This window comes from Ptychodera flava, chromosome 22 (assembly GCF_041260155.1).
Source record: "Ptychodera flava strain L36383 chromosome 22, AS_Pfla_20210202, whole genome shotgun sequence".
In the NCBI taxonomy this organism is placed as follows: Eukaryota; Metazoa; Hemichordata; class Enteropneusta; family Ptychoderidae; genus Ptychodera; species Ptychodera flava.
Window position 1 is genome coordinate 4,391,854 of NC_091949.1, and position 60,948 is coordinate 4,452,801.

At 37.2% G+C, this 60,948-nt stretch overlaps 3 protein-coding genes and 1 long non-coding RNA gene across 4 annotated transcripts; 3 read left to right on the top strand and 1 right to left on the bottom strand.

Annotated features, from left to right (window-relative positions):
- Positions 1-16,216: 16,216 nt before the first annotated feature.
- Positions 16,217-17,650, top strand: LOC139122409 (uncharacterized). Its single transcript, XR_011549451.1, has 3 exons — positions 16,217-16,346; positions 16,706-16,763; positions 17,389-17,650. It is a non-coding gene; the product is annotated as an uncharacterized lncRNA (long non-coding RNA).
- A 1,523-nt stretch (positions 17,651-19,173) lies between these two features.
- Positions 19,174-19,656, top strand: LOC139123318 (uncharacterized). The gene has a single exon (XM_070689473.1). The coding sequence runs from the start codon at positions 19,174-19,176 to the stop codon at positions 19,654-19,656; it is 483 nt and encodes a 160-aa protein (XP_070545574.1).
- An 8,323-nt stretch (positions 19,657-27,979) lies between these two features.
- Positions 27,980-30,013, top strand: LOC139123319 (plasminogen-like). The gene is made up of 3 exons (XM_070689474.1): positions 27,980-28,121; positions 29,227-29,284; positions 29,736-30,013. The coding sequence occupies exons 1-3, from the start codon at positions 28,023-28,025 to the stop codon at positions 30,011-30,013; spliced, it is 435 nt and encodes a 144-aa protein (XP_070545575.1). The 5' UTR covers positions 27,980-28,022.
- A 12,285-nt stretch (positions 30,014-42,298) lies between these two features.
- On the bottom strand, positions 42,299-58,858 carry LOC139123397 (FMRFamide-activated amiloride-sensitive sodium channel-like). The gene is made up of 6 exons (XM_070689543.1): positions 58,759-58,858; positions 58,275-58,347; positions 57,230-57,287; positions 44,271-44,341; positions 43,594-43,669; positions 42,299-42,965 (listed from the first exon to the last, which is right to left on the bottom strand). Exons 1-6 carry the CDS (start codon positions 58,832-58,834, stop codon positions 42,771-42,773), a joined length of 549 nt encoding a protein of 182 aa, XP_070545644.1. The 5' UTR covers positions 58,835-58,858; the 3' UTR covers positions 42,299-42,770.
- Positions 58,859-60,948: the final 2,090 nt, after the last annotated feature.

Genomic DNA, 60,948 nt, shown 5'->3' on the forward strand with positions numbered 1-60,948 from the left:
ATGATGCCATAACTCAACGAAGTTTTTAGGCAACCAAAATAGCGATTTACCTGTGTTGAATATATAATTAGACTAAATAAAATTTGACCAGGGGTCAGTGGGAAAAAAACGCGATTTTACTCGATTTTAGTTAATATTTTTTGAAGAATGATATAGCTTATTTGAAAGTATACATGTCGAGGGTGACAATGAAGGAAAAAAAATAAAATTAGATTTTTTGAGCATTTTGACCGACATTAGCCCAGACGATGGCCTTAATCGCTGGTAATTCGTAATGCGTGTCCTCAAAAATTATCTGACATTTTGTTGGTCCCAGTTATTAAGGATAAAAATACAAAAATGATAAAAATATCTATCGTCCTATTGCGCTATCGTCTATTGCATCAAAGGTTTTTGGAATGTGTCATTTTGAACAAGATTTGAGTCTTTTCTTGAATCTTCATCTTATCAATTTGGCTTCAAAGCCCGCCATTCAACTGATATGTGATATGTGATATGTTTAAGAAGTAATTAATTACTATAGAAACCATAGTAGAGTTGTAATTATTACGATCTGGATGTCTCTAAAGCTTGCAACCGTGTTAACCATTTGACACTGTTCAAGAAGTTAATCGCTCGTAATGTATCAATTTGCTTTGACAGATATCTTCTTGCATGATACAGAACCCTGCGTATAGATTGGGTTGTTGTGTATCAAAATAATATATACCGTCATTAATTAAGTTGGTATTAATCAGGGCGGAGTCCCGTCTCTCAATTTATCTGTCTTTCGGAAAGGTTGATATTGTAATTTCATATTCTTGTTTAAGCTTATTGCTGTTTCACTGTACCATACAATCTTTAGATGATATTGGAAAATCGTAATATCTCTTTCATAAATGTACTGCATGAGGGAAAATGCCAAGAGGGTTTGACCGGTTAAGAAGGGCTTGACTACGCAGTTTCTGCGTAGTGAAGCGTCATTACTTATTCATGGTGACCCCTGGCCAGCTGTCAATATCTTTGGGGGCTTTTGTCTTTTGGCCTGCTTTGCATATGCGTCGTTGGACACGACCTGCCAATCACCCAGGTAGTCAATTAAACTATTAATTGACTGTTTACCGACCCAATTAACACTATCCAGCAGTATCAGTCATATTTTAATCGCGTGGCCCGGGTGGGCACAACGTAGGAACGCGTGTATTTCTATGTGTACGTTTCACTTGTGGTGTTGTTTGTACCATCGTGCGTTTGAAGTCCTTGTTGCACCTACAGCATTACCTTCAAGGTGACAGGCTTACTATTAATGTTCAGTATCATTGCACCGAGTTCTGCCCACGGTGAAAACCACCTGTTTTGCCTACTAATTACTGCCCGTCGCTGCCCGTCCTGAATGTAGCCTATCTATAGCTACAGTAATCACATAAATCATTTATCAGTTTGATACATACTCCTTAATTGTAAGTTTGATCAAAATCGAGACCACATTCAAGGGCTATGCAGACTGTCCATTTACGCACACACAGTGACAAGAAGGCGGCAAACACCTACTCACCAAGCACATCGAATCGGCGAAAAGAAGTATAAAAAAGCTAGGCTCATCGCCAAAACAAACGCGCCAAGCGCTAACAAAAACCCATACCAAGCGGCCCTTTTCAGGGCCACCAAATACTCCAAAAAGAGAACTACCAAAAAATACGATAAAATGACATAGAACACACGAACACTTAAAAGAAATAACAAAAATCGTACACATAACAAACAACTGAAACACAACATTAAATACTATATAAACGATCACAGTAACGTAACAGAAAACATGGCCGTGGAAATAAATCAGCTATTTCCAAAGAAAAGCCGACAACAACATGAAATTCAACAACAACCTATCATCGCTCAAACTATGAAACTCCGAAAAATAGTACTAGGCAAAGCCTTAAATTCATTTGGACACAACAAAACCAAACAGAATAAAACCACCTCAGGATTTCAACAATAAAGTCGTATAATGTGACTACGCTACATCGTGAGACACAAACAATCGCAACACCAATTCAAAGAAAAGTCAAATTGGACTCCACGAACAACAAAAAAACAAAAACTTGAAAGCTATCTGAAGCTTCTAAACTCGCACTTCTAGAGATACCCTTTCAAACAAGGAAACAAAACATTTCGCGTGCCAAAAGAATCGCGATAAACCAGCTTGCAAACAATGGACAAATTTTGGGAAAATAACCCTTCGACAAGGGTCGGTTTTTCGTTATTGTCAACACAAACGATTACGTACTCGAATGCGAAAGGCAATTACGTAACACTCAGTATTATACACAACAAGCCAGAACAAACAGTAAACAAAGTAAACGAACTATTAATTAAAATGTACGAGAACAAGCACATCAACAAGGATGCTTGTAAGTATCTTGATCCAATAAACATAAAATTAGTACCCCGCAGTGGTACTTATTGCCTAAAATTCACAAACCTCCGCAAAAATCTAAAAGACACACCAGTCAAAACAAAATTTACCGAAGTAAAGAAATATAGAACAAACAAACCGAACCACCAAACGGACTCACAACCTGACCAAAATTAATATACTTGCCTCGCTAATCGGAAAGCAAGACCACTAAAATGCATTAAAATAAATTTTCACAAACACAAACTAAGGAAAGAATCTACACTGCGACTGATGAGAAACCACACTCGGGTTTCGAAACGCAAGCGTCAAAGGGCGACTCTATCAACTTTTGTAACAACATAGGTCCGGCTGCGTCTCGCCATAAGCTTTCCAAAACACAACAAAACAAAATTACCGTACACACTAATCCAAACTTCTCTACAAATATCCAAAGCGAAACAAACATTTCATTAACACAAATAATCTGATAAGAATGTAGGAACACATTTTCGAAACGAATCAAACACAAACGCGACACAAAAACATTTAGGATAGTTAGTGGGGAGCCTGTTTCACATTTTTTACATCTCGCTATACTGTCTATGATTCTAAAAATAAAGTCATCTGCCACTTTTTCTGTATACGCGGTTTGGCAAAACTCATCTCTTCAATCGAAAGTTGGGCGATTTCATGGTTCTTTGGGGCACTTAAGTGTACGTCGAGCTTAAGGAATGTAGTTACATTCGCGATGTTTTATTCGAAAATTATTTATTTCTTCAAGGGCAAATGCGCATAATTTATGCTGTTGGAAATACTGGCCGCTCATAAACAAGACAATAAACTCAATATATGTGCACTTTACTTATATTGTCAAAGTACCACCGACACCACACAAAAAACCAAATGGTTCAGTCCAGGTATTTGCAACTCTGCCATCCGACTGGTCAACAGGAAATCAACCATAGGTGTCTTTTGGCACGCCTATACGCCAGTCACCATCGGAAGGTATCCCTCCTCATATACCACTGGCGATCCCACCCTCAAGGCACTGCGTCATTCGACCAAGCATTGTTATTGTAATTTCCTGCATAAAATTAACAGCAAGGTCAACCGGTCAAAATCTCTTGGGATTTCCTGGCATGTGGCATTTAGACAGAGAAGGGGAATGTCATGATTTTAAGTGGATTGGTTTTGGGGAAAGTATGCAAAGGATTGGGAAGGGACACCATTTCCATGCATCCAGTATTTGAATCCCACCAGCGCCGTCCTTCCCCTTTGTTAACTATCCATGCCCTTATAAGTATGATTTTGAATGCATGAAATATAGCCAATATATATATATATATATATATATATATATATATATATATATATATATATATATATATATATATATATATAATATATATATATATGTATGTATATATATATATATATATGTATCTATATATCGTAAGATTCGATGTCATCATCGTGACAGCATACGGATCTCATTTTGCGACAGCATATTCCAGACTATTTCAGAGCTACTTACCTATTCCTGCGGACTCCATGTCACTTTGAAAATCACTGACATGACAGAGTTCGTAAGAGGAGTGCTGCATGATGCATTTCTTACCGGCTTCCCTGCAAACTTTCAAAATGGGAAGGAACATAAAGATTACACCAGTCTCGTCGCTCCGAATATATGCAGAAATTCATTTATATATTTATGTATTTATTAATTTATTTACACTTTTATTGAGCGGCCGAGTTACTTGTACAGTAATTTTCATCGGGGCTCAAGCAAAATTACAATAATTACATTCTACAAAGGAACATTCATTTTCACATAATCTTTCAAGTCACACTTAAGGTGTGCAGAACAGTAGTTTGTTTGGTTTCAATTGGTAAAGCATTCCACAGTTGGCAGCACGGTATTGAAAGCTACGTTGACCATATTTTGAGAAGCATCTAGGTACATAAAAATCCTGGCGAGAAGTAGACCGTGTATGATGACTATGTACATCACTCTGAGCGGTAAAAAATCAAATAAATACTGTTGACCATACCCTTTCAAACATTTAAATGTTTCAATTGCGTTGAAGTAAAATATTAGTTGTCTGACAGACATGACATTAAGTAATGAAAAAAATCCACAGAAGGGAAATCAAACGGAAGTTCAAAAAGGGTACGTAGAGCTCTTTTCTGAAGTATAAACACTTTATCAATATCCTTAACTGTTGTGTTCCCCAAACTACACAGCAATAATCAAGAATACTCTGGAATAGACCATAATACAGTACTATACTCTGATCAAAAGAAAATAAGTACAACGGTTACGTAAAAATCCAATGCGCATATTCAATTTCTTGCATAAATTATCAATATGAACATCCCAGGATAAGATTTCATCTAAAGATATACCTAAAATCTCCCCTGAAATAACTTTGGGGATCTTGGTATCAGCTATCTCTACAGCTAATGAAACATCGGAGTTATTCAAATGACCCAATTTAAAAGGTGAAGTTATCAAAATGCACTTTGTTTTCCTTGCGTTTATTCACTATGCATTTTAGATTCGGGCGTGTAGAAATAGAATAATGTCGTTTAATTTTAGCATGTCACTCACAAGTTTTGTGTATATTAACCATTATACTAACCGATATCAATTTGATGGTTCTTAAAGGGCCCATGACTATATATTTTGATATTGTTTCATTACTTTTGTTGTGTAAGGACATTTTGTTTGTTTTCCCTAAAGTACGTTAAAATATAAAGTACTAGCAAATACAACATTGTGTTCAGGATACTGTGTCATTGTTAAAAAGTGAATTCTAGCTCGGACTAAAATACGATTATCGACAACGCCATTGAAATATCACCAGTGTACACGTTTCTGACATTGAAGTATGATCGAAAGAGTTACACAGAAAACTATATTTGAGAAACAGGACACAGATAATATGAACACTTCAAAAGTTGTAACAGCATTGTGATAAAATGGTTTTGACATAATACCAATAAAATACCTTCATCGATGATATCCTTAAAGAAGCCTTTGATCTGATGATCGTGCTCATCTCTGTGTAAGGAAGGAAGAGAAGAAGAAGGTTCATTCCTGTAATTCTGGTACATATCATATTTGGAATCATTTGGCGTTTTGTACCTTTCATTTGGCCATGAGAGAGCAGTCTTTTTTCGTCACCGTCCACCTAATCAGGAATCAAAGCCTGCAAATGATATAAATATCAATTCAAGGAATTTAATGAGCTGGGTTACGATTATAAAGAGGGAACTTTGTATTTGGCAGCCTTATCTATATATCTTATATCCAAACAACGAAAGCTGCAGCGGCACTGACAGACGAATATACGTTTCTTGGAGAAAGTTTCTGTTTTCTATAAGCGATAAACATTGTATTTCGACCGCAATATCACCATGGTAACACATGTGATATATCAAAATGATTTGTACAGATATCCATTAGACGAATTTGTATGTCACAGAATATGTAGTTGAGAAAGTGTATATCAATTCCAATTAAAGTTATCTATAAATATTACAATAGGAGTCTTGTGATTTATCTTACGCATAATATAAAGAACAGTAAACTGTTGCATAAGACGTCGACCAGAAAAGTGTACGTCTTATCGTCTGCTTTTTCCTCAAGCCTATCCAATATCGTGTTTTCCATAGCTTTTCCCAGTTGATGGAACATTAACAGGGACAGTGTCAGATCTTGTCGACTATGTGCTCCACGAATTATGGGATTAAGGAAACTTCCATGGCCTAGCTGTGTACGATTTGAAAATGAAACGTGAAAGTGAATCAATTGTTACAGGCATTGACACCTTAATCATTTTTGCAACTGTAATCAAGAATTTCTTTCATGTACCGTAGATAAGCTTACTAGTACATTATCTAAGCAATGCAATAGAGATATTCACAATATCCAGTAGATCGCCTCGAAAAGTGCGAAATAGTCAAATCTCTTACCGCAGAAATAATAGCTAAATAGTCTTACATTTATATGCCAAATGTTACAAGTTGAAGAACAAAGAATTTATATTAAACTTAGTCTTACTTGGCTAACATAACGTGATAGCATTGCACGGGCCACCGGAATAGGAACTCGCTCTGACAGCACAGAAAGAAGGATGTTGGGTGGCGAAAAAGAATTGGCAAATTCATGTTGAAGGTCGTCATGGAAAAGTCGGTGGCTTGCAGAAAGGTGTTTAAGGTCATAGCCTACTCCATTGTTAAGCCCAAACCCTGCAGAAAAAAATAGTGTCAATGACATTGTCCCAGTTTTGATAAGAACAAAGTACATTCGACAGACGGAATATATAACAGTACTGCATCGTAGTGCAATCAAATTTGTAAATTCCACCATAAATTCATCAAAAATTAATTTATTCCTAGGAACCTACCATTTGAAAGATATGTTAAAGGAAAATAACGAAAGCTATCCAATGAATTGTATCCTTAATACCATGCCATAGTTTTGATTTTTGATATATCATTATGATTGAAAAGGTAAATCTTGCCATGTGCCTCTAAGCGAAGATTATTGTGAATCTTCACCTACCCTGTGCTGCCTTACTCCTTGATGCACGACCCGTGTCGATCTCTCAATACATGTTATACAACCGTCTTGACTGTAGCTAAACTGAAAGATCCGTCGCTCGAGGGCGCTCTCTACCCCCCCCTCTAAATGTGAACTATATCTACTTTGTTATTACTCAATACATGAAAAGTATGCAATATCGTTGACATTAAGCAAGGGTAATAAAATTGACTTTTACCATTGTAAGTTTTAGGCCAAAAGTAACAACAAACAAGTCTTACTATTTTATTACGTTTTAAATTACCAATATCTATTATTTGAATTTCAAGAGCGAAAAAGTATCAGGCAAGAAGGTTCACAGTCAAAAATTATTTTTACAAAAATTAAAAAAATATTGCCTAAAAATAGCCTTGCTAATTTTAGCACAAATTTGACAATTTAAACTTAGGCATCCTAAAATAAATGTATATCAACATATCAGACAAGCGCTTTCTGAAAAGATTTATATTCAAAAACTGGTAAAAACTACACTGCTACTAGTCATGTCATGGTTTGAACGAGGTGATCTAAACTCATATAAGGGACCAGCATACCAAATTTCGAAGCCATCGGGTGTGTTATAATTGAGAAGACTGACCAAAACTGACAATAACTGCCACAAAGTTGGAAGAGAGGCACATCACCATAATTTAAACAAATCTGACTTACATATCCCTGTGCACGTGCACTTTGCACTTTGCACGTGCACATGCACTTTGCTTTTTATCCTTACACAAACATAAAAAAATATGTCCGTCCCTAATCTTCAGATACGCTTTCATAAAAATAGATGGTTCAGTGGTTTTTAAGTTATCTCAGGGAACGACAGCCGGGTGGACGGACAAACAGACAGACGTACAATACCTATATAAACAAACAAATACACTCACAAACACACACACGTGCGCGCGCGACGGACGCCGCGTGACCCCCTTATATTCACATGAAAATGGCAGCTAAAAATAAGCCCGTCAATCAATCGTATTAAAAATGTCATGCTGCTTTCATTGATTTGCTAACTAAGGTCAAACTTCGGAAAAGCCATTAATAGTATACAAAGTTAGCTTGCTTTCAAAACCTTTATCGATTTGATAACATGCATATTTACATAGTTTGATGGTGAGATCGAGTGACCGTGAAAAAAAAAATAGATCACAATCGATTAAAAAACGGATCATCCCAAAAAATATTAGCATTTTAGCATGATTAGAACTTTGTGTTCGTATGTATGTGTAAGGATAGTTGGATTATTTTCCATTTTTATTAACATCAATTGATTGTGTCAGTTTAAAAAATTTGCAACGCAGCACACTAGAAAGCAATGTGACAAGCAATACATTAAGTGACGTACCTTCGATTACCTGACAGGCAAAGAAGATCGCAAAGGCGACACAGAGATTCATTTCCCTCAAAATGAGAGACATCACAGCAAAGGCTACGATATGTATGCCGAGAACGGAAGATCAATTGTATGCAAATTTACATGTATTACACTCTGACCTCTGGGAGAGATGATACTTCACGAATCCGCGGTCAGTCACAATATAGTCTGGTCTCCTGCCCCATTTCTAACGCAGGCTGCGCTGCTCAAGAAAATAGGGTCCCTGTTTTCATGAGGATTGCAGGCAGGGGTAGGAACACGGTTACGTGTGGTCCGATACTCATCGGCCGCCGTGGTATGCATAGAAAAGGGGTTTTCTGTGCATACCACGGCGGCCGCTGTTTCGAAACACACGTAACTGTGAGTAAGAATGGGGCAGGGACCACACCAGTCAAAGTATGGATCCATGCATACGGACTCAAAATTTAAGTCCCCTTTTCTGTAAATATCGATGTTCTTTTCACTATTTAGGGTTATTTTTAAAACATGTATATACTTTCTTCTTGCTTTACTAAGAAAATCAAGAAGAAATGCAGAGTGTCAGTTATCAACACAGTCGTTATGTGTGAATTGTTGGAAGTTATTGACGGTTGACTTGACAGTTGACAAGAACAACAATTAAACAATAACATTAATGTACGATATGTGTTGTGTTTTACAAATGTAATAAGAAGGAAATGTCATTGTTTGCTTCATAGAACACAAATAATGTAACTGCAATCGAAAATCGAATGTGAAAAATGGTGTCAAATATTTTTATTAAATGGCTTTCAAATACGTATAGCTTGCTTTGCATTGTGCGTCTTTGAATTGTCAATATTTGTATTCAAAGATATATGATATGGCAACATATCGCTCATTACAATTTGCCGTTCAAATGTGGACAGCTGGAAAACAAGGGAAGCATCGGACGATGCTGGATCGCTGTAGCTGATGTCATCCACGATGTTCGCCTGTTCTATGGTTACAGTGAAACGTTGAAGAGTAACGTTCTTCAAAGATTAACATGCGCCATTAATCTTACCCTCTTGGTCATTTAAATATTCGCCAGCTCTAACTTGAACCGCTCGCTATCGATATCGTTATATCGCGACAAGACTGTTTGCAATCTTCAAATTTCAAACAGGGATAACAACCATTTTAATACGAAAGATCGGTAACCTTAGGTTATTTGTTTGTCCAGTAGCAAACTTTGCAAAGTGACCTCTGAGAGAATGATCAAAAGTTTCATTGAGGAAAGAAAGTTTAAATATGCAAACAGGTAAGCGAGGCAACTACTTGTGTTTGCCTGAGGTAGCCGAATACAACGACAGCGTTGTTGCCGGTCACCAGGGCGATCAAAGTTATATCCATCCTTTATAGAGTATGAGCTCAGGCCCTCTAAGTTCTAAACGTTTCGTGTGTTTTGCGTGTGCTCAGTGTGTGTCAGCAGGAGCACCGTAACAATTACATGATGTACCCTGCTCATAAAGATTGCACCAATGGACCATGGAGTACTATGGCTATCTGATCTCGGCTATCTCGTCTCATACAACATCTGATTATGTTTGTATGGACATATCGGGTTGCGTTCTGGACGGTACGTCAGATTGAGTTAATGCAGCCTTACTTTTCCCAGTGGAAAGTGTGTACATGGTTGCTGCCAGCGGTCTGTCGACGGTGCTCCCCCTACGGCAATGGCTATGTATTATCTTGCGCTGTTTGTTCTAAGTAGGTTATGATTTGTCTCAATATAGACTAAAATTGTATTATTTAATCGACAATGAATTTGCTGAGGCGACAGTTCTAACACCAAGTTGAACCAATATCAGTGTTTCACGGCCTGGTCATATTCTACAAACAATGTGCACACATGCGTCCTGGACATCAAAATGTACAAAGCGCGCAATATAGATTGCATCTAGGGGATACATATTCGGAATATTAGATTTTATAATTGTTTTTTCTAATCACGAAATCCTGGAGTATTTCACTATTCTAGTTATTCGCAAATCGTATTTAACCTCACATAGTTAACACTGGAAAGACAGCAATTTTGATGTGAATGTCGGAATAGATTTGTTTCTCTGATACAAAATTTTGCACGGCGACCCTTGATTTTTTTTCTTGATTTGATAAACGAACGACTGTTAGTTTCATATAGCAAAAGGTTAAGTCTTTCATTTTCAAGGTGCATATTAATTTTGAAGTCGTCGAAGAGATTGTTCCGGATAAATAGTCAAGATCTGTACAACCACGTCACGCATATGCACATATGCACGCCAGATTCCAATCTTATGCATCGGTATGCATGGTGAGTACATTTATATCAAAATCACAGATCATAACTTCATTGTTGATTGACATTTTAAAGTTCTGTAAAGCAAGTTTTTTACTAATATACAGCATTTATTCATCAGTAAAATCTTTGCATTTTCCGTTATACAGTACACCTGAAGAAGCTGTAGTTTTGAAACGTTGTGTCACAAGTTCATTAGCATGCGTTCGGACCAAACGACCGCGGGTGCGGTGTTCCTCAATCAAGTTTTATTTTTATCATCCCACTCCACTCTCCACTGGGAGAATCTATCTATCTATCTATCTATCTATCTATCTATCTATCTATCTATCTATCTACTATCTATCTATCTATCTATCTATCTATCTATCTATCTGTCTGTCTGTCTGTCTGTCTGTCTGTCTGTCTGTCGTCTGTCCGTCCGTCCGTCGTCCGTCCGTCCGTCCGTCCGTCCGTCCGTCCGTCCGTCCGTCCGTCCGTCCGTCCGTCTGTCTGTCTGTCTGTCTGTCTGTCTGTCTCCAAAATTACATGAGTATTGTCTTCGAAAAGACAAAAGAACTTAAGAAATTTCGATACTGTTACATTTTTGAATCATATGAGCTTTGAAATCCATCGTAGGAATCAAATTGACAAATAGAATCCACAAAGATTATTGAAGGTTTATAACCTTATTCAATGATATGGAAATCTACGGATATTTATATATCAAGTTTTGTCAGTAATGAATTGACATGATTGAACTGCTCCTAGAAGAGGCCAAGCCGCCCTTTCAATTTAGAAACCCAGCTTAGTAACTCCCTTGAAAATCAACATCTCAGCTATGTAGCCACCATTAGTAGTAGTAGTAGTAGTGGTAGTAGTATGTTTATTATAGTGACATGTAATTACCAAAGTATATAACTCAAAGAGAAAAATACAGGATGAATTACCCAGCCCATCGGGCTTATAAGTCACATGAAATATAATTCATTTAACAAATCATTGAGGGTGCTATATAATTAGAAAAACAAAGAAATCTCACAAATCACTAATTATGAACATACAAAACATTTCGTCGCCTATTAAAAGCTCTAATAATGAATTTTGAGGTAACTCTTTGGTGATTTACCATGATATGTTTTAGCTTACATATATCATCGTAAGAAAAAAATTCAGGACAAGATTCACTTACAGAATTATATAAGAAAACCGTAAGTCATCATACAATGAGCAATGGAAAATAAAATGAACTTCATCCTCGACATCATTCGAATCACATAGTTTTACATGTACGATTGGCCACTGCCTCGCCTCTATATCGCCCTGTTTCAACCCTGAGAGGAAGGATACCAAAACGAAACTGGGCAAACAGAGACCTTTCTGATCGAGATAAGTCCAAGTTTAGGTAGCCTTCTGTGCTGTACTCTGTCTTAAAAGTGGAATAAGTACGGAGTTTTGGTTTATTTAATACATTATTGTACCAATTTTCAACACAACTTAATTGTTTGTTCTCCTTGACCCTATCTATGTCACAAGGTGTCACATCATCAATGTCTAAACTTTCAAAAATATTATGCAACTCTGCTGACCAATTTCCAGCACACAAGTAATTATCCATAAAAAAATTTTCTTGGTCAATCTGTTTTCGTCCAAACAATTCAGTCTGTTCCAGTAACGAACCATATTAACCCATCTACGAGTGATACACATGTCCCAGCCGGTATCTCCAAGAACAGCAAGTTTAGGCGCAAATTTATGTACTCCCAGAAATAACGCAGTGCCCTGTTTTGGACTAATTCAGGAATTAATTCATTAATTCTAAATACCTCTTGAGTGACGAGAACTTTGTCCTCGGATTACTCACGCATGAGTTGGATGATGCAGATATATATTGATTATACTGTGTTCTGCTTTGAATCACTAATAAAAATGATGATTTTTTAGTGATTATTAAATGATTTTTTTCTACAGGAGGGCGCTGTTCAGGGAAAATTGTTTAGGATATATGACACCTTGTAACGGTCGAGGCGCTACCACAGCATTCGTGGTTAGTCGGTTTTCAATCACATATTGCTGTCTGTTCAACGTCATGTGATACTGACGTTGGAAAAGTTAAGAACACATTTCATTTCCTGGTATATCATCGTCATGTATGCATGAGTTACCTCGTTGGACTTCGTTCATGGTTACGCGCTAACGGGAATGTTAGTGTTTATCGTTTCGCACGCATTTACTCAACTAATACAGATTTCTCGAAAGATATGATGGTGAAATGATTCTAAATGAATTAAAATTTATCTGCACCCACTTCAGGTTTTGTTTAGTGTGACTTTTTTTATATCTTTATAGATATTCAGGGCCACCGTTTCTATTAGGCAAACAAGGGAAATGTTCAACTCTTGCTTTTATCTGACGATAACTTCATGTGTCTATTTTATGAACCACATAATATTGCAGGCATAACTGTTAAGCTATGTGTGAAATCTCTTCCAGAATCTGTTATCACAACGAATGCAATGAAATAGCTTGATCAGTAGGGTTAGCACGTGATCTTATGCAGAAAGTCACATAAAGTTATTAAATACAGACATGAAAGGGGTGAAAGTTCTGAATGGAGGAAACCGCGGTTGAAGGCAGAACGAGCTCACATGAGTTGCATGTTGGGGCATGCTGTTTTAACTTCGCGAGTTGAATATCCGCCCTTCGCTTCGATAATTGTATATAGTTTGCCATGCAAACTTCCATAAAAGAAAATACTATGGAAAATGAATAATTAAAGGAAGTTGCTAAAAAAGGAATGCAAAAATGTATGCCAACCTCAATCCATATCTCTATTAGAAGGTTGGGAAGTTGCCGATGCCGGAAATACTGTTTTATCGGCTATTATTGGATAAAAACGATAACATTGTCTAACTTCTAACCCAGAGTCTGATATTAGAAGGGTTGGGAAGTGGCCGATGCCCGACACGCTGTGTTATTGGTGGATAAAATCGATAAGCTCAGTATCTAACTAACTAACAGATGACAGGCCAATCAGGCATGCGTCTTCCGCCGACAAATACATTGTCAACGATTCGAGTTTATATCCTTGCTTTGTGAGTGAGCCGGCCGGTACTTAGTTAACTCTTTGTTATGTTGGGTAAGTATTCAGCGATATTGTATGATCAAAGTGACCACTAACGAAGACTTGCTATCAAAACACAATAAAGTGAAGGAATAAACTTGAGCGGACTGTGGCGTGAGTATAGTCTGTTGGTAAGATCGTTGGGTGAACGCATTGGCTTGCCCTGCGTTGCCCTGTAACTGATGGCAAGAAAAGCCAAGAACTAGGGGCCAGTCTACCGCTAACACTGAAACGCCTACGACCTTTCTTCACAATTTACCGATTAATGCCAATTTGATAGCACAGCTTGTAGACAGTCCCGTGAACAATTGCTTTCTGTCCACGCGATACCATGCAAAAACCGTGTCCAATGAAACAAGCGACGTTGAGGTTCTCACGAATGCACGTGTCCCTGTCCATTGCGATGATTTATAATACCTTCAATATTTGAATATGTCTCCCACCATCACAAACTCTTCTACATTGATTTCTTTGCGACTATACCAACATTCGTAAATGTGTACATTGAACTGTAAATAGTTCTGCTATGCCCGCTACTTTCGTGGTCATCCCACATCTTATTTACTCACGTTTCCTACCGTTACATTTTCGAAGTCATTGCATTTTTTTAAAATTTAGGATACCTGACAACTTAAAAATATGATGAAAATTGAGATAAATTTGGTTTTAATGTTTTCATGGCAGTAACAGTATATACGGTTATGCCTATTTTGATTACCCTGACCGTTTCATTGCTAGACTGATTCTGTCGTTAATTTGTGACACCTGAGTAATTTTCAGCGTTTGTCGATATAATTGGAGACATCACCTCGTAGAATAAAGAAGAATGAATTCGGTTGTAGAATTGGATATCCTATGGTCAAACTTATGTGTATTCAATAGTGAGCTGAAACTGACAAACGTTTGCGAAGTCTTAGAGCACCTCTCATTTGTACTTCAGTTCCGTCATGTCTACTATACAGTTACAACGTCCAGAAAGTTCCTTAGGAAATCGGAAAGCCTTATTTCCCCTGCCGAGATTTTCTTGTCCCGTCATCTAGCTATAGATATTCCAGATCACCAGATCAGTTAAAACAGGGTGAAAGAATGAGTTGCACGATAATATTGAAGCTCGATAACACTGCTAGTCCTGTGTATTATACCGAAGTCGCAAATGACAAGAATTTTGGTGCATGCGATGACTAAAATCATTCTTGAAGGCCCTTTCCGTTCATTGATCACTTTTTGTTCCACACAATGGTTGCAAACAAATAGTAAAACCTTAAACAGTACTCTAATACAGAAAGATATAAGAAATATGGCAGAAAAAGGAGAGTTTCATTCGTATATAACATAGTCAACAATGGACACAAATGAAAAACTAAAATAAAAAAGGTACAAATATAAAATATTTTGAGAAAGTACGCGCCTCGAAGTTTAAAGACATCAACTCTTGCTCAAGCTTTGCCTAACGGAGCTTTCCATATATTCTCATGATAATTAATAATATATAGCAGTCAGTCACTCAAAAGAGATAAAAATTACCTAATCATTTACCGTAATTAGAAATTGAAAATAGCTACCATCCCTATGTCAACTCTCTTGGGGAAAAATTAAAGTTTCGAGTTTGAATATCTATCCCCGAGGCGCGATCTACTTTAAAATGTGAAAATTTTCAACCATAGTGTTTCACAATGTTATAAGGTACGTAAAAGTTAGATTTTGTAATGTTTTGCGCTAAGAGGAAATATTTATACAAATTTACTTGAAACGCTGATTCTAATTGACTGAATCAATGATGACCTTGTCCACTGCGCAGGAGGTGCAAATTTGATACCGTGCAACAAGATCTTTTATAAGACATCAAGTCACTGTGAATACTATGGGGCAGGTTTTAGGATACCGGTCTCAATATCAGAGGATAGTGAGACAGAAACCCGGTAATCCAGAGCCTGGTGACGGACACACTGACGGAGGATGGTGAGTTCAAGACTCTTTACACAAGTGTTGCTCCATTGAGTAGAGCGTTAGGAGTACGTCATCCTGTAATTGGGCGCTCTCCTATTGGATCGTTCACTGGTTAGATTGATGGATCGAACATAGAAAATCAGCATTTCTATCGCAACTTGTCTGGTTCGTCACTGAATGTGCTTTGGCTGTAAATAATCACAATGTACCTGCTTCTTTGTGACACCATGTCTTAATACTAGCTTTGCTTACCTGTACAATGTCTGACTGACTATATTTATTCCAATTCTCCCGGAACGTGAATTATTGACAAGGTTCCCGGTATGACTAGAGGCATCACTTACTCAGTACCGCGAAACCAAACATTTTGTTAGAAAATTGTGTTTGTCATTACAGTATTGTTAATGCTATTTTCAGAGAATGTAAACGCTGGAAGTCTCGCATCACGTGACGCTGTATGTAGGCAAATCAATATATTCAAGACAGATTGTCTCTTCGATTTAAGCAAGATAGACAGACATTTATCTTGGTTTACCATACGCTGTTCTCGTTCCCAAAACGTTGACAAATATGCTGCCACGGACAGCAATCTTGACGATTCTTTGCATGGCCGTTTTGGATGTGACTTCCATCAACTGTGAAGAAACTCTGCAGCCAAATAGTGCAACTGTGGTAAGACTTCATTGCTCAGAATGTTGAAACGAACATTTTAGCGTTATTATGCACAGTTTAAATAGAGGGTGCTACGTGTCCATCATGATGGATTTTCAACACAGCAAATCTAACATCATCTGAACACTATAAGCTTACGAGTGTGTAAGTTTGCTCTCTCTAGACTGTCGGAATATTGAAGGACATATAACTGTAATATTTGATCAATCCGATTATTCTCATGGCAGAGAGAGAGAGAGAGAGAGAGAGAGAGAGAGAGAGAGAGAGAGAGAGAGAGAGAGAGAGGGGGGGGGGGCTGACATCGAAGAGATCTCCGTTGGTTGCCACAATTCACTAGGTGTTTATTTTTGTCTTTCAAGTCCAAGAATGGTGAAGATCTACCTTCGCACAATCGCCATCAACCTGGTCGAAAAGTAGGTACGTAGCGTAACATGCTGTCAAAGTTAATCACAACACAGTCATGTAGTTTTATTGTCCTCACTTTTTTGGATATTTCCAGTTAACATTGCATCGCTCGAGAGGTCAGCTATATTGGTGTGAGCCTTGAGACATGCTGGAGTAGTAACCTTGGAAACAGTTTGCAGTAACGTATGCACAGGAGATGTAGAGAAACGGCATGGGATATGTGTAAACGGGCCAGCATAAACTCCGACAAAGTTTTCAACCTTTCTTCAAAACAATAGAGTTACCACGATATCAACATAATTTGATCCATGGCTTATAAGACAAAAACAGTTTTTGAAAAGTTGTTTTCAACTCAGATAGAACTTGGCAAGGACTCCTATTTTCAATCAGAAAGTGACTTTCATTATAAAACCATACATCTTTTAATGATGACGACTTTTTTTTACAGTACGTTTTATGTCTCGGTACTCTATACAAGTTTTAAGGCCTGTTTAACCTTCGACTACAGAATTTCAGTATAGTTTATATACGTCGTCACTACCTAAACACTGGAAAAAGCTTCCAAAATTCATTATCTCATGCAAACCAAGCTCTCCATGCAGTAAAGAATGTATTACATGGCTTTTTTGTTATCAAGGGGTCGAATGCTACAAGCAACAAGACGGTTCAGATTATCGAGGCACGGTATCGACGACATCCAGCGGACGAGCTTGTCAGAAGTGGACCTCTCAGTCACCGCATCATCACACCAAAACACCAGACCGTTATCCCAACGCAGGCCTTGGCGACCATAACTTCTGTCGTAACATGGATGGTGCTCCACGGCCCTGGTGTTATACCGTCGACCCATCCGTACGCTGGGAATATTGCGATGTTGGCACGCCTAGGAAGAGGTGTTGTCACTGTAAGGAGTTACACCATCGTTTAACAATATTAGCAATCTGGATTCTATTAAGTCTAACAAGGGTGTAATGATTTACACTTAGTCTGAAATTTCAGTCAAAGTTTCTTGAAACAAATACTCAAATACTATATTGACTATTTTATCAGAGCCCCCTCCCCCCAAGTATTTCCTGTAACACTTATCCGGAAAGTCAGAAATGATTGAATTGTTTTATATCTTGTTCTCTTTGACCAAAAAAGAAACGACATTTGCAACATTTTGTCAATTTACAAACAAATTGTCATGCTGCAAATAACGTAGCGTGTTTAGCCATCGTAATCAATGTTTTTGTTGTCATGTTACTAAATTAAATATAGGATTTATAAAACTTAGTTAAGAAAGGTCAAGTGCCAAATTAATTTTACATCGAAGATAACCATGATTTACAGACGCAGGTCATCTTTGCTTTAATGAGTAGTCGCCAATAAAAATATATTTTATTAATTAAATGTAAGTTTCCACTTCTTCAAATGACAAATGACGGTTCAATTATTATTACGTCATCCATTGCCATGACGAATGCTCAACAGTAAAATGGTGATTTCATTCAGCTTTCTAAAACTTCTTACAGGGAGAGGCGGTTCTGGTGTAGTTTTTACTCGCTGGGGTCACAGTTCATGCCCGGTTACACAAAATTGGTTTATACAGGTATGTGAAGATTTTTATCGGAAATGATGCAGCATTTTCAGCATTGGCAGCAAATTTGGGTTCAAATCAAATATTGTTGTACTGAACGATAATTGACAATAATTTAGTGTGCTTCTAAGGAACGGCTATGTCGTACATTCGCGCTGTAATCGAGGGAAACGACACGATTCACATTGATGGTGAACACCTACATGTAGTTCAATGCATTATGCATTTACTGCAATCCAATCACTATATACGACATCAAATAAAAAGCATTTAATGAGGTATTTCATCAAACACCTGTGTTTTTTGTTGTTGAATATCATTAAGTTTCGGTCTTTTCGACGTTCTGACAATTTTTCTCGCAGTGCCCAACTTTCAACCCATGCACCGACTCTTGCCTTTGGCTTTCTATTAAAACTAAAGCTGAGAACTTATCTGAACGTTGAATTTAATTCCAAAATATTATATTTGTTTAATAGTTACGAATGTGTGTATTAATCTCTCAGATTTTAATACTTGTTGTATTGAATTATGTCGACAGATTGAATTTAATTTCTTGGAAATGGCTCAATATATTCAAGGCGAACATATGATAGTGCGATGTAATTTGATATCTTTTAAAATATTTCCCAGTCCACAAATGTATAACTTGTTTTCATGTTATCTACGATCCGGTAATTTCATATACTTAACTATATGGTTATGCAGAGTGCATTTGTCATACTGCTCATCAAATCAAATTCGGGATAAATAAACACTCCATGCTAATAATGGGAAAGTTTTCCATACTGTTCATTCATTTGATATTTCCAAACGTCATCGATCTTTAATCATTTTCCAGGTATAATGGCGGGATCCTACCACACCCATAAAGGAGAAGGAGGCAATTATTTGTGTTTGCCTGAGGTTGCCCAGTATGACAACAGTGCTGTTCACGGTGGCAGACAAAGCGATCGCGGACTTTTTTATCCCGTTGAATACCGAGGAAGTTCCGGGCCACTGAAATCTAAACGTTATCACGATCTTCCTTGCGCTGTTTGCCTTCAAGAGCATCGCAACAGTTACATCACGTACCCTGCTCGTAACGATTGTCCCATTGGTTGGACCAGAGAGTACTATGGTTATCTAATGGCATCAAAGTATAACGAGGCATCAACATCTGAGTATGTTTGCGTCGATGTGTCCGGTGGCGTCTTAACCGGTACGTCATCTAAAGTCAATGGTGCTTTCATCTACCCGGTCGAAACTAGGTGCGTTTCCGGCAGTGGTTTGCCTTGCGCCCCATACATTGATGGCTATGAATTATCTTGCGCTGTTTGTTCAAAATAGACTTATAATTGTCCCACGAAGACCTAGATATGTATTCTTTAGGATGAGCTAGTAGTGAGTGTGCTGCATAATAAAATAATATTAAAAAGATTCCCGAGTTCCACAGCGATTTTTTATCACAAAAGTCATCTATACATGATAGGTACACTGTACTATACTGGTGTTCTCAAAGAGTGCTCAGTATATGGATCCCTGATGTTATCGATGATACCTGCAATAAGATTTCTTCACTGACGTATTCTTTGAAAACGCTCATGTTAGTCATAGTATATCAAGTGGTATACGTCCTGGTGCTGCGATCAACACGTTCTCTCCGCTCTTGGCTAAACGCCTTGTTCCCAAGCTAACCATTACACCATTACAAGTCTGTTCAAAGTTTTACATATCACTTATCATTGTGGCTGTAAAAGTATGCAAAAGAAAACATTGCTGTCTTCAATGCCCGGTGAGGTATACCAAGCAAGAAATAATACTCAAATTTCTGACAGTCAACGCATACAGTTACCGTATACGCAATGTGAGTCTTACAAATACTCTGTCACGTCGCTCTCGGAACGTAAGACATGCTGTTTGCTTTTTTGGTCGATGCTTGCTTTTCTCTCCTTTTAGATATTGTACGAATGACACTGGTAGAAGTAGAGTTTCTGAAGTTCATCTAATAACAAAGTCGGAGCGTCGTTTATTTAGGCCAGAAGTTGGAATCGTTATCGCTAGAGTCTAGCACAAAAATAAAACCTGACAAAGTCCGTTCAGCTATAGCATGGCAGGCAAATCACCATGATCCAAACAACTGATAAAATATCTATTCATACTGCCACTCTCATTTCCTCTCCGACTGTTACAATGCCGCCCTCCCCAAAAAATCAAATCCTCGTCGATTTAAACGAAGTCAATTCAAGAACTATGCATATAGCGTGTCATCGCATTTTCAAGGTAACACATTCTGAGTGATATCAAATGTTTGTCATTTCGATGTTAAGTGATTTTCACATTTGAAAACTTCAACGTCGTGACGTCGTGGCAACTTAGCTCGGTATCGGACCGCTCTGTTTATGGTGAGGATTTGGCCGAGCCATTTTGTCTGCGATATCTTCTCTAAGTGTCTGGGTGTCTTACGTTGTGTGTTCAAATCCGATCGCAAAATCTACTTAATTTAACTCAGTTTAATTTAATTTAATTTAATGGGTTGGTAGCTCTGCTAGTGAACGGAATTGTTCCCGAGGCTGTCTTTCGCCAAGCTAAACGATGTATTCATTGCTCTGATAAAGTTTGTGTGCAGTGTGTGGTAGAGAGTATGTGACCAGGTGCTTTACGCTGCAATGTTCGAATCCGATTTAAAACCTACTGAATTATCATGTAGTGATAGATTACATTGGCAAAGTTTCTCTTTCAGGACTCAATAAAAACATACAATTGCGTAACAAGATCAAATAAATCGTCACAGTATGAACTTTCAAAGAATAGATTACAGTTAAAATTATGATTCTGATGATATTTGCCACCCATTCCCAATGAACTCTCTTATAATGTGACATAACATTGGCAACATCAAGGAATACGTCAATTGCAACGTAACCATCATCGAACAGGTGCATCTTAAAGTCGCAATTTTCAATCCCAGGTTCTCTCATTATTGGAGTTCTCCTCCCAGTCAAAGAGTTGTCCAGTAAGATTTTGATTTCTATAACATTAATTTCACAAACTGATCTCAACCTTTCGGCAGCATTTGCTACTTCTGCAAACAAAGTTTATACAAGCGTTTGATTGACGGTCGGCCCAAATCGTCAACGGTCATTGATTCCCAACCACCAGCGCTCGAATTTCCTAAACTATCGTTTTCCAGTCTCGTTAGAATTTGTATACAACGATCAGCAGCTTGGCAGTCTGTCTGTGTTTTTGCGGCCGGAAAAAACACTAAAAAGTGGCATTTTCTGGAGGCCCGAGGGTGTACTCGCGTGTTGCCTGTTTGGTGTCGACTTACACAGTGAACGCCGCCATAGATTCCCCTTTAACACCGTTTTCTGAATGAATTTACCCTTCACTAGAAACAAATAATCCAGCTTCTTTTGATAATCATACCTGTTTGATATTGCAACTTCTACATCTACATTGAACACATTGACCATAGACAAAACGGCTGAACGTTTGCAATTTTAGCGCTCGAAATTAAGTTCAGTTAACGATAAGTATCAGATCGATTACAATAAGTTGATCGAAGGAGGTCGGAAGTCAATAGTCAGCCGAGGTTGCTCATACAAGTCTGTAGGTCTACAGGTATCCGTCTTGCCCTAACTAAGCTTAAAGATCTGATAGCTGGAGTGTGTATTTGAATAAAGAAGCAGTCGTGAGATTACGGCCTGGAGTTGACGTTCAGAATCACAATGTGTGCGATTGTTCATTGCTTCTAAGGCTTTGTTGGTAAATGTTTACTTTTAAAATATATTTTTTAGGAAATTTTACCCCAATGATACATGTTCAATTTTTTTCTTGTAATGCTGGGTTGACAAGCAGACGGGTCGCGCTTGACTTCATGGATGTCACAAAGCCGATTTGAGGTAAAAGAAAGATTGTTTGAGTTTGAGAGTTCGAGAGTTCGAGAGTTTGAGAGAGAGAGTTTGAGAGAGAGTGTTTGAGAGAGAGTTTTGAGAGTTTGAGAGAGAGAGAGGAGAGAGAGAGAGAGAGAGAGAGAGAGAGAGAGAGAGAGAGAGAGATCAGACTCTCAAATGTTTTCGAATACTTTTCTGGTCCAACGCGTGTTGGGACTCACTTTAAAGCTCTTGGAGTAACATAAAAAACTGCATCGCCTTCAAAGAGGAATGGCAACCCGCCATAACTTAACGTTTTATCTGAGAACACCATGAAGCTTTCCCCCCAAATAAGTCACCAACATCTAAACATGCAACTTTGATTAAACAAGGAAACCAATCTAAATTCATGTTTGATGGGTATCCTTTTTCTATTCTAAGGTAACTCTACCAGTAGATTTTTGTCTGTTATTTAATCAATTTTTACCTGCGATGATTCAGCAGAACATAAATTACCAAACCCAAAATAGATAAGTTTGGTTTTAAATCTTTTCATTATTAAATGAGAATGATATATTTGTGTTTACATGCTGTAATAAACTTTTTCATCGTCAAGTTTTTTACCATTCCTCTCGATGTTTTGTACTGCGCCTCTTTGTTCACATATCGATAAAAGCACGTGTTTTCTCACTAACTTGTACATTTTAAAAAACCAAGCATTCATCGAGAGTTCTTTGTTCTAAGACCCCATAATACACAAATTATCTGCCATTTTCGATGAAACGTTTTTGCGTCAACCCTACCTTAAATTCAGTAGACATTCGACCGGATACGAACTCACAACGTACGGCACCGAGTAGCTATAGCGAAGACATCAAAGTCAAAATGGCTCGGCCGAATCCCCACCCTTAAAACGCATCAGTGTTCGCGGTGACTTTTTCTCCTCGCGTGCGGCACACGCATTAGCCTGCTAAAATTGCGTATAGGCTGTATTTGAGTGCGTAATTTCACTTCCGCACTCGATTGATGGAAAAAAACTGACTACAAAATACAATGTGCCGTTCAATAAACCTACACTACATATTCGGATTGTACGATGTAAGATTATTTTCATGAAAACAGTTTAACGAACAACTTGAACAACTGGGCATTGTTTCAAACATGCTGAAACGTAACAGCACAGGGTATTTTTTGGTAACCGGTGCATCATCATCACGGCTCACGGCTTCACTGTGGCGCTGATCCCCTGTTGTTGTATCGGACAATATGTCATGGATTCCGACATGGGTTCAACTTCACTGCACTTCTCCGTGTTCTCCATGTTTGGTGTAGTGTCTTTCGAATGACCCTCTGAATCATTTTTTTCACGGACTCGTAGAGCAAAGTTGAAAGAAAATAGAGTTGTCTGCTTCGACGCAATGTTGCATGTGTGCTTTGATCAAATTTGGGGACAGAAAGACGCGATGAGAGTGCACAGTTGGCATTTAATTTGTTGCAACATTTCTGTCAATCACTCACTTTGTGTCAAAAGTTTCAGAAACTATCGCTCGCTTGAAAATTAGCAACGTAATTTACAGGCACAGCTGACATGATAACGTGCCTTTGAACTACGATGCCGATTTTTCAGACCACGCCCAGAGAATCCGAAACTTTCCACACAAAATGAGTGATTGACAGAAATGTTTTGCAACAAATTTAATGTCAAGCGGGCACTCTTCTCGTCTGGTTGTCGCCTAAGCTCAGTCGTGGGGAAACATTTTACTGTTATCCTTTGCGTATAGAAAACGCATAACAATGGAAAAATGCGTACAGGGTCAATTTCAATGCGTAAATACGCATGATTTTTGCGTAAACGCGAACTCTGCGCATTGTTCAATAGCAGAGTTAAGTTATGAAATAATACCTTCAAAATAAAAGTGAACAGTACGTGTATTTACGTCCATAACAGCGCAGACTTTATAAAAGGTTTAGATAGATATGCGATATGCAGTGTGGGAAGTTATGTATGCGTCTTAGTAACAGACTTTCCAAATATCAATACTTATTCTAATTTCATACAAATTATTGTTATTAACTATTTACTAACTGAGCAAAATGGAGGTGACAATGACAGGCGTGCAAAGTATATTATCAGAAGATATATTCTACCTACTACTTCAATTAATTGTTTCATGACATTCTAATCGTTTTCAATCAACGAGTATGAGTATAACACGTCATCAAATGTGCATGGCGATGGCTGAAAACAGCAACAACGTCAAAATGGCGATTTCTCCTATTATGTTACGTAAAGTCGCCTTTAAGCGACTACAGAGGTGCGATGATGAAATAAAATGAACATACTTTGCCATTACTACTCGATTTTGGTTTCATAGCATCACTAAACAACAGTAACATTGTCAATATACATGTCAATATACAACAAACGCTCGAATAATTATTAAACCTAGTACCTGTATTCTCTACCAAATATTCCAATCGGACAGGCCTGCATGATGGAATAAAAAAAGTTGAATATTCGATGATCATTTCGAATAGTGTCCAGGGACAGAAATTGGTGCGATTTTTCATTCTTTCAAGAACACCAGAAAGTGCGAGTATGGACAAGAGCAAATCACAGTCGATTTGATATTTACACGATTTAATCGTCATCATTCTGAGGACTTTTGGTCAAACTTAGATTTCGAAATTTGTCAAGAATAGAAAGTCAGGAGTAATCATAATGACACGAAGTTGTGAATTGGGCAACGCCAAGCCATCTAAATTTATGATCGCAATGACTTAAACCTGAAATGATTTTTGATCTCTTATCGTGACAATCAACTATAATTGCTACTACAATCTCTTTGCTCAATTAGCGTCAAAGGAAACAGTTTGCACGTATCGACAGAAGTGATAGAAATTAGAAATTGAAGACTTCAATCTCAACACTACGCTACCATCCGTACACATCTACAGTTGACCGTAAACAAATAATCCTAGCCCCAGCTATATCTGTTACTCTTGCCGGGCAAGCCCGCAGCTCTACGGAAAACATAAAAGTGCTAACAGGATTTACATATGCTAAACATACCTAAGGATTTGCCTGGTACTAAAATATGGCAGAATGGACCTATAGGAGACAATTTCACCAGAAATTTGCGGAGCCTTCTTTCCTCCAATGCTTTGATTACTCGATTCGTACCCTCACATTTTCGGGTTGGTTACGGTTTATTATTCTCAGTCTATGTATATGTTGACCAAGTGAGACAGGGTTCCTTATGTTGCTGGAGATATCACTCACATAATGCGACAAAATTGACAACTTTTGGCTTAAATATTTCTATGTATTAATTACTAAGTTGAACTATTTTAGGAAATGCGACTCAGTAAGAACAGGTTTGGTACCGTCACATTTTCAGGCTGATACATTTGACAAATCTATGATGCGTTACTTATAATAGGATTTTCCGTTAAGGTCGGAGATATCCCTTGATATGACAAAGAATCGAAAATTGTACTTGTAATATTTTCGTTTGTCATGATCGCGTTGTTGATTCTACTTTTAACAAATTGGACATTGAAGGCATAAACATCTGTTCTTTTTTTCAAAAGCACCTTAAAATTTTTCGCTATTTAGCCACCTTTCTACCCAGTGACAGTTATGAAATCGAGGAACTTTCAATCAGATAAAAAATAGCCTTGAATCAATGAGATTCGATAGCTTTATGATCCTGCGACATTATCAACTACTGTCGTTACATAATATGACATAGATAATACGTAGAATATGAAAACAGCATCCTGATATTTACGACTGAGTATTCAATTTAATGCGATTACGATTAACAGTTTAAAACATTCTGTGGCAACACTTATTTGAAGGAAATTTTATGTACCATTTTTAAAAGACAAAATTCCCTCTGAATGAACATTTTTCTACATTGACCACGAAATATCTCTTCGATGCTAGAATTCAATTTGGAAAACCTGTTGATTAGTACAACGCGGTGTGGCTGACACTTCCCAACATTTCCCGCTCTTTAGTTTCGACTTTACCATAGAAAACAAGCCATATTGGCTTCACAATTCAAATTGTCGTTACATGTACTACCTTGGCCATACATCACTTCGACCACTATTTTATTTACAAGCTCAATATAAGAATGGCCGAACTTTTGTTAAATAGGGGTTCGCCTATCGAGAGCGAAGCCACACTGAAGGATGACGGCCCACAGCAAAGCAATAGGGGAGAGTGACTGTAAACTACACATCAAAATGCAAAAATATATTATAAAACTTGAGCGAGCGTCAACCACTAAGAAACGTTATTTTTTATTATAGTGCAACAGGACTGGCAAAATCTATACTTTGAATTTCAACAATATGATTTTGTTCAATGATCAAGGATGACTGTTTCATTCGACGAGCTAAGAACTGTAAGTTATGGAGGGAGGGGCTACTTATCAAACGAGATAGTCAAGGTCACCAGACAAGAAAAGGCCCACTCGCATACCAGCTATTAAAATTAATTACGTCATACATGTAATTAGGGTTAGTACCGAGCACGTACAAAGTGAGAACCTGTCAATAATGACGTGTTCATTTCATTGTGTGACCTGAGCATTTACTTCCTTCGCCGTTTCTCAACAACTCCACCACGTTTGTCACATACTTGCACGCTTGAATTTGGAAGATAGGATTGCTCTAAGATGAACACCGATTTTAGGAGAGTGCAACAACAATAGACTCAGTTCATGTATTTTGATTTCAATATTATCTTTTGACTTGGATACCTTTCATACTTGAGTGTATTTATCCACGTGAAAAGTCTAAGCGGTCCATTTTTACAACAGCAGAGCGGGACAGATCCACCTATGATACAAGAGTGCCATTGATTTACCTAGATGTTAACTTCAAGAGACTACGTGACATTATAAAAAATACGTTAATGCTTTCACTATCTACACAAGTAGCCAAGGCGAGTACATAATACGGCGTTTTCATTTTTTAAGGGGCGAGGTTTACAAAGGTGTATCCACTCGTTAATGATTTCGTGTTAAGATTTTCAGTCTCAATATTGTGAAATTCCTGACGACGTATGGGAAAAATATTTACTACTGACTCCGTTCATACAAATTCAGTGAGTTTTCTGTCGTGTACAATACGGCACCTGACCACATAATCTTCTCTCTGGTCTGATTAAAGTTTCTTCTCGAAAATGTTAACATTACCTCATGAGATTTGATATACATTTTTTCTATTAGACATTTTAAAGGCTGATCATTCACCGCCATCTCTGTTGCTAAAACTTGTCTTGACATCAGATCTTCCACAATCCACTAAAACTTTAATACGATCTCTATAGTATGTCAGTCTCGATCGATGCGTATCTTGGGATTTTACTTAATCTAGCCGCATAAGGTACTCTTGCGATCATCCAGCTATGCCTTTATCTCCTACCCATTGCATTTTCAGGCAGATCATTTGTTTTCAAATGACAGCACCAGGTCAATTGACAGGATTTCGAAGTATGAATACTGTCCTTACTATAGTAACACGTTGTAACCTATTTTAAGGTATGGTAAAGAAGGTAATGACGTTATTAAACTTTAAACCTTCAGCCTGATCCTATTTAATCTAGTGACGAAACTTGGCCAATTGTCGACGTGCAATATTTTATTTGATATTTTATCTAGGCTGAACCTAATTTTAAAGAAAGTAAATACAAGACACTTCATGTCATGTGAGGCCGTGGGTGGACAAATCTTTAAATCCGAACGCGGTTGTCGGGTTTTTTAATGAGCCGACATCATCGATCTGATTCGTATTAAGCTTACATCGCTCTCATACCTGAAAACCATGCAGCTGGCAATTGTGATGATTATTGCAGCGGCCATTTGTGGTGTGCCTTACGTTAACTGTAGAGATGAAACACACGAGACAAAGAGTGGATCGGCGGTAAGAATTCACCTGTCGCTTCGAATTGTGAAATTGACATTTACACGCCGACTTCCCGTATCCGTACAAGATGATAAATTCCATTTTTCCCGGTCCGAGAATCAGTTTTTGTCAAATGCTTCACCTCAAAATTGTCTATCGACTAATCGTTTAATTCGGTGTTCAGTGTTCAAAGTTTCCGACAGAATATTAAAATTTTAATTGGTATCTTTAATGATCTTACTCGCAGGATAAGTCGAAAAATGACCTTGTTTGTTTCGATTTCTTATTTGTTTTGTATGTATGTATGTATGTATGTATGTATGTATGTATGTATGTGTGTATGTATGTATGTATGTATGTATGTATGTATGTATGTATGTATGTATGTATGTATGTATGTATGTATGTATGTATGTACATATGTTGCATGCATTCATGCATGCGTGTATCTATCTATTTATCTACCTACCTCCCTATCTAGCTAGTTATCTATCTATCTATCTATCTATCTATCTATCTATCTATCTATCTATCTATCTATTCAGTGACCTCGTATTTACTCAGGTTTCAAAAGCTTACTGGAAACTGAGAAATATTTATCTTTAACTTGTAACAGAAAATACATTAACGCATTTGCTCGTTTCCGATGTTCCACTTTGTTATTGGCAATAGAAGAAGGAAGGCACCATAATATTGATTTAATTGACAGAGTCTGTAAGTTTTGTAACTTGAGAGAGGTAGAAGATGAATATCATTTTCTTCTTATTTGCCCTTATTATAGAGAACTGAGACAAAAATATTTTCCTCCATATTTTCATTTTGAGGTGAATTACGACAAGTTTTACAGTCTTATGCGAACTCAGCAGCCAGATATTTTACAGTGCATTTAATCTATGTAAATTTGTTTATTATGCTTTTTCCAAAAGAAATCAGAATTTGTAAAATAGCTGATTCCAGAGCCATGTATGACTTCATCTTTCTTTTTGTTGAGAGTTGTAATGTATATGGGCCGGAGGCCTTGAAATACAATAAATAACCAGTCATGTACTGGTTACTGATTACTGATTACTGATTACTATTCAGTGACCCTCTTTTTGATGTCCTAATGTTTTCTACTTTCAAGCCCAAGGATGGAGAAGACTTACCTTCGGTGAGTCGCCATGAGCCAGAACCAAATGATGGTAGGTACGAATACATGCTTCGCAGATCCAAATGAACTTTAACTCTCATGCATATTCGCAACATTGACAGAATTATCTGCTTGGAGAAATTGGTCTCTTTGCGATGGTGTGCTGAATTGTCCTCTGTCTTTGGATATTTGAACAAATTTGTAAAATTTATGAATAAAGCATCCTGAAAGAATATTTAATCAAGCAAACTTTTATGCAAACAAAGAAAGACAGCAATGGCCACACTATAGTGTTGCAAAAACAAACAGCCAACTGATAGAAAGAAAAGCTACGCTATACTGAATGGCAACATTCAACGATTAAATTTTAATGCTGTTAGCATGTTACGAAAGAGGGGTATAATAGAGGTATAATCGTAATATTATCTGGTAGTGTAATGGTATTCTTTTAATCGAATCAAGCTTTACATTTGACTGAACTGTATTGTTTCCTTGCTGTTAAGGAAGCGAGTGTTACACAGAAGAGGATGGTTCAGATTATCGCGGTATGGTATCGACGACCTCCAGCGGGCGCACTTGTCAGAAGTGGACTTCTATGACACCACATCATCACACCATCACACCAGACCGTTATCCCAACGCAGGCCTTGGTGACCATAACTTCTGTCGTAACATGGATGGTGCTCCACGACCCTGGTGTTATACCGTCGATCCGGCCGTCCGTTGGGAATACTGTGACGTCGGCACGCCAAATTCTGAGTGCTCTAACGGTGAGAATTAACAAAGATTATTATATCTTAAAGAGGCACTCCCACTTGGTAACATTTTTAAAACACATTTTTTTAATGCCAACGGTCGATATTTGACATGGCGACTGCAAGCGGATCGCGAGATATCGATAAAAACATGTCCTCAAAAAAGTTAAAGTTTGAATTCCGGTGGCCCATCTGAATTCAGCTTCCGAACATAGAACGTTCGGCACTGGGGCCATTGTCAACTAAGCTATGGAGTACGAGTCTACGCTGTTGCTGCTGTACGCCACAGCAGTACTACTGGCGTCGGTAATCGGTCATGTCCCGTGGGAGAAAGCAGAGTCTTACTGACTCTGCAAAAAAAACGAAAAACAAAATTTGCTGATTCCTCCAAAATTCGCATAGGTGACTAGCACAGATACGTGCGGTTGATACATAGCATGCATAGTGGTCGCCGCTTGGTATGCGCGCATACCACACGCGGCGGCCGCTATGTATCGAACCATGCGTAACTGAGTGGCAGACGACAAAATGTAGTCATCAGAGGCCACTAATATTTTACACGTTAAAACTGATATCTATGTGGTATTGTTTTAAAATGTAATACAACTGATTGAGAATAATGAAAACGACAAAATCTAAGGAGAAGTTTTAAAAAAGAATCACCAGAGGTAAAGGCATTGATAATGATGTATATAAAGTCATAGCAGTAGGAGGTAAATTAATTGCGTCATTCGAACGTTTTTGGACTCCTTAGAATATCGTCAATCAGCACAACAATACACTTTCGGGGGATTTCGGGTCATACCCAGAAACGATCGTAAAACTTCGGGATGTGAAAAATACGCTAGGGAAATGACATGTTTTTATCGATATCTCGCGATCCGCGCGGAGTCACCACGTCAAATATCGACCGTTGGCATTAAAAAAAAAATGTGTTTTAAAAATGTTACCAAGTGGGAGTGCCTCTTTAAAGGGACATTAGCTGTAACTTTTGACTAATTTTCACCACTCTGTTTCAATGTATCAACTACAGAATTTTACTATAATCCGATCGTGACCGATGCCCAGTGTCCTGCTTGCCAACACGGCCTGTATATGTGAAGTATTTATTGTTATTGCTGATAAATGTATTCTAGTCCGGACCTGAATACAAACAATAAACAATAACAATGCAGATTATACTCATATAGAGTCCATTTATGAGCTAAATATTAGAAATTTCTCCATGGTTCAGGGATTCAAACAAGAAATTGCAGATGATACAGAGAACAAAGAAATTTTTAAAAAATGACCAAAGTTACAGCTAATGGATCTTTAAAGATACAAATTCAATCTATTCAGGTCAAACACTGGGACATGCATGTTCTAAAATAATTTCAAACAGTTTGTCAACGGTTTGACACCAACAATTATTCGACGATGTTGCGATTTTACCATTATACCAGGAGAAAAATAAGGATAATTTATGTGAATTTATGTGAATTTCCAGTAAACGTAGCCCCGGCAGAATGTAGGTAGGCCAAAGGGCTTTCATATTCTACTCGCTTTAGCCTTTAAAAAACTGTACGGTAAATCGAAGTCCCGATATATTTAAACTATTGAAAAGGTTAAATTTCAAAATTTACAGAAAAGTGACGGCAATCTTCACGATAAAATGCGCCTTGGGGACAGATATTTAGATTGTCTAATTTGTACAAGTCTTGTCTGATCTACTACTTGTACGGCTCCTTTAGGCTCTTAGAGGAAGAAACAAACAGGCGTCTTAGTTTTCGAAAATCGAAAACTTTATTTTTCCCCTCTGAATTAACACAGGTATTGTAGCCATTTTGAGTCTCAAATATCGGTAAACGTCTGTTGAACCAAACTGTGCACGGTAACCGCTGATGTTTATTCCTGATTTGGTATGAAAATGGTTGAAAGTTCCAGTAACGGAAGTTCGAGCAAAAATTTAAGTCTTTCACTTTCGATGCACGTACTACTTTAAAGCAGCCAAAAGTGACACGGTGTCCATTTCCGTAACCTCAAGTACAGCTGCTGCAAATTCGTGGCATTTCAATGACCTTCTGGTTATTATTCCTAAGAGCGTATCTTCAGTAAGCTCACCTGTTAACCAACGTTTTATCTCACTAAACATGCTAAAGATTAGCGCTTGTGTAAAAATTCTTACAGAGAGAAGCGGATCTGGAGTGGTTTACACTCGCTGGGGTCACAGTTCATGTCCCGCGTTACAACATTGGTTTATACAGGTATGCGATAATATTGGAAATAAAACTGTGATATATTTTCATTTTGGATGATATTTTTTTGACAGAGCAAAACTCGTTTATTGTTTTGAAACCATATAATCGAGCCGTTATTTCATAATTGTCCAGTCCACAAATGTTATAGCTCCACGGTATATCATGAAACGAAGCTGTTACGTCTGAATGTCCATAACTAAACATTATCCAATGCATTCTTTTCCCGAAATTTAATATTTATTTTATAGTATTTATGAATACGTGGCATTATCTGCACGACGCTGTCTGCATGAAGTATTTGTAAAATCCATTACTACAGACAAAATTGATGCTCTAGGACACTAAAGGCGAACACTCCTTTCGACTATAATGTCATCCGCATTACACAAGCCTCAATTTTTAATATTGTGTGATAAATAACTTGCCTTTTTGTCTCTGTTCTGATAAATTCATACATTCAACTGTTTGCTTCTCCAGAGTGAAAGTGAAATTTGGCCTTTACATTAAACTCCTACTACGTTGAAAATCTTGACATGGCACTTAGAAAGGTTCATATGCTACTATTTCATTTTCTCCGCCCCTACTAATAAAATAGCATATATAATCTTTAAGGTATAATGGCGGGAACCCGATACAACCATAAAGGAGAAGGAGGCAATTATTTGTGTTTGCCCGAGGTTGCCCAGTATGACAACAGCGCTGTTCATGGTGGCCACCAGTCCGATCGTGCATTTTTCTATACCGTTGAATATCGTGGAAGTTCCGGGCCACTGAAATCTAAACGTTATCATGATGTTCCTTGCGCTGTTTGCCTTCAAGAGCATCGCAACAGTTACATCATGTACCCTGCTCGTAACGATTGTCCCATTGGTTGGGACCAGAGAGTACTACGGTTATCTTATGTCAGCAAGGTATACCGAGCAATCATCTGAGTATGTTTGCGTCGATGTGTCCGGTGGCGTCTTAACCGGTACGTCATCTAAAGTCAATGGGGCTTTCATCTACCCGGTCGAAACTAGGTGCGTTTCCGGCAGTGGTTTGCCTTGCGCCCCTTACGTTGATGGTTATGAGTTGTCTTGCGCTGTTTGTTCAAAATAGATTACTGCTATTGTTTCTCTTGTGATGTATGAAATTATGTGTTGTCAAATGATTGACAATGGATTAAAATAAAGAAAAGCAAAAATTTCAAAGTGTGTTTTTGCAATTTCTTCTTCTTTCAAAACATCTTACAGGTCTCAAAGTCTTTTTTATCAGGCGTACCAACCTAGGTCTTCTCAAGATAATGGCCATCGGACTAAGATTATTAAGACAACATTACATCATGACTATCCTATAAACATGTTAAACTCGCCTTATTATATATAGGGTCGTTTTTTAGCAGGCTTTCACAGTGTAAACGTCCCACAGTATTTTGACTGTATTTGTTGTCATTATTCTTTACATTGTCACAACTTTTGCGAGATTCAAGAGATGAGAACCACCTCCAAGCAAGATTCACCTCCAAGCAAGATTCTTGCCCAAACAAGACACATGTCTTACTCTGCTGCAGCAAAACTCGAGCGTCACATTGTGCTTCGTTTGCGTTGCGTACGGACTATTTTGTGGTTGTTTGATTGTCTGTTCCCTTTGTGTCTTTCCTCAAGTCATATTGTGTATATAGTTAATTCAGATGTGTTCATCTGTTTGTGCACACATACATTTCCCGCTCTACTTTCTTTGGCTTGCGTTGCTTGCTTCCCTAAATGTCGACAATGTATGTAACGGGTATCAATTATACAACAGTAATGCCGGCTCTGATTTATGAATACTGGCTATCAGCGAACATCCTCTACTGTAAGATGTTACACATACTTTACCGGCTGTCCAGGCATACTAAGCGATTGTTTTCTCAGTGCCAACGTTCGTACAAAACTCTCAGATCGAATCCTTGGTGCTGTAAGATATTGTTCGAGTCTGAGACTATTCTATGTTTGAGATACTCTCTTTCCAACTGAAGATATCCATAAAAATGATGACACTGGTTCACTTTAATGTTTGTTATTCAAGTCATTTCAACAGTGCCTTGAGGATGCCAGGCCACGTACAGCCAATACATAGAATGAGAATGAGACAAAGATGTTTCAGAATAAACTATAAAGCTGATTTCGAGCCTTACTCTATATCGTGCACATCTCTCCCCTCTCTCCTTCCCCTCTCTTTCTTCCTCGGTGTACATTTTTAAATGATGTCATGTTGTTCCAGGTTGCATGACCAATTCTATAACTACTAATATTTTTGACATGCTGAAACGATAAGGAGCTGACTTAAATGTCCTGAGTGTGTGAACTGCATTATGATAAGATAATGTTTAAATAATCCAGCACTTTACGGTCTACCGTAATATCAGCTATCTATTGTCAAAAATTAATGGTGTTGGACAACAAAAATTGCACTGACAGATTAATTAACTTTGAGTAAACTGTACTTCAGCCTTAATTGCACCGTAAACATGCTCTCATCAGAAATGATCAAACTTTGACGAAATTCGACAAAGTCTTTGCTGACTTAGTTCCTAGTCCTTCAAATGTTGATAGGCAACGTAAGTAAATGACTTTCGTGACAATGACACTTGGAGAGGTATGTGTACAGAGAACGCGAGAAATGGCTCACTTACGGTGCGGTGGTATGGTCGTATAATTTGCAAACTCGCTTTGATCTTGTGCTTATTTGGTATATTGGTGCCAAAACTTACCCATGCCCATCCCTGATCGGAGTTCTGGACGCTTAGCATTTTTCGCGTTGGGACATATTTCAAGCCCGCGCTTGTGCTCGTTTTCCCAATGTTAGAAATATTTGTTTTAAGATAGATTTCATTCACTCATCCCTCACCACACGATTTTCAGCATTATTCATAGACTGTAATAATTTATATTTTCGTTTACGAATTTTCTCTGTATATATGGTTGGATATAAGCCCTCAACTTTTTCAAAGCTAAAATAGTTTTACACTATGTTCTGTTTAAAAGTCAAGTGGGTTTGTTTTACATTTTTTAGTATAGTATATTACCACTGATCTTCTTGGAAATTAAAGGAACACTCAAGATTATAAAAGATATGTTTTCTAACCAGGCATTCGTACATGTACATTGTACATTCTTAGCAACTTCGTTAATCTGCATTGCCCTTGGGTATAAAACTACCTCAGCATGTGGAACTGATACTGAACATGTCGATACGTCGCAATGTGTTGATGCATTTGTTTCAGGCACTAACTCAGTGTTTAGCATTAGAACCAATCTGAAATGTAGACATCTATGTAAAAAGATCAGAAGTCATAACATTCCGGTAGGACGTTTCTAATTTTTAAAGAAATGTGTTGCAATGTTAACATATCTCCGTATATTGAAGTCGTACAGAGTGATGCATGATTTGCTCGTGGCTTGTTTCATGAAAATATTTCTGGTAAAACATGAGAACAGAGACAACTTCTGTCCTTTGCCTTTGCTACTTACGGTGCAAATGACAGTGCCGATTGCAGAGAACCAGAGGGCGCCCTCAAAGGGAGTATTATAGGAACTTGTCAGAGCATGCGCGACTAACTTTTCTTAGTTGAGTTTGCCATTCTAGTAAGCGTCTGCAACTCAACAGCTCTGTTAAACTTTCAAAACTGTTACTGTGCATGAGTTAGTCTCAGCTTTACGGAGACTTACTCGTAGTCAACTGAACCACTCGCTATTGCATAGTTGACCTAATTTTACTATGATTGCAACCTCTAACCTTTAATAAGCGACGCAGCCAAAAAGTCGGGCTCGGAAGCAAAGGCGCGTGGGTGACCAAGGCAAACTCCAATCAAGTCTGAAAAGTAATTTTTAAACGTTTCAAGTGTGGGTCCAGTGAAATGGCAACGGGTACCCATGTGGATTTGGATACTATTAAAGAACAAACATCGCCATATTCTTATTCACTGTACCTTGCTTTTCACAACTTTCTGTTCAGGAAGTCCGAAATGTGTCCTTGTTGATCAGTCATTACTGATTTCTAATATTTTAATCAAACAAATTTTGTAAGTGGGATTATGGCATTTTCAAAGTTGTCATCGGCTTTAAATCAAAATAAAGCTACAGGAAATTTGAATGATGAAACCAAGTTGCTGCTTTTCAGAATGTTTTATACATGATGTCTCCCTGACTTTGTGTAATTCTGAACTAGACTTGTATTGTAATGACCAGAATCGCCTTACATCTTGTACAGTAACTTTAGTTGCCAATGTTAATAAGTCGCTCCAAAAACGACGCCACTTCAGTTAATGAATGGGTAAATGACTATACCCTGGTTATCAATGACATGTTGGTTGGGTCTCATCAATAATTCAAATACGCAAACACTACAGGTGATAGACTTGACAGGACATTAATGACAGTAAGATGTCTCGTGTCTCGACAAGATGTCTTGACACTTTACAATGTTATTTCTTGGGAAAAACATTTCACTCTAAGTATAAGACATTCGGTTTATTTCGACGATTGTTAAAATTCTTAAAATCTCACCTCAGAAAGATTCTGTTACAGTACTGCCGTTTATATTAGTCAGCTATTGATTACTGTTGTGCACTTGATTTGGAAAATACAAGCGTACAGAGAGAGAGAGAGAGAAGAGAGAGAGAGAGAGAGAGAGAGAGAGAGAGAGAGAGAGAGAGAGAGAGAGCCCGGAGAATGAAAAAAAATCAATTTTGGAATTACACTTATGCGTTTCACTTCACCATACACAGGAGTCTCTAGAGTAGATTATGAAACAAGTTTTCCAATAGTCCCTCGACCCACTTTCCCCCGCAAAGCAAACTATTCCTGTGAATTAATATATCGAAGGAAAATTCGCAGAGATGAAGCCCAGTGGCATATGGTGATGAGAAGTACTGAAATGTAAATGTAAAATTGGAATTTTACTTTATTGAGTTGTGTTGTTGACGTCACGTTCGAACATTGTCTTACTGAAGATACTCAAACTACATTCCTTCTAAGAGTTATGCCTCGCAACATTGCTTCCTATCACTGTTTATTTTACCCCAACAAAATATTCCATCTGCTAAGACATTGTGTTTAAATTGATAATATGTTCCTTTCTCCTGATTCATTAACCTTTTCAGCCAACACTGCTTTATCAACGGGAAACATTTCCTTCCCAAATCAGAGACATTTCTAGCCAAAACAGGGACACTTCACGTCACTGGACTCTATGCAAGTCTCTCACAAAGTATTATGTTTCACCATATCTAGCCACTGTATACTTTTGCATTTATTTACGTTTGGCTGTTAACATTCATGTTCGTTCGATATAGTTATTACACGTGCAAATACTTTGACCAATATGATATTGGAATTACACCCAAAGAGAACTTAACTAAATACATAGGAATCCGTAAGTGCCAAATCTTAAAAACGTTTTAAAAATACAAAACTTACCATATCTTGACATTATTTATATACGGTTGAATATTGATGCAAACTGCTTGTAAAGAAAATAGTATTGAGAAGTGCTTATGTGCAAAACTAATACGATATGGAATTACATCAAAATATCACTGCTCAATACATTAAAGTCAATGAGTCTTTAAAATGTTTTTAAGCGTTAGACTAGCTATGCGTTTGCATTTCGTTTGGCTATTAATAAAAATGTACTTGACTAGAATATGGGATTAGAAGAGCATGTCTGCAGAACGAATATGATATAAAAATTACACTCAATAATATTACTCCCCTATACATAGGAGTGTACAGATGCAAAGTCTCAACCACATTTTAAATACATGGCTAGTTCTATCTTTACATGATTACAAGTTTGACCTTGAGGTTTATTTACGTCGTAGAATATAATTATTAGATGTGAAAATGTTTTGACCAATATGATAAGGTTATAACACCCAAAGATACACATGCAGACCGTAAGTGCAGTTCTCAAATATGTTTAAAGCAAAACAAGACGTGCCATATCTATCTATCTATCTATCTATCTATCTATCTATCTATCTATCTATCTATCTATCTATCTATCTATCTATTTTTCTATCTATCTATCTATCTATCTATCTATCTATTATCTATCTATCTATCTATCTATCTATCTATCTATCTATCTATCTATGACTATTTAAGTAAAAGTGCTTGAATAGAATATGGTAATTAGAAATACTTAAATGTAGAACTAATATGATATTGGAATTATAGCAAAATTTCACAACACCATACTGTGCAGTCAATGGGTGCAAACTTAAAATGTTTTTATATGCGTTGATCATTGTTAAAATAAACAATCAGGATATGGCTAGTAGGGAGAGCATATCTGAAGAACGGATACGACAGTAACATTACACTCAATAATATCACTAGCCTATACATAAATTCTCAAATTTCTTACAAATACAAGACTAGCTCCATATTTACATGTTTGCATGTTCGACCTTGAGATTGATTGACGTTCTAGAATATGGCTATTACAAGTGAAAATATTTTGACCAATATGATATTGAATTACACCAGAGATTTAACCACCCTAAAGACATTAATTGGAGTCCCTAAGTGTCAAATCTCAGATACATTTTAAATACAAGACTAGGTATATTTTGACATTTATATATGGTTGATTATAGATGTAGAAGTGCTTGGATAGAATAAAAAAGAAGTGCAAATATTTTTAATATGATTTTGGAACTACACCAAAAAGATACCTGCCGTATAGATAACTATAGATAGAGATTACTGCCCTATAAGCATGGGGGTCTATTGGTTTCGAACTGAAATATATTGAAATACACCATTAGCCACATCTTTAGTTGTAAAGCAACAGTAACCGTCAGCGAAGCTTTACATTTGTCGGTATGTTACGTTTACTTTTTTGTGCAGCGCACACACATTTCGTAGATAACATTGCAGATGAGAAGAACTTGCTCATTTCAATGTTTGGATAGAACAAAGAATAGAAGTGCCGAAATACTTGTCATGTTGATGATATCCGGACATATTGCTGCCGGTTATATATCAACTCACTGAATACAGACAGATACCGATTAGTCTTCCTGTTAGACACATGAATAAACAGTTCATGGAATGATGTGAAGTAGCTATTACGACATTGTGTCGGACAGTACGTAGAGTCTATCTAATTCTAGTTATTATTCTGTCATATGCAAGTTTTAATGATCAGACCTGGCTACTCAACCGTTGAATAAGCGTGCTTAATGCAGTAAAAAATGCTGCTTGTATAGAGACAATCAGACCCTACAAAGGGTTGTAAATGAGAGTTTTACAATTGGCATCCTGTGTTCAAGATTGAGACAAAAAGATACAGCTTCCATACTTTAAATCCACTACTCGATAATTAGTTTATGGAAGTAACTCCCTTTACATGGGATCACTACTGTTAGCATTATACCAAACTTTGCGTTGTATGCAGACATTGTGTTTGGCGAATTGAAATCATCTGCACTGATTTTCATGAACCTTGGGAGACTCTGTACTGTGATAAAGATAGCATGTATACAAAAAAAATCAGTTTTGGTCTGCAGCAAATTGTCAGTAACTTACAATGACACAATTTCTTTTATAAATGATTTGGTTATTATGTATATAGGACAAATAATTTGTTTGAACAAGAGAGTTGTATATGGACTACGGTTATGCATGGCAATACTATCTCAATCTTGGACACATGGTGCCGATAGTAAGCTCTCATTTACAACCCTTTGTAAAGCTGGCAACGTTTTCCTTTGTAAGACAAACTTTTTGGCTTCGTTAAATGGGATAAATCAACAGATAAGTGGCGATGAGTGTTTCGGCTATCTCGTCGTGATCAAGAATATCAGCATAAAATTGTACAAAACATTAAAAATTGTACAGAAAATGAAAAATTTCAACGTTTATGAAGTGTAAAAGTTTAAAGGCATGCATTTTCTTAGAATTAAAACTTATATTTGAAAGAGACAGACGTCTAAATGACACTCCACTGTATGTCCATGTGTATCCATAAAAAACAGAGTGGCATTTGTCGCATCCATGGCCATTCATTGTATTATCGTTTGTCTAGCCAGTGCTGTCTTAAATAACGTCAGTCTCTATAATCAGCTAGAAATTTAGCTCTTCCCTTTTGAGGTCTATTCAAACACTCAAATGATTTGGTTCTTTTGTCTACAATTCAATCAACAAAACTTGAGTTCGATATACAAAAAGTAAACGTCATGTATACGCTATTTTCAGCTTCGCTGACTGCTGCTGTATGTACATCTGACTGTTGAAGTAAAAGTACTTGAATAGAGTATGGTAATTCGAGATGCTTATATGTTGAACTAATAGGACATTGGAATAATACCAAAATATTACTGCGCAATACATTGATGTCAATGGGCGCCTACTTTATTGTTGTTAACACAAGACTAGACATGTGTTTTCATTATGTTTGCCTATTTATAAAAAATGTACTTGAACAGAACATTGCGATAGGAAGAGCATATCTGATATGATAATAAAATTACACTCAATAGTATCGCTGCCCTATACATTGGAGTCTATGGATGCAAAGTCCTCAATATATTATAAATACAAGACTAGCTCTATCGTTACATGTATATATTTTTGACAATGATAGTGATGTATAGGATATGGTTATTAGAAGAGCAAATATTTTGACCAATATGATATTTGAATTACTCCCAAAGATATAACTGCCCTCTGCTCAACGGAGTCAGTACGTTCCAGTTCTCAAATACATTGTCAAAGACAAAACTTGTCATTTCTTTAGATTATGTATAGTTGACTATTGGAGTAAAAATGCTTAATAGCATACGCTACTTGGTACGCGAAACTAATATGATATTGGAATTACCCCAAAATATCACTGCGCAATACATCGAGGGAAATGGGTGCCCAATTTAAAATTATTATTTTTTAATAATAGACTAGCTACATTCTTGCATTATGTTTGACTATTGATAAGTATACACTTGACTAGAATATGGTGATTGAAGTGGTATCTGCGGAACGAATGTGATATTAAACTACCCCCAAAAATATCACTGCCTCATATGTTAGAGTCTATGGATGAAAATACTTATTTATGTTTTAAATACAGGACTATATGTACCTTTACATTTATATGTTTGACAATTAAAATAAAAGCATTTCATAAAATATGGTAATTTGAAGTGCGCGTACGTAGGATGATTATTATAGTGGAATGGCACAAAATATCACTGTGCAATACATGGAAGCCAATTTATGCACACTATGAAGTATTAAACTAATAAACCAACTATAGCTTGCATTATGTTTAGCTATTGATGGAAATATACTTGTGAAGAATACGGTGATAGAAGAACATATCTGTAGAATAAATACGATAGTAAAATAACACTCACAAAACACCACTGTCGATACATCTGAGTCTATTAATGCACATTACCAAATGTTTTTTTAAATACACGATAGCTGTATTTTTACATTTATATGTTTGAATATTCGAATAAATATACTTAAAAAGAATGTGGTATTTAGAACTGCATATATTTAGAACAAAAATGATAAGTAAATTCCATCAAAATATTTCAGCTCTATACATTTGAGCAAACTTTGAAACATAGTCTACCGTACATCTTTGCATTTATGTACGTATTGCTATTGTTATGAATGTACTTGAGTTCCTTATACTAATATAAAGTGCATATGTGTAGAATGAATACGATCTTTGAATTACAGAAAAATGCCACTACGCTACACGCAAGTCATCCTTAGAAAATAAGTCAATCAGATCAGGTTACATAAGTACAATTAATTCATTAGTCTGTTGGCTATTTTAAAACTCATTGTCGAACCTTTTGGTACCCGAATGTTATAAAGTTGTGCTGTTTTTGTCGTTGTCGTAAAGTTGTGAAGAGCCATTTTATTGCGTAAATCAAATATTCATTAAATAGGCGATAGTGTGGCTGTTTTTAGAAAAAATATAGAAATTGAAGTAACCCTTTTAGCAACGAAATATCCATGAGCAAAGCTTAAGCATACTTGAAGATTAAATTACGACATTGAGATACCAACAAATTTGAGAGATATACCCTAATCTTACAATTTATTTCTTTTCAAAATGCGGGACTTCAATTCTAAAGTTTTGATAACTGATTTTATAATACTGATATATAATACTAATGGTAGATGTTTCATAAAAAGTTATATCATACAATCAAAACTAGTTATAAATGTAACTCTGATAGCATACCGCTGAGAATATCGCACGTCCTTTGTGGTATGCTAATAATCTAAATGCACTTTAGATTAGAATTGAATAAGAGAGCAAAAAGATTCCTCAACTATAGACCAAGTTTTTGAAAGAAATGTTACAAGAGACATGAATAGTTGATGAAAATGTCAAGAAGGACACCAAACCTGATACAATGACACGGTAAAACTTAATATGAAATTCTGACAAGCTACATCGCATAAAGAAATTAAATATATACACATGCAAACCATGGACTGAATACTCTTACAAAGAATGAACCCATACAGTGGTACCTGTCTTGTCTTTGTTAAAATTTACACTTCCGACGTCTTTTCTTTTCTTTAATGTCAGAATCAACAGTGCGTAACTTCTTAATTCTTCGACTTTGGTAAAGATATCTTAGGATCGCAGCTACAAATTCGATGAATTCTGCCACAGTGATTATAGATAGGCCGATGTATAGTCCTAAAGTTCCACCAATGTCACTGAGAATATCGTCAAGCTAGGAAAAACATAATGTTGGAACAAGGGTAAAATATCACTGGAGTTCAACATGTTTCAAATCCACTGTTTAGTCAATGTAGGGTCAGGATATTCCTGTCGCATATAATCCAATACAAGGTTGTGCTGACTGAGCTCGTGCTGGCTGACCTTGAAAAAAGCAAAATCTGCAGATCTTTCTCTTTGCACAAACACTTCATAAACAACTGTAATAATGTTGAAGCTATCAAGAGTGCATGTATATCAAAAATGCAATACTTGCTTATCAATGGTATATTTTCAAGGCAATGTACTCTTTTTGCTATCATACTGATAATAGACAAACGGTGTTTTTTCTCAATATGTCTCACTATTTTGCTGTTATATGAAGCTTTAACATAAACGATAATAATAACCACATAATACGTGAACGTTCATTAATCTTGACAGAAAAATAAGTTTTAAATGAGAAGGGCTAAACAAATTGACTGTTTTGTTGAACAAACCATAGAGGTTGTCGGTTTAATTGTTGTGAAAGTGTTTTTGAGGGTTCAATGTAATGTTTTCCCATTTTTCTTCAACTCATTTCTTCTCAATGTTCGTAATTGTCATCATTCAACGATCATTTCTGCAAATAAAAGTATTCTTACATCATAAGCCGGCAACTCGGTTGTACTTTCAATCGTCAGCTCTTCAAAATAAACTTCAAGTTTGGCAAGATTGAGGCTGATGGTTGAGAGAAGACACGAAAAGCTTTCTATTCAGGGAAACTATATAGAACTATCAGTTGATGCTAGATGTGTACAGTGTTTTAGATGACCTTTTATCACCGCTGGAACCATAAAACATAGCCTATGATGACAAAACTAAGTTTTGTTATCTATCATTCTATGCATGAGAGAACATCTTTTCATTGTAAACTGTAACTGAATGTTGCAAATCGTACCTGGTATGATGCTTTGTCAGCAAATATAAGACAGTGCCTTCATTCTCATGCGCGCTGACTTGATGACCTCCCATCACCGAAGTCAAAAACAAAGCGACTCCCCTCGATCCATGGACCCCGGGGTGAAGAAACCGGCCAGTCCCTTAGAAGGGAATTAACGAGTTTGAGCTAGGGTATCAATTTAGAGGTTCCCAAATAAAATTCACAGTAAGTTAGTACATGTATTCACGTCGATAAGTGTGAAGTCTTTTACCGACGATGCCATAGAAGATGACATCTGTTTGCCTACCAAAACATTAAGCAGATGCCGACGGCGTGTGTCTTTGCTATGTTCAGCGCCCGTCCCCACAAGCAAGAACATAAAAAACAATATATACTTGCCGTACTAAGCGGTCATCGTTTATGTCCTTTGTCTTTTGGTTTATAGAATGTACACTCTTCAACAAATGCGACTGTGTGGAAAAATTCAATAACATACCCTTACTGCCTTACTTTCAGGAGATTAAATTTTAGCTTATACATGTAGTTAAAATATTTCGGCCGTAATGTATTAAATAATTCATTGAGAAAGCCAGCAGTCTTTAATGTTTATGGTATATTTTGCAAGGATATAAGTCAGAATTGTCCCCCAAAGAATATAAAGGTCACCAGAAGGAAATTTTTCCCTCGTTTTAAAATGGAACATTTAGTATAGGATATACCGTTATTTTGAAAGATAACTCATAACAATTCCTTTTACACTCTATATATCATCTAGATTAGCTAAAGAATTCAAATCCTTTTCAAGCAAATTGAACCAGTTACTCATTACTCCTTAAATTCATCTTAAATTTATCTTATTATCATCAGATAGAAAGTCATAAAGGTTATTAAGAATGGGAAACGCCTGATTGCGTCACTTTGGTTACACCCAGCTATGCTTTCAGCTACATGATCACAGGACACTACCGCAAGAGAAGTATAATGATTTTCTCAAGCTAAAATATACTGCTACAACTTTCTATGTTTATAATCAGTCTTTCCTATTCCAATCCTGAATGATACAGCCTTCAACTTTACAGGCCTTACTGACACCAAAACATGCTCTCAGGTTTTCGAGGGCCCGCCAAGTCTCTTTGGGTACCTGTAACGTTTTCATCGTCATATCCGTCTTTGCTTCCTATCCACCTTTGCTGGTTACTTGTAACCAACATGCAGAGGGGGTGTGGGCGTGGCAGGTGGTTCTGCTCTGATGACATTAAGGGAAACAGCAAACCAAACGGGAGAGCGGGAAATCCTGCAAATTTATGACGTCTGACTATGATCAAAGGCGTCTAATATTTACGTGTTGCATGATATGATTCTATGATACTGAAAGAAGTTCTTTATCCCTTTTAAAAGACTTTGTGGACATTTATACTTGTAGTATCCATTCAGTAAACAGAAATAAAATCACGTACCCACAGGACTCTAATATTTGCCCTTTTCACTCGTATTATTGAGCTAAAGAACACTCCTTCCTGAAATGGCTATACAAACACAAATAAAAGAAAAGAGACAAAGATAAAACGAAAGAAAAACAGTATCAGTACGTATTTAATTTGATTATTTTTCAATTGTCAAAACAGATTAAGTACCTTGTATCTGAAGCTTATATATGGAGTTGAAATCTTTACATAAACTGAATCATTTATCTGAAGTGAATAAGGCCCTTGGGCGCAGAGCACTTCACTTAGTGAATATTGCTAGTGTTTGGGTGACTGTGTGATGGACTGAGCTGTGAGTGTGACAAGGTAGAATAACGCTGACACGGAGTAGTTAGGAGATGCAGAGGTTCACGTAAGGGCAGGTTGGATGAAAAAAGAAGAAAAGTAGTACATTGTCAAGATGCATACGGCGAATCAACAGTGAGAGCGAACGCCATTAAATATGGGTCTTTGAGTTTATTTCGATGAAAAAGGTGCAAAAACCAATGTTTCGTCATTGTAAATACGTCCATGCTCGACTACAGAGTACAATATTTAATTATGAAACATGTCATGCTCTACACATATGATTCATTTAATTCGTGCTGAAGGTTAGACGGAAAATGGTCACCTATGCTTTGCAAATCACGGTCAATCGAATTGTTTTTCAAACCAAAGCTTGAATCTCCAGGTTTGTATTTTATCCTAATTTGTGTTGGTTCGTGTAAACACATTGAAACATTGAAAACAAATTACAGCAGCAATCAGCATTTGTGTGTCCCGTTCTGGAGAAGAAGATGTTTGAATATTATTCGCTTGTAGTTGTAGGTTTTTCGCAAAAACCAATAGGGCAGTCACAGCATGTGACCAATAGAAATGCTTTTCACAAACTTGAAAGTATTCACACTACGGATACTACAATTGAAATTATTTCAAATGAAATGGTGAGTTGGTTCTGGAGTAGAAGATTTTTAAAGATTAAATTTCGATTTTCGCAAAATTCAATATAGCGGCTAAGATAATCTGACCGCTCAAGACTTTATTTGCAAATTTCAAAAAGCCAGACATTGTACTTGCTATACAAAAAATTCAAATTGACCAGACCCCTGGATCACCAGGAGAAGCCGTTTTTATGTTTTGGGAAAATCCAATATGGCAGCGAAGTCACGAGACCAATCAAAATTTGAGAGCTCAGTTGCACAAATACTTATATGTACTATTAGCCTTGCAAGTTTGATGAGTTTGCGATAAGCTGTTTTTGAGCTTTAGGTCGCCAAAATGTTACAAAAGAAGAAAAGGAAGAAGAACACTGAACTTCTATATATACAATGTTGACCCGAGCGTACGTAAGCGCGAGTTCCTAATAAAAAAGGCTGTGTTCCTGTCTAAGTGACTTATTTGCCGCCAGCAGTTGACCTTGTAGTAGCTGTTACATGCAGGTTTTGCCAAAATTTTGCAGTGTATCTGAAAATACTGTATAAAAACAAAAAATTAGTGTTACGCTTCATGTAAAATAACGTATGTTTCTATTTACATGCTTATTTTTCTGGTGTGATTGTCTTTTTAAATAAAATGAGTCCATACAAAATGGATAGAACTTTCTTAAAAAATCATTATGATAGTAAGAAATGCACATATTGAGAAAGTGTGTGAAGTTACAACGGTTGTAACGGACCGTAATGGACTATAGATTTAGTAGATTTAGTGTCGGTATTAAAGTAATAATTTTTATGCTTTGTCTTTATTTGATGACGTGTATTGATTCATAGAGCGTTACTTGATACCACACTTTGACTGTGATGCAACCATTAGAGTGATTTGATGAATGATACCTGAAACGAATGTAGTCAGGGTAATAGTTCAAAAAACAGAAAGCAACTTTATGTTAGAATTTTGAAGGGTAAAGGTTTTTGTGGAGGCGTGTCACGTTGAAAATATATTGTAGGATTAAAGGATATTAATTGTAGGTAGTAAAGGGAAAGCAACTCCACACATCGTTCATATTTGGGTTGTTTGCGTTTTATATATGATATCGTGTATAATATAAGTTTATATCCTGTTTGGCTGTTTCATGTAAATTGTTGTTTTAGCCATGGCGAGACGTACCCGTAATCTACGTGTCTTGTGTTACTCCGGGTTGGGGCGGAGAGATTACTGTGACACTACGATCCTTTGGCGCTACGATCCTTTGGCGCTACGTTTCGAAAACAGAGTTTTCTTCATCAGTCGCTTAAAATTCAGTCTTGTTGGTGAGACGTGTTGAATGGTCGATTGTTTTATTTGTAATATGTTGTTCCACTTGAGTTTGTTGTTCAAATAAGGAAGCTAAAATATCTACTGTATGATCTCGTTGTGTTTGTATAGGTTCTTGTGAACCTGAGTTTAAGCTATTGTAGTTTTTGTGAAGTCTGGCGCTTATAAGTGTGTCGCCTATATTTCTGTTCCTTCTGTATGCGATTATTGTTTTTTTTTTTTGTTGAACATTTTTTTTTAGAGTTTCGTCTTTTTCAAGTTCACGCCAGTTTTCTGTCAGGGCTTGCTTGATTTTGTTGTTTCTATGTACGGGCTGTATGTTGTTATAAAGACTATTGTATTGTTGGTGGCGTTATTTTTTTCTTTTTGTTGTTCAAGCAGTCGTTTTCTTTTTTTATAATTTGTCTCTCTGATAATGCGTTCTATTCAATTTTGTTGTATTGTCGGTCCTGTAATTTTTCACTAAATTGTGTGACTTTCTGTGTAAAATCGATTTCGTTGTTGCATGTTCAGATGTATCGTAATGTTTCACCTTTGATCAGACCATTGAACGTTGCTGCCGGATGGCATGAGTTTCTTTGTAAGAATTGGAATGTATCTGTTGGCTTTGTGTGTGTCTTGATGTCGAGAATATTCTCTTTGTTGTATCGATGACCTTTGTAGATAGTCAGGTCTAGGTATGTGATTTCTTGAGGGGAGCTTTCAAACGAAAATTTGAACGTGGGATGCATTTTGTTTATGTTTGATATGAATTCATTGAGTTCGTATTGTGTTCCGATGAAAATCAGAAAAACATCGTCCCTGAACCTCAGCCAGGTCGATATTTGTTGTTTGTGTTTATGTATTATTCTCATTTCTGTCTCGTGGAATGTGAGGTCAGCCAACTGTGGCGAAGATGGCGAACCCATGGCCACCCCGTAGATCTGCCGGTAGAATTCATCATTGAATTCAAATGTGTTGTTTTTTAAGATTATTTCTAGCAGAGCTATCATGTATTTCGTTGGTGGTTGCTTGATTATGTAATTGTTTGATGATCTTTCCTGATTTAATGCTCTGCCGACTGATTCAATTGCCTCATCATGAGGTGTATTCGTGTACATGGAATTTACATCCAGTGTTACTAGTGTCGCATTGGTCGGAACTTTGATTGTCTCAATTTTCCGTATAAAGTATGTTGTGTCTTTGATGTATGTTGGTTGTTTCTTGACGATTTGTTTGAGAAAATGGTCAATGAACTCTGATATCTGAAATGTTGGACTGGAGCATCCACTTATGATTGGCTGTCCTATGAATATAGCTCCTGGTGGCGGCACTTTGTGAATTTTTTGTAGAAGGTACCAAAGTGGTGTTCTTATTTTTCTATTGATTTGATTCAGATATTCATATGTGTGATGGTCAATGTGTTTTTTCATTGTACATTTCTGTTATGAGATTGTGGATGTCTTCTATTGTATTTTTGTGTCATCTGCTGCCAATTTTGTGTAGTATCGTTGGTCGTTAAGTTGACGTTGACATTCTTTTATGTAATCATTAGTGTTTAAAATTGCTGTCCCTCGATTTGATGGTTATCTGTTTGTTTTTTGATAGCGTTTTCAACGCTATTTTTTCTGCACGTGTCATGTTGTTTTTTGTGTTTCGAAAAGGTGTGTTAACAATAGCCAATTTTGTCGCTTCCAAATAATTCTCTAGTTTTGTGTTCTCGGTTGTATGTGGGATCCATTTCGAGTTTACTTTGAATGGGTGTTTAACGGTCTGTTTGTGTCTCATAATATATCGGTAGTAAAGGGAATGCAACTCCACACATCGTTCATATTTGGGTTGTTTGCGTTTTATATATGATATCGTGTATAATATAAGTTTATATCCTGTTTGGCTGTTTCATGTAAATTGTTGTTTTAGCCATGGCGAGACGTACCCATAATCTACGTGTCTTGTGTTACTCCGGGTTAGGGCGGAGAGATTACTGTGACACTACGATCCTTTGGCGCTACGTTTCGAAAACAGAGTTTTCTTCATCAGTCGCTTAAAATTCAGTTTTGTTCGGTGAGACGTGTTGAATGGTTGATTGTTTTTATTTTGTAATATGTTGTTCCACTTGAGTTTGTTGTTCAAATAAGGAAGCTAAAATATCTACTGTTTGATCTCGTTGTGTTTGTATAGGTTCTTGTGAACCCGAGTTTGAGCTATTGTAGTTTTTGTGAAGTCTGGCGCTTATAAGTGTGTCGCCTATATTTCTGTTCCTTCTGTATGCGATTATTGGTTTGTTTTGGAACAGTTTTTTTAGTGTTTCGTCTTTTTCAAGTTCACGCCAGTTTTCTGTCAGGGCTTGCTTGATTTTTGTTGTTTCTATGTACGGGCTGTATGTTGTTATGAAGACTATTGTATTGTTGGTGGCGTTATTTTTTTCTTTTTGTTGTTCAAGCAGTCGTTTTCTTTTTTTATGATTTGTCTCTCTGATAATGCGTTCTATTTCATTTTTCTTGTATTGTCGGTCCTGTAATTTTTCACTAAGTTGTGTGACTTTCTGTGTAAAATCGGTTTCGTTGTTGCATGTTCTGATGTATCGTAATGTTTCACCTTTGATCAGACCATTGAATGTTGCAATCCCAGTCTCCCTCCCACAACGAGTAGAACATATGACTACACGAAGACGAACAGTAAAAGGCCTGCACTGGAGATGGAAGACGTCCTAAACGTAGGTGAGTGCACGGTCACCGGTGGTCTGTTCCGCTCTGCCATGGACGTGTGTACATGTGCCTGAGAAGAAGACGGACATAGGTGCACGCGTCCATTGGACGCATAGACGCAGAGCGAAGTAGACCTCATGTGACTGTAGTGAGCGAAGATCAGCAAGACAAGATCCTAGGCCGTACAATGAATCGACAAGAAACCACACAACATTCCAGCAACAGTAAACGTTGTGAACAACGTACATAACTGGATACAGCATGGGCCAAACAAGGATCGCAATACCAAACGGCCTTTTAAAGGCCAACACAAACTCAAAAGGGAGAGTTACCGTATCAACACTGTGCCATGCCTCAACACCAAAATGTACACTAAAATTACACATAAAATTACAAAATAAAGACGGGCGGTAACAGTATAAGCCGGCACAGAAACAGAGCAAAATATGCATATAACGTCAACAAATATGTCGCATTACACGAGCACAAACCAAAATGAACATCGATACACATAGCAGCCTCGAATTCATCTCAATATCCCCTTCCAAAACACAGAATAGAACACATCTCATGTCGAAGGTATGTCATGAAGAACACTATCAGAAAACGGTGAGATACCAATCAAACCGTTAGATAGAGGAAGCGGATTGACATTGTATACACTAATGATTACATAATAAGGAAGCGTCAAAAATAACTCGTCAACCAACGATTTCAAATAAAGTTTACAACTGACAACTTATAACACAGAAAAAATACAACATTTTGACAGCACAACATTAACCATGTTGACGACCACATATATCTATCTATTTCTCAATCTAGTAAACACAATACGAACACGACCTTGAACACAACTGAACAAAATGAGATATCCTAGCTTCCAGAATAAAAAGAACATACTTAGTGGGACAATATAGGAATACATACAATCTTCCAATATACCACACATTTTATCCACTGAAGATGAACTTGAGGCGACTGATGAAGAAAGTCTGGCAAACTTTCGAAACATAGCGTTAAAGGATCGCAGTGTCGTACGCAGTCTCCCCACTCTGGAGTACAGTCTGCACTGACACGCAGATTACAGCTGTGTTTCGCCGTGCCTAATCGGTTCTATACACAAGACAGTGTAACAAAAAATACACACTACTATTCATTAAACGCAAATCACTAATATATGAACTATGTGTGGAGTTGCTTTCCCTTTGCTAACAAAAGCAACTTTATGTTAGAATTTTGAAGGGTAAAGGTTTTTGTGGAGGCGTGTCACGTTGAAAATATATTGTAGGATTAAGAGATAATATTATATAGGGCTCAGCCCTTGGTGTCGCGCCAGGGTTAAGATTGGCAATGTTATTTGTATTGATTCATGATAAACTGTAATTGTTACTTCATAAACGTTTATATGACAACTATGGCTATGCCCAGTTTCCCTCTGATGAAAGCAGTTCACGTACTTACACGACGTCAAACCCTGCAGCAGGGCAGGTATAGATTTTCTGTAGCGTGTAAAAAATTTGGACAAAAATTGGCAATTTTTACAATGATAACAGCCTATTGCGTTAAACAAGGGACGTATTATGCAATAATTATCATTGCAATGGTAACCGCACTGCCCACCTTCCACTTGCAAGCTGAAAACTATAGCGTTCCGTCTAAAAACTTGCAATTTTGAATCTAATTATTGACACAGGGGGCGCTCTTCTATAATTCTATCCCAGCATTCTTTGCGTATGCCCCGTTCATATGCACGACAGTTTTCTCCGTTATCTATATCAACGATACTTTGTATCAGCGACAAGGTGTATAAATAAGATTTACTGGCTAATAAAAGAGGTTATTTTATAAAAGGCATGTTATATCATAGTAATTTGTTTCGTATTTGTTAATTTACGAGTACTCAAAAAAAAACATGGCGGCGCCCATGAAAGAAGGGTACACTTCCGGTTACTCGCATAGTATATTATGAATAAGCGCATGCGTAGTCAGTAAGCCGCTGGCGCGACTATTAATTGTAAAACGTTTTCACTGAATTTGACAGGCAACTTTGTCGATGGCATTTCTAGCATGACACATGCGGTGCCAATAGGAGCTATACTAAGTATATGGTCATCTGCATGATTGAAATAAAAATATCTAGCAAATATTTTCGAATTTAAGTTTAAGTGATTGTATGACAAACATAGTTTATTCGCTAGGATACTATTGAATATAGGTATTCCATTAGGGAAAGACTGCATTAACTCGCATGTTACCTGAAACCCGGGTCCTTGCCTGACCAACTCGTGCCATTGTAGGAAAGGCAAGTCTGTGACATTAATCCTCTGATAATTAAGTAGGGACGTGGGGTATTCCTAAGTTAATGGAGCTTTCCCGTAATGCTTACTGCCACTGTATGATGTACATTTTTGTTCTGTCATAATCTATTGAACTAATATTTATATTCTCGCACAGATTCAAATACTGAATGATGCCTATAAATTTAAAAGTTGGCATTTCATTGGAATGATGTCATTTGTGATAAGGACGAGCAAGCAAACTATGTGTCTACATCCACTGACACTGTGTTTCTTTGCCTTCAAACCCACACGCCCAAGGAAAATGAAAAACTCCAGCTGATGAAATTCAACAATGAACATGGAGCCTGAAATGAAGATAATAAATCAAATGGATTGACCATATTTTTGCTTCAATCAATGGGGATTGTATTCTCACTTGAAAGATGAATGGTTAATGCAATGTTGATACGTGGTCTGTTCAATGAAAAACCACAGGATAAGGGTGAAGGATCTTGGGCCGGGGGGGGGGGCTTGCTCAGAGAAGTGGTAGGGTGTGCGGCCGCACGTAAAGAACCCGGGCCCATTTTAGACCTAAAATCTCGTTATTTTAAGACCTCATTTTAGACCTTTATGACCTTTGATCAAGCTCAATAGTCATAGTATGAAAATTTGCAAAACTTTAAAGGGCATGACCGAGTTACCGGCAAAGCCTGCCACAATACCGCATTACGGCTATGTTGTTGATTTCCGAAAAACATTTCTTGAAAAAATACAAAATTTGGGAGAAAGAAAATATCTTTCAGCCTCATCAAATTTTGGTCCATATTCTGAAAATTATCAGTCACCTGCAGTTACAGTCTTGCTGGGTTTTTTTTTAATTCTGAATTTCAAGAAGCCTCGCCGTTCGTCCGTAAGGCACTACTTGTTTATGTGGCCATGGTCGACCTGTCGTGATTAATACTTGTAGTAGAGCCACTTTGTTTGGGTGTTTGCTATTGGGCAAAAATCTTCCATATATGGATTTCTGACCAATTACCGACAGTCTTTCATGATAAAACCAAGTCGGTTATTTACTTTGGCTAAAGCCCAGGGGTCTCTTTCATGGTTTCCCCGCCACAAAAAATATCAGTGCTTATTTAGTGCAGCTCAAAACCCTGGTGGAGAGACAAGAACGGACGATTGCAATTCGTTCTTGTGTGGCACTCAAAAATAAACCCCATTTTAGACCCTGGTTTGCAGTTGAATTAATATCCTCATTTTAGATCAAGTTGCTGAAATACCCATCTCATTGGGCAGCACGTATACCTATTGGCAAGTAATGGAAGAGCCCACCCCGGGGTCTTGGGTGGCCTCTATACGGTTTGTTCACAATTTTCACTGTAATTGATCTCTCTCGACGACGTGCATTTATCGCGTACGCTGTTCGCACTGTTGAATGCAGACCAACAATGATTGTTGGCACAGTCTGCTTTCGTTTTTTTAATGGGTTCAAGAATCGTCATGATTTATCGCGGATCGTTCAGAGTCTTACGGTTGACGGTAAAGCTCAGAAAGACTTGTTTTAAGAGAATATTTGAACGGAGTTACAAGCGAGTTCATGATGAATGTAACGATTATTTGAACTGAATTAATGTATTATTGATTTCGTCAGCAGAAGTGATCCATTGATGATAATTAAGTACTAGGGAGTATTTTACAAGAGCAGCTATGATCTGCCGTTTCAAAAAACTTTGTTGATGTGACTGTGGCTAACTGCTTGGCATTGACCAGGTGTTATTGGAGCTGCTCGGTGGGTGGCTGGTTGTCATATCCTTTCATCATCTCTGATCCATTACCTGCTGTAGTACTTGTTGTGTAGTCGATTTATCTAATACCTGTTGTACCACTGGTGATATGGCAGTTATCTCAGAACTATTATGGGTAGCAGTGAAATTTGCACTTGCAATGTGTGTTGGCCTCTCATGAGCTCCTTTCTTAACGTTCTCTTCGGGACGTGCTTCCTGCTTCCTAACCATCTACATAAACTCGATATAAATTTAGCGAGTTGTTAAATCTCATGCCATGTTGAAATTATGAAATATGGCTTAATGTAACACTCCATCTGAAAAACTGTTTGCAACTTAACACTGCTGTGTTGTATCGCTCGCCGCGGGGTAGTCCGTTACTCCCGCAAAAACAATACATTTACCACTCTTATTTCTTATAACATACCTGGACGGCTTTCAGAGACCCGTCGGCTGTGAGCCTTGTGCGATAAGACCTCTCAAGGGCATTCAGGTAATCACGTACCGGTTGACTCTTGGTGTCATTGACTCACTTGTGTTCATAGCAGGTCCAATAAAACCATCAGAAGTACGTTTATTCTTTTCTGCATCTGAGACATTCAACTATTTGATCACGTTCTCTGCTTTGTGTACCAAACTTTCATCTTCATTTGTTTGCATTGGCAAACTAGTAGAGAGAGCTCTCAGTTTACAATACCACCCAGACGCTTTAGGTCTTGGTTGCCAGTTAAGCACAAGTTTTTCAATTATTTCCATTCAAGCAGTATCAGCACCAGCTTGCCGCAGCGGCGGGGATCTGCTTAACGATCCGGGTCCAGTTAGGCTTTATTTTCCTAGCAAAGGGTAGGGAGTGGAGCAAAATCTGCTTGCTCACTTTCATTCGTATCATCATAATCTTCTAATCCGTGGGTACGTGTCCAAGATGCTGGGGTCTTGATTACCGCCCACTAATCAACAAACTCTCCCAATTAAGTCCCCTGTGCTTCCCTCATCCTGCGGCGAGATGCTCAATTGGTGTATGCTGTGGACAGGGCCATTTTCTCTTTGACCCCGACGGGAGGAGGGGGCTTTGGTTCCAAGAGAAAACGTGATAATTAGAGTAAATATCCCAACCCTGCTTGTGTCCACCCTTTCATATTCAAATTATCAGCCCATTCCCTCTCAGTCTATGAGTGCAAAAGTACACCTACTCGCCCGTCACACCTTAATATTTCTGTTAAGCTTTTACCATCATAATTCCCAGAAATAAACAGCAACCAATCAATCATTCACTCAAATCATCAACAGTTGAGGACCCCATAAAACTAATCCATCTTTAAGTCCAATGCCATTCTTGCCATATACGTCTACCGCCTTTAGCTCAAAATCATCAATTATTTATTTAAGTATTTATATAACAGTAAAAATATCAAATCATTACCAAGCATAATGCAATGCATTACTGACCTAGGTCTACTACTGCTGTAACTTTGATAAGCAAAACATTCTGATTATTAATTTTCATTTGCCCAGGAGATACTAATATGGAAACCTGAAATCCTGTACTGCAGCTTTAACAGGACTGTAAATGGAAACAAGTAACAAACGTCAACCTAAATATAAATGTCAGGTCTTTCCTAGGGATCGGAAGATTCTAATAAAGAATGAACACTATTTGATGGGTTGCTAGAATATGGTAAATGGGATAAAATGAGGGTTAATGACCATGTTGGTCTGAAATGACCGAATCATGTGGACCATGTTGAGGAGAGAGAAGAGTTCAGTACAGGGAAATGAAATGAGAGAATGTACCATGATCGGAGGTGTTATCTTTTTAAAGAGAACTGGAAGCAGAGCTGTTGATATGTGAGTGTAAGTGTGGAATAGAAGATAAATAAGCTACTGTGCCTTGGCCTTCACTGTAGCGGTTAACCTACAGTAGCCTGGGAGCCTACCTAAGCAAAGGTAAAATCAGCTAGATCGAAGGTTGTGCCTGAGAACGAGTATAAGTAAGAGTTAGATAATACGGCTAGTTTTCAATCGGATTCGAACCCACAACATACGGCATCAGTCGCCTAGCTGAGAGGCCACAGATAGAACCGCTCGGCTAAATCTCCTCTCCCAAAAAAAGAGTGGTTCAATAGCCGGCTAAGTTGTTACATTTTTCTGACTGAGACCGCTCAACACGTTGTAGAGCCCGTGAAGCACTCACGCACGCATGCTCACTATCATACATCGCACATACACACTTAATGGAAGCGAAGAAACGAATTTCATTGCTTTAACTGGGCGAACGATAACCTCGGGGACAATTCTGTCCACGAGCAGTGTTACCAACCCAGGGTAGAAAATACGGCTAGTTTTCAATCGGATAAAACTGGTTGAGTCGATAAAATATGATATTAATAGTAAGCATGGAACGGATTAGGGGTAGTGGAAAGTTTAAAATAAAGTGTCGTGCCCTCTTTCCGTTATTTTGTTCCTTACAGTGATTCAGAAAGCATAGCTGAGCGTAATTACTATCAGTGACCCCATTTAGGGCGGTAATGTTTTTAACTACTGTAGGGCACATGATCTTTACGTGATTGTGTTCCTAATGAAAACAGGTGATGAAGTATCTGGTTCAAAATGATTGTATAAGTTCAAACAAGTCCGCTCTCCTAGAGCGATTCAGATATGTCAGCGCTTTTACATTACACGACGTCATTTAGCACTGGTGACTGTGCTTAGTTATCCCATACTTGGACACTTCATTCTTCTGTTGCAGTGTCTGTATTGTTGTTTATATTCAATGGAAATAGTAGCTATTCTAACAATTACCTTGTACGACTATCAACAGATATCATCGAAAATCTCAGTGCTGCACAAACTGTATTTGTAAGTTCATAAACAATTACTATGATATCTTACCAAACTTACAGTCGCCGGCCAAAGGGAATGGGAAATAGTTTTGTCGTAATACTGTTCCCTGTAAAACAAAATATGTTTATGTTTCAGGTTGGTTGTAAAAGGAAGGAATAATTGTTTGCTTCTTAATGTCCTTGATAAATTTGAAAACTAACATAGATCTCTAAAGGACAGGGAAATGCTTGATGTGAAAAACATTGCGGCCTTTTTGCAGTGAGCATTTGAAGTGTCGTCGGCGCTGTAGCACTACACAAGCGCTTTTCACATTCAACATAGTCATATACAAAAATTACTAAGGGAGGGTACATCAACATTTCAAAAACGATATTACAAAATAATAAATTTTACATGCTATGTTGTAAAAATGATACTGGTTTGTCAACATTAAACTAAGGATATTCTCCGGCGCCTACATTTGCACAAATGAGTTACATCTATGTTCAAGCACTTGTTCTCTTTTGAGAGTGCGAAAAACAGGAAGTTAACAGATTTTGAAGCTAAAAGCATTAAGTAATTTAAAATCGCACACAATTTGAAAGTGAAACCTGCTGCGAGCTACATATTGACCACCTTCATTCCTAAATGGTAACAGACAATTATCTGTAATACTAGTTGTGATAGCTCGGACAATTGCTCTTGTTATTATCTCATTAGTTGTCGCAGACTTAAAAAACACGAATCTAGTGATGCTGATTTGAGGTTAATATGCACCTAATGACAATATTACATTAGAGAGTGACATTAATGACCTTGCAATGGTGAAATTACCCCCGAAGACTGCATTAACGTCTGCTTGTATTAGCCACTCTATGACGCGTATTAGTGCAGAACGTTATAAGCACAGGAGCTTATGTATGTCAATGCCATTAATGCATAGGAATGTTACTGCATAGCTTGAATCAGTGAATAAAATAATCACTAACGGCGTCGACTTTTAAGCCCAAATGGATTGACACTAATTATCAAAGGTTCCAAAATTAGAAAGGAAGAAACACCATTGATATTTTAATAGTTTTAATAACTTTGCAACTGACAGAATTAAACTTACTTGCATGGAATTGGACAATCACAGTCAAGCTTCTGTATTTGGAACAGATATCGTATAAATTGTCTACATGTATCTGTCAATTATAGTGAATACAGCAGAAAAGTTAATCCTGGCAATCGAACAGCTTATATCTGAAGTAAATCATCATACCACTTGTGCGTGTAATGTATCTGTAACGTGATCATGTTGCAGTCTTAACGCTAGCGCGCGCGCGCGCCCACACACACACACACACACACACACACACACACACACACATATATATATATATATATATATATATATATATATATAATGTAAAATGATCATATGTAGTTTACACCTAGCATATATACATATATATATATATATACATATATATATATATATATATATATATATATATATCTATATATATATATATATATATATATAAAGTTTGTTTGTCTGTTGAAAGACAGTGGCATATGGTAAACAGAGTGGTTGTCTTTAAGGTTATTCTTACCTTGGGTTTTGTTTGTAATAAGACACTGTGGTTCTCCCAAAATATACGAGTCAACACATCTGCAGTATTTCAGCATTCGACGTTGAACACAGCTATTCTGGCAAGCCTGTCAGACACATTGGAATAAGATCTCAAAAATAGTGTTTTTGCGAATTTTGGAACAGTTTATCCATGACTTTTCAAAAGTAAAAATATAATGTTTAAACATTTCATTACTAATTTGCATATTTAACGAATTTTTCTACTCAGGGATATATCTCGATTGACTTCACCAAGTCCATGAAAATGCTTTGTCCATTTAAGAAATATGATAAAATATTAATGAAAGTTGCTTAGCATTTTACATCAGCAAGTTACAAATTTGCATATTTAAGTAACTTCAGCTAATTACATATTTGTGTACTTAATGAATTTTGCAATTAATATGTAGTGAATATTGTTCATGATGTTCATCATAGCACTTTCAATGAAGTTGTAAACTTTCCCGTAAGAGTTATTTCACAGGTAATTTTTATATAGGGAAACACCTGGGTATTTTCAGGTCATATCAGCTTTCTGCCTTCAACATTGATATGATGGATATTATTGTTATCATAACGTATGTAAATTTCAAATTGGTAGGACGACCTTATCTGTCGACGTTTCAGCAAGATCGTATCAAGGTGCAGTACACAAATTCTCATGATCAACAGGTGGAAAGACATAAGCAAAATACCTACCAATACGCTGTATGTTTGGGTGCGACCGTACAAATTATCATTGCTCGTTCCATCTTTGCATTTTCCATATGGTTCAGTTTGCCGAAAGGCGTGTATCTATCGATGAAAATAATTCACAAGGAACAATAAAAAATCGTTTTAAACATTAACTATTAATGTGCAAGTGAGTATTGACAGTACTTGTGTTATATATGTATGTATGTATGTATGTATGTATGTATGTATGTATGTATGTATGTATGTATGTATGTATGTATGTATGTATGTATGTGTGTGTGTAAGTCTGTGTGTGTAAGTCTGTGTGTGTCTGTCAGTGTGATATCAGTGTTCGAAATAACGCCTGTCCGTAGGACAGCTTGAATTTAGCATGGGGTCGACAATTAATTTTGTGCGATTATAGACGTGACACTGGCCGCCCTCAGTTCATGTATTGCAAATATAAAGACACCAGCTGATCGGACAGGATAACCGCCTTGCATGAGTTTCAAAGTACTGTGTCAACCCCAATAACGCGGAATGCTGGTGAGTTTTGAGGAATTACGCTGCGCACTTATCTTTGACTGCCAACGTTCCCGACCAGGGAAAGCCAGAAGAAACCTTATGGGCAAACAGGGAGTATTATGCCACTTAAGGTTCGATGATAATTGTTCAATCATGGAATATAATGCCCCGGGCAGAAGTTGCTCTGCAAATTACTTGTATGCAGAACTGTGTACACGCCCATATCCAACAAGTCATATTTAATTTAAGTTAATATTACAGTGCCAACTTGTTTTAAAGGAGTAATTTGATTACAAGTTCTTGGAGAGGATAGATTCCTGTTCATTAATTTAGTCTTTGATGAAGAATTTATAATGTAAGAATGAGTTCCATGGTGGTGAAAACGTAAAAATGTTTGCCGCCATCCTAATTGCAGAAAATCATTAAATTAGTAAATAATTAATCGACAGGATGTTGCGAAGCCTTTGTGCATTATATTACAAAACAAAAGATTATCATCTGTACCACATTTCATAAACGATACCGCTAAATATCAATAAATTGTATTACAGCACTGTGAGTTCAACATCTGTACCGAGTTTCATCAAATTTGATTAAGTATTTCTTGACATTTTTACTCTTATTAAGAAAGTTCATTAAATATGTAAATTAAAAATTCATTAACATGACATTACCAAGTGTCTTTATTCAATATTACACCAATGTGAGCTCAACATGTTTCATGAAATTTGATTTAATTTTCCCCATAGTTTTAATACAGGGATGACGGCCCTTTTGAATTTCAAATATTGCAAAATGTTTAATAATTTGTTTCGCTCGCTGTAAAATTTGCACAATGATCCGCGATTTTTATTGTTGATATGGTAAAAGAATCGTTGAGAGTTTCATTTAAGAAAGTTTGAGAACAGGTTTAAGTCTTTCTTTTTTGAGGCGCATACTATCTTAAGGAAAACAAGCATCGCCCACTAGT

What these genes read in the sequence shown, in the direction of transcription:
- LOC139123397 (XM_070689543.1), bottom strand. Translation starts at nt 58,834, where the DNA reads ATGCTGAAATACTGCAGATGTGTTGACTCGTATATTTTGGGAGAACCA. An exon ending in TATTACAAACAAAACCCAAG is followed by an intron (nt 58,348 to 58,758) that starts GTAAGAATAACC and finishes TATAATTGACAG; the next exon opens with ATACATGTAGACAATTTATA. An exon ending in AACGATGACCGCTTAGTACG is followed by an intron (nt 43,670 to 44,270) that starts GCAAGTATATAT and finishes CTCAACCATCAG; the next exon opens with CCTCAATCTTGCCAAACTTG.
- LOC139123319 (XM_070689474.1), top strand. Translation starts at nt 28,023, where the DNA reads ATGCAGCTGGCAATTGTGATGATTATTGCAGCGGCCATTTGTGGTGTG. An exon ending in AGACAAAGAGTGGATCGGCG is followed by an intron (nt 28,122 to 29,226) that starts GTAAGAATTCAC and finishes TCTACTTTCAAG; the next exon opens with CCCAAGGATGGAGAAGACTT. An exon ending in TGAGCCAGAACCAAATGATG is followed by an intron (nt 29,285 to 29,735) that starts GTAGGTACGAAT and finishes CTTGCTGTTAAG; the next exon opens with GAAGCGAGTGTTACACAGAA.
- LOC139123318 (XM_070689473.1), top strand. Translation starts at nt 19,174, where the DNA reads ATGGCGGGATCCTACCACACCCATAAAGGAGAAGGAGGCAATTATTTG.